Raw genomic sequence first — 72,089 nt, forward strand, 5'->3', positions numbered from 1 at the left:
GCCAAAATCAGTAAATGCAGAATAATCTCAAATATGTAGAAATAGTCCATAGGAATTCACTGGCTCTTGAAGGAAGGTGATGTAATAAAGACTTGAATATTAATCACATCCAATATGGGTATTCCAGAGTACTTCCCTGTTCAAAGAAAAGAACACTGAATAAAACCTGTCACTAATTACAATTTTCAAGATGCAGCTGAGATACCAACAAGGATGACCACAGTTGGCTGGGCTTATTGAAATGACACATGGGGAAGTCAAAAAGACAAAAGCCAAGATACGATTAAAAAACAGTCACACACCCGTTATCCTGCTTGTAGATATAAAGCAGTGGTCCTCAACCTGGAATAATTTTTCCCCCAAGGAGACATTTGGCAATGTCCAGAGACATTTTTCACTGTCACCACTGGGGAAAGCGTGCCACTGGCCTCCAGCAGGTGGAAGCCCAGGGATGCTGTTCAACACTGCACAGAACGCAGAACAGCCCTATACAGCAAAGAATGATCCTGCCCCAAACTTCCGTAGTGCTGAGGTGGAGAGATCCTGCTATTGGCTACCAAGAAATGCGATCTTCCCAGTCAACCAGCTTAAATCAACATGTGCTCAAAGGTGTGCAGGGCTTCCTCCTGTAAAGCTTAGGTTAATGATTCAGACACTCTATCTGCTTCTAATATTCCTATCAATGCCTTTCCACACTTCATCTCTCTACCCTATGTCTTAGGTTTATGGAAGGTGTCCAGGGGTTCATTAGTGTTTGCCTATTGGATATTCATTCCTCCTCTTGTGGGAACAGCTCCCTTCTGATCTCCCCTGTCCCCAGGCCATGGGGAAGGATGAGTTTCAGCTGATATCTACATCCAAACCTGTTTATGCAGAGTGCAGCTTTCCCAGAAATCACAGTCGGTCCAAGGATGGGTGTGTCTGAGGCAGAGCAGCATTCTTCAGGGACTTTTGCTGAAACTCTTAGAAAAGAGAAGCTATCTTTTTCCTGCAGACTTAGAATTTAGAGAATAAAGGTTGAGGAAACTGTACCTGGGAACTACGCCGACACACAAGGCAGAACAGAGAGTGATAAAGATGACATTATTGGTACCTCTGGATGCAGTGTGCCTAAAACTAGAATTCACCTGAACTTCTCAGTTGTGAAAGAATAAATTCCCTTTTCAACTTCAAGCATTTCAAGATAGGTTTCTCTGCCTTTTCATCAACTGTCCTGGTGGCTGCCTGTCTTCTATGACTCCGTGGTTTCTGCTTTCTCTGTTTCTGCCTACTCTTTCCGGGTGTATCAGACTTAAATTTCTCAAAAATATCTCATCAGTAAGCCTGTTAACACCCAGTTGAGAGGGCTGCTTATGGGCAGAGATGTAAATCAAGCATAGAATGTTTCTCTTGTGTTAATTCCCCTTCCTTGGTTCTAAAGATATTGACTGGTGTCATGGGCCCATATTATAACAAGTATAACCACTTCTGACCATCTCCAAGAGGGCTGTGGACACAGCAGATAATCCAAGCCTCCTTAAAGTAGATGGAAAGCAACAAGTCAACCAGACCAAGTTCTTCAGTTTCAATCAATACACATAAACTGAACTAAGACATCAAACATTTGTTCAGGAAGAATTCGTGGGGGACATATTTTCTGGGTGTCTATATATCTAATGATGCCCTTCCTATAACACTTTTCCTCTTGAAAATCTTGAAAATGCTTCTCCGTTATCTTCTGATACTCACGTTTTCAGAGGAGAGGCTGAGATTATGTGAGTTTATTTCAGTTACAAGCAATAAAACCCAATTCACTTAGCGTAACCAAAAAAGAAGAACTATTAACTCAATGTCATTGGTCTGGTTTGAGTCATGTGCTCAACTCTGTTCAGAGAATGGGCTTCCTAACTGGTGAGCCTGAATGTCAAGGTCAATCTTGACAAGTGACAGTTTCACTTGATTGATAACACCAGGCAGAAGAGCTCCTAATATAAATGAAGGGCCACATTACCTAAAGGAAAGGAAGAACTGAGCTGCAAGTAGAGATGGAAATTCCACTGAATTTAAAATGTCAATCCATTTTCTTAGTACTTTTCATAAACTAAAGACATTTTTCAGTTTTGTCTTTTTTCCTTTTTTTCCCCTCAAAACAATCTTAACTACCTCTGATGCCCATTTTAATATTGCTATTGTATTTTTAGTTTTCTTGTATTCCTTCTTATCTCACACATCTTGTTTCCTCGTGTTATCCTTTGGTTTTGTTATTTTTTAAAATCTTACTCTATTTTCCTCTTATGACTTTATTCTCTGGCTTATTGCCTTACATCATTTTTTGGGTCTGAATAGTTTTCTAGAATTCTTTTACATTTCTTGATTTGATTCCTATTAGAGGTTCACTCTCCCTCTGAGGTTTCAGAATGATATTGTTTTCTAATTCTGCAGGTTTCCCCACAGCATCTATATTTGTTTTGTTTTGTTTTTGTTTTCTGGTAAAAAAGGACTTACCCATCTGTGGCTTTCTGCCCACAAACAGGTGCATAGATCGCACTCATCTTTATATCCATTGGGAATGGTTTTCAGTTTCCATCCTTCTATTAAGACCAACTGACTGATATACATAGCTCCTGGTTTGAACCCCAATGTATAGCAAGTTCTCATTTATCATTTGCCATTTGCCTGATACACTGAAATGAGATCTTCATAGTTTTCCAATGCCAGAGTATCCATACTCCATTCCAAAGGAGTCCACGAAGAGCTGCAATTCTCTAGATGCATTTCTATTTGGTTTATGCAGACTATCCATCCCAGGATATTGCATGCAGCCACCAACTCCACCCAGTCCTCTTCCTGCCAAATATTTCCAAGATGCTGTTTTCAGACAAAAATGTGGGGACTTACAACAGCTACCTTAAGAAGGTATGGTTCCATCTTTGCTTTGGAGACCCTGCCTTTCTTTATTATTTTCGTTATTGAGGGAAAATTAATAAATAAAAATTGTATATATTTGGAGACCTTGTTTCTGACCTAAGAGAAAGGAAGTGACGGAAGAGAGATCTTTGCACCTACATTCATGTTGACCAAGAGACCTATAATGTTCTAGCTAGTTCTATCAGATGAAATTAGTGGAATTTCTTCACAGTTTATGGCAATCAGTTATCTGCTGGTTTTCAGAGGTAATAGGGTGAAAAACAGAGAAGAGTCATTCCAGGAATTTCAGCTGTAATTCATTTTCTTATGGAGGTCTTTCTCATTGATTTAAGCTGAAATACATTTCTAAAGAAATGTGGCATAATGCACAGGTCACCATTCAACTGATATTCTAATTCTGGAAGTGTCCTTAGAAGGCCAACTATCGTGTTTTTTTTTTTCTTTGTTTTCAGAGAGTAATGCAACTCCACCACTTAGCACAGACGGTATTTTTTCTTAAGTATTAATGTTTCAAAGAAATGCAATTTCAAGAGCTCCCATAACAAAGCTCTTGCAAAGTTCATGATTTAGGTCCATTGAAAAATTCTTCTTTGCATCACACTCAGAATTCCCCTTATTCTATTTTAAACCTGTCCCTTCTTTTTGAGCTCCATTTACAGAGCAGCTTACTTTGTACACTGAAATAGCATGACCTTGGTCTGTTGCTGTGGCTCCACTGAGGACCAGAATGGTCCATGCCAGGTGATGGTATCATTTAGAAAAAGAATATTGCTCTCAGCCATTGTATACCATGACGTTTAATCTTATCTATGTCATATAAGATCAATGTAATTATTTAGTATATTAGGTGAAATTAGGCTTTCTTTACACAATGCTTTTACCATTAGCCAGTGTGAAGAAAAATGACTAAATTTGACAGTTCTTACATGGGACTTTCTTAGTTCAGTTTGTCTGGATGATAGACTCTGAGATGGCAATTTGCATGCAGGATGTCTAATCAGTTATGCTCTCAGGATGAAGACCTGTGGGAAAGCGAGGAAAATGAAAAAATTGGACTATGATATAGGTGGAGTCAAGGCCTCAGCTGACCCAATGGGAAATTCTGGAATTGGGACAGCCCTTTTGACTTGTTCTAAATTAAGGTAAAGGAATTGCATATTTCTACCCCCTAAATGCCACTAATTGGGTATAGGCTTTTCTTAGGAAGGGGAGAAGATTTAAATAAGGCACCTCCCTTCCCCACATACATTTTCTAGAGAAGGAGGCAGCTATGGTCCACTAGCTATCAATATTCCAAACAGTTGTGGAAATGAGTATCTCAGCCCTGAAGAGTGATCTGAGCAGTACCCTACAGCATACTCTACAAGAACAGAGAGGTTCCATAGAATTCTACATTAGTCTGATTGGCTAGTTATGCTGTATAACAAATAATCCTAAAATTCCAATAGCCTAATAGGGCAGTTTATTATTTACTCATGTTCCCTGACCCATACACAGTAAGTGCTACTGGGTCCCTTGGGAATCCAGTATCTGAACCCAGACTCCAAAACAGTAGGTATTTTTATGATCACTTGAGTGAGGGGAAAGAAATGTAATGAATTGTTCACTGCCTTGAAGTTACCCAGTTGTAAGTCATGTTTCTTCCAATCAATTTCATTGGCCAAATCATGTCATGTGGTCATACCTAATATCTTGCCATGTACCCAGAAAAAGAGAAAAACTAGAATATCTGTGATCTAACAACCCAATGACCACCACAAAAGATAACATAACCTGGAATCTTGAGATACAAATTCCCCACTTAAAATACTGGGATAGATATTGTTAATTTTTGCACATTTATTTTTTTAATTACAACTAAAAGGGAATTAGAAGGAAAAGTACCTGTGAGGAACTGTAACCTCTGGGTAATAAAATGGAAAAATTGACTACTTCCATAAAGCACCTTAAGGAAGAAACCGCAAGTGAAACCCAAGGAAACTAAGAACTGATGACTTTAAGAAAAACTGGAAAGTTCGGTGATGTTTTATCAATTTTTAAAAATTCCTGTAGTTACTAGAATACAAACCTGAAACAACAACAAAAAAAATGTCTATGTATGTGTCTGGGCAATTTGGCACTGCAAGGAAATAGGCATTATTAACTTCTTTGTATTATTGTATAGTAAAGCTGGAGGAAGAAGAATCCCCAGATTTAAGAAATGATAAAATCTACAAAAACAAGAGGAAGAAAACTTGATCATCTGCAAGGAGAAAGAAGGTCTATGGCTTTGGAAATGGCAACTTGAGGTTGTCCCAGCAGCTATGGGCGTATATTATAGGTTGCCTCCAGAGTTTGCATGTGTGTTGTGTGCTTGTATATGAACCAATGCATGTGTGTGCACTTGTAATTGAAGCTTCCTCACATGCTGCTCGAATGGTAACAGCATAATATAGCCAGCAAAATCATTAGCCAAAGAGTCTTGGTGTTATAATTACTCCTTTATTTCTGCTTTGAAAAACTTAACAGATCTCTTCATCAAATGGTGTTGGGAAAACTAAATATCCACATGCAAAAGAATTAAATTGGACTCTCATCTTACAGCATACCCAAAAATCAACTCAAAACATATTAGAAATCTAAACGTAAGACCTAAAACTTTAAAACTCCTAGAAGAATGTATGGGGGGAAGCTTCATGACGGTAATCTAGGCAATGATTTCTTGGCTATGACACCAAAAGCATAGCAACAACAAAAAAAATAGGCCAGACTCTGCCAAACTAAAAATCCACTTCACATCAAAGGAAACAATCAGTGGAGTAAAAAGGCAACCTAAGAAATGAAAAAAAAATCTGCAAATCACATATCTGATAAGAAGTTAATATCTAAAATATATAAGAAACATCTACAACTCAGTAGCAAAAAAGAAATAATAATAACCTGATTTTAAAATGGGCAAAGAGCTAAATAGACATTTCTCTAAAAAAGATATACAAATGGATAACAGGTATATGAAAAGGAGTTCAACATCACTAGTCATCAGGGAAATGCAAATCAAAACCACAATGAGATATCACCTCACACCTGTTAGGATGGCTATTTTCAAAAAACAAACAATAGGCCAGGTGTGGTGGCTCACGCCTGTAATCCTGGAACTTTGGGAGGCTGAGGTGGGCAGATCACTTGAGTCCAGGAGTTTGAGACCAGGAGTTTGAGAAACATTGTGAAACCCTGCTTCTACTAAAAATACAAAAATTAGCTGGGTGTGGTGGCGCACACCTGTAGTCCCAGCTACTTGGGAAGCTGAGGCAGGAGAATCGCTTGAACATGGGAGGTGGCGGTTGCAATGAGCCAAGATCATGCCACTGCAGTCCCTCCTGGGCAACAAAGTGAGACTCCATTTCAAAACAAAATGAAAACAACAATAATAAGTGTAATCAAAATATGGAGAAATTGGAACTCTCGTGCATGTAAATGGGAATGTAAAATGATGCAGCCACTATGGAAAACAGTATGGAGTTTCCTCAAAAAATTGAAAATGTGCTCCAGCAATCCCACCTCTGGGTACAGATCCAAAAGAATTGAAGTCAAGATCCCAAAGAGATATCTGCACTCCCATATTTATTGCATTATTCACAATAGCGAAGATATGGAAGCAACTTGAATATCCATCAGTGGACGAATGATAACAAAAATGTGGCATATGCATACAATGAAATATTATACAGCCTTAGAAACGAAGAAAATTCTGCCATCTGTGATAGCCTGGATGAACCTGGAGGACACTACACTAAATGAAATGGCCAGTCACAGAAGAACAAAGACTGCATGATGCACTTATACAAGGTCTCTAAAGTAGCCAAACTCATAGAAACAGAAAGTTGAGTGATGGTTCCTCATAACTGGGCAGAAAAGAAATGGAGAATTGCTATCCAATAAACATAAAGTTTTAGTTATACAAGAGAAACAAATTCTATACATCTCCTGTACAACATTATGCCACATTTAACTTGACAAAGTTTTCTATTGTCAACAACAAAAAAACACCCCACAATGATGCATTTGAAAGACCAAAACAGAAATCCACAAAGCAAAAAATGTTTCAGATTTATAAACTAATGAACTGTATACACTTGAACAAGATTCGTTATCCAGGTCTTCTTGAGGGATGGATTGCTGAGAGTTCAGAGTTATGACCTGCCATCTTTTCACTGGCTTCCTATCCTTTTGGTTGACTGGGATCCCCAGTGACCACAGCAGGGAATGTCAGCTTCTGTCTTAGTTCAGTTTCTTTACGACCAAAAGTTTTTGACTGCACTTTACAATGTTGCTACTGAGAGTCTGAACTTTCCACTGACGGTTTTTCTATCTGGGTACTTTTATCCATCTGTGATCTACTCCTATTTTTCAACAGAGTTTACTGTCCTTGCATTGATTATTAAAGTGAACTTTTTCTAGATGCTCTCTGTAGGTCACTTTTAGCAGTGTATAATTTCCTGCAAGCCCCATTCCAAAATAATATATATATATATATATATATATATATATATATATATATGCAAATAAGTCCACCAATACACATTTCAACAATTGCTTTTTCCCAAAGCTTACGTGATTCCTCAATTTCTATTCTCTTGAGAGAGTCAGTAAATATGGGAGGGTGAAGAATAGATTTTTCTTTGCTGCTAAACTTCATCACCAATTACGTTTTTGCTTGCTCGTTTATAGAGAAGGCAACTAGAATCACGAATCAGCAAGTTAACATTTGCATCCAAGGAATGGTTTAAAGTAATGAGCAATAAAAACACACATGAATATTTCATTCCTAAGTCAGTTTTTCCCTTAAGTTTTCTAAATTGTTTATTTCCAGAGTCAAATGCCAGGCTGTCTTTCCCACTCTTTAGAAATGACAATTGGCAGATAAGAAAAGAATCGTCATGCATGGCAAATGATTAACATGCATTATAAGACAATGCTGAAGGGATTCAAATCAATATTAGAGGTTTGAGGGTGGTTTTTACTATGTAAACCCTAGTTCTATAATTTCGGAGCTAGTAACTCTCATTTTGAACATATTTTTATAGATTCCATCTCAAATGTGGTTCTATCAAAAAATACTTTTTTAAAAATTGCCTTAGCATTGTGAATTGTGCTCACTTGAGTAGAGCACACGAGGAGTTGGATGATATTCTAAAAATACCAGTGATTTGCACATTCTTTTCCATCTCAGAGCAACTGGATTTATTACACATTTTTATGTATTTGTCAAGCTTTGAGAAAGTGGTTAGCATGGACTCTCCAAGTGCTATTGTGCTTTTAAAATGAAATGATCATACCACAATCTAAATTTGTAAATTGAACCATACTGAGTGTGTTCTCAATGAGACAATGAAGTCCATTCTTCCTTTAAGTCAAAAGATCATTTTACATTCTCTATCTTTACTCATTCAGCCTTTCAGCAAATGGAGATGTAGCAAATATCTTTGCCCAATATCTTTGTCCAGACTCACTCATTCTGTGAGTCTGAATTATATTGATTATCCATCTGTCACTATTATAACCATCCCTCACCTGGACATCTGATCAATAGCTCACAGTCTTTCTTCCTTATCACAAATCTTCCTAAATTGCTTCTAAACATAACCACACAACAATCAACAAAGAGAAAATGGGTAGATAGATAGATAGATAGATAGATAGATAGATAGATAGTAATTTCCAGTAGAAAGTCTTAGAGTTGTATTCATGTGAAAATACAAAAAGCATCCTCATCCTTAAATGTTGAGGAAAGAGGTAAAAGTTACATAAGTTTTTTAAGGCAATATGGTTCTCAAAAGGTATAACCAAAGCATCCCTGCTAACTGAATCCAAAAAGTGAATCTACACAGTTTAGTCATTATAAGAAGGTAACTTTGTAGAAGAGTCTTCTTCTGTAAGTTTAGGGTTTTCTTTGAAAGAGTGATAATAATTCTATGAAAGAGTGATAATAATACCTCTTTTCAGGTATGATATTCAAAATACTAACCATCATATGACACAGGTACCAACAAAGGAGAAGGGTACTAAAAAATCACGTGAACCATATAGACCACTGTGCAGACAACCACATACTAAGGGACATTAGTTGACAACCAACTCTCCCTAGTTCACAGGGCTGGTGGGGTCAAAGCTTCAAGAGGCCCCTTAGGGGAGCCTGAAACACAGGATGTACCAGATGTCAGCATGATCCAAATCAGGTCCCTGGAAATGGTAGGGTTATAATGCAATTGTATGCATAATTCTGGAGAGCCTCCTCCTATTAAATAACGTCTAACTGACACTAAATTATTTGAAAAATGGATGTGAAAACCTCATTATGTTGACTTCTCACTTATAATCCAAAAGAGGAATGAACAGAAAGTTCCATACCAGACACAAACTATAGTCAGAGATTCAGGGAGAGGCAAAAACATTGATAGACATGAAGGCTTTGATAGCCATATACCATTTGCAACAATCAGAACAAAATCAGTGGAAAAATTATTTTTCTTCCACAATTACAGGGTCTATATTTAACCACTAGGACTTAGCAGAATGGAAATGGATAAGATCTCTACAGGTGCACTGTGCTCGTATTTAGTGTAGTGTATATTAAGAGAAATTGTTGGGAGAATGGAGGTGTCTGATTTATTAAGGGATTCTTCACTGAGTGCCTCTCAGAACCAAGTACTCCTGATATGCAGATATTTTACTTGGTTTTTCAGGAATTTAGAGGAACTGGTTTAAGCACCATGTATCTATTAAACAACATATCTGTCCTCAATCCCACTTGCCAAAAGGAAATGCCAGGACCTGTAACTGCTCTGTTGTCTTGATGGTAACCTGTTCAAGGTTGCCTCAGTTGCTATGGAGACAATGAAGATCTTGGGTTGAGTTCACAGTGCAGAGCTTCAGGGACAGCACAGCCAGCAAGTGCAGGAGTCAGAACCTTGCTGCCATATGGGTTATGCAGCTGTCACAGTAGAGAACTTAAAAAAAAAAAAAAAAAAAAAAAAAAAAAAAAAACATGGTGGTGGTGGGAGTTGAACAGAGGACTCTTTGTTTTTTATTGAAAAATAAGGTAAAAGACAAACAAGCAGTGGAGGAATGACTGATTTAAATGCAATTCGAGTGCAAAATGAGTCCCCCATAGCCAAAGGTATTTCAAACAATCTCCAATGATTAGAAAATAATTTCCTAGCACAACTTTAGTCAAAGAACACGATGTGATGAATTCTCACTATCTGAATAATTGCAGCTATCAGCCAAACTAACAGCAGGAAGATGGGGAAACAGGTGAATATTCTAGGAGATAAATGTGTGTCCCCTGATGTTTCTTGCATAACTTTTGTAAAAAGCAGGTGATAGCATTTTTCTAATTGTTTTTAAACTTTTCTGCAGAGGTTCTATGTCTGTGATTCAAGTGTTGGCTGATGATAATCTCCCATGACCGATTACTTTCCACTGCAAAGGGAGTTAATACATTGCAGAGATTTTTTTTTCTTAATTATTATTTAACAGGTGCATAGATATAACTTGACTTTTAATACAGCTTTATGATAATGGCAGACTTTGGCTTTTCCCATGCTAATGGAAAATTTTGAAAATGAACTGTGAAATGACTTATCAAACCACCCTTCTATTGTTTAGTATTAGCACTGAGAACCCAAATGTTGAAATTGTGTGGTGTCTATCAGAATACTTTGCTTTGGTTTTTTGCCTGGAAATGTTATGAACTGTTAGGGAGACATGTAGTCATATGCTAGGTTTTTACATTGTTTTCAGTTGAAGTAATAAAGGCTAAACCATTGCCCTTCCAAGCATGAGGTCATAGAGGAGTAAGTATTGGTTGGATAATGGCCACATCATTAAATCATGCCTGGAAACCATGCAGCTTCAAGTTATTGTTTGTGGGTAGAATAGACAATGTAGCATGGCCCCTAAAATTCATTCTGCCTCAAGATATATAAAGGCTATCTCCATGCAAGGCAATAAAATCTCAATGTGAGGGTCCTATGTCAGTATCTTTTATTCTAGCTAATACTGAGTTACAGTTGAACCTTGAACAACATGGGTTTGAACTGCATGGGTCCACTTATAAGTGGATTTCCTTCCATCTCTGCTACCCCAAGACAGCAAGACCAACCCGTCTTCTTCCTCTCCTCCTCAGCCTACACAACATGAAGACAATGAGGATGAAGACCTTTATAATGTTCCACTTCCACTTAATGAATACTTAATATATTTTCTCTTCATTATGACTTTCTTAATACCATTTTCTTATCTCTAACTTTCTTTATTGCAAGAAACATATAATACATAAAACACAAAATATATGTCTTCACTGACTGTTTATGTAATTGGTAAGGTTTCCAGTCAACAGCAAGCTATTAGTAGTTAAGTTTTTGAGGAGTCAAAACTCCTCAAATTTTTTACCAAATGGAGGTGGTGGTTCATGCCTCTAACCCCTGCAACATTTAAGGATCAACTGTATATTATTTCTTTCCTTTGACACCTTCTCCTTATTACTAAACATCTGTAAATTTCTAGCACTAAAATAGATACTAGGAAAGAGACAATAAAGAAAAAACCAGTTCTCTTGCCTCAGAGAGCAAAGAATAAAATTTGGTTTGAGTGATGAAAATGGGTGTTTGGAAAGAAAATCTAACCTTCCTGAATTCAGCAAGGAAATGGCTGGAAACCGTAGAATATTGGAATAAGAAAAGGCCTCAGAGGCTAAAAGCCCCAAGCCTTCTTGTTGTACCAATGACAAAATTAAAGCTTAGAGAACTGAAGTCATGTTGTCCAAAATTGCTGTCGTCTGGTCACTTAAAGCAATGCATACTGTCCTTGTATGGCAGAAGGAGGATTGGCTTTTCATGTGCTCAAAGGGTAATTGTCTATTCATGACTGTTAAGTAGTCCATTGGGAAACTCCTTCTCCCTCCTTTTGAGCCAGGGCTGTGCTCCTCAGGATATAGCAAAAGTTGAGCACAGAGTAAGAATCTAAGTAGCAATGTTCTGCTGCTGTTTTCATTAAGCAAAAACCTATTTAGAAGGCTACTGATTACTGGTTAACGTGAACTTAAAGCAGTGGACAATTAAAAAGTTACTTTTACAATCTGAGCAAAAAGAACAAAGCTGGAGCCATCCAACTACCAGACCTCAAAATATTAATATACTACAAAGCTGTAGTAATGAAAACAACATGGTACTGGCATAAAAACAGACACATAGACCAATGTAACAGAGTAGAGAGCCCCAAAATTAATCCACATCTCTACGTTCAACTGATTTTTGACAAAAGTACCAAGAACACTCCTTGGGGAAAAGACAATCTTCAATAAGCAGTGCTGGGGAAACTGGATATCCCATACACAGAAGAATGAAACTAGACCCTTATACCTCACCCTATACAAAATCAACTCAAAATGGATCAAAGATCTAAGTGTATGACCTGAAATAATAAAAATACTAGAAAACAAAAAACATAGGGAAAATGCTTCAGGGCATTGGTCTGGTAAAAAACTTTATTAATAAGACTTCAAAAGCACAGGCAATATAAGCAAAAATAAACAAATGGGATTATATAAAACTAAAAAGCTTCTGCACAGCAAAGGTAATAATCAACAGAGTGAAAAGACAACCTATAGAATGGGAGAACATATTTGCATACTACTTATCCAACATGGGATCAATATCCAGGATATCCAAGGAACTGAAACATCTCAGCAGCAAGAAAACAAACAACCCAATTTTTAATATGGCCAAAGATCACAACAGACATTTCTCAAAAGAAGACATAGAAATGACCAACAAATACACGAAAAAGTGCTCAACCTCACTAATCATAAGGGAAATGCAAATCAAAACCATAATGAGGTGTGTTTTACTCCAGTTAGAATGGTTATTATCAAAAAGACAAAAGATAAGAAATGCTGGCTAGATTGCAGAGAAAGAGAAACCCTTACACAATGTTGGTAGAAATACAAACTAGTACAGCCACTATGGAGAACAGTATGAAAGTCCCTCAGAAAAGCAAAAACAAAAAAAAAAATAGAACTACCATATCCCACTACTGGGAAATTATTCAAAGAAAAAAAATATTTATATCAAAGAGACAGCTGCACCCTCATGTTGATTGCAGCACTATTCAGAATAGCCAAGATATGGAATCAACCTAGGTGTCCAACAATATAGATGAATGGAATAGTATTCATCCATTAAAAAATGAAATTTTGTTATTTATGGTAACATGAATGGAACTGGAGGACATTAAGTGAAATAAGCCAGGAACAGAAAGTTGAACACTGAATGTTCTCACTCATCTGCAGAAGCTAAAATAAATTGATCCCATAGAAGTAAAAAGTAAATCAGAGAATACTAAAGACTGAGAAGGGAAGGAGAAAGGGATAGGGAAAAATTCATTAAAGGATACAAAATTATAGCTCGATAGGAGGAGTAAGTCCTAGTACTTTATAGCACTGTAAGATGAGTATAGTTAACAATAATATATTATGTAGTTTTAAATTGCTAGAAGGAAGATATTGAATGTTCCCAGCACAAAGAAATTATACATGTTTGAGATTATTAGTATGCTAATTACCCTGATCTGATCACTACACATTTGTGTATTGAAATATCACTATGTATTTCATGAATATGTACAATTATTATTTGTCAATTTAAAATATGAAATTTAAAAAATTTGCTTTTGATGTACTTTCTTAATTTAATGAGTTTACTCTACCACTTTGGTTTAACTAAATCAAGAATTTCCATCACACACCAAATAGTACAATGCATATTGCATTGTACTCACATTCACATTTTCTTATTATAATACTACTTGCCATTTATTGAATGAGTATTCTGTGCAATGCGTTATGTGAGTAGCTTTATTTAACATATTTCTTACTTTTATAGCTATTTTAAAAGGTAGGAATTATTATTCCTATTTTTTAGATGCAGCATTTATCTTCAAAAAGATGTAGCAATTTGGCCAAGATCACAGTGTGAGGACAGACCTACAAATTCAAACCCAGAACCTCCTAGCTTCAAAGCTAGATTCTCTGCCATACATCACAGCCTCCATACTTCATTAGTCCTTCTACAATCACAGAAAATTAATCATCCATTTATCTGAAAAAGGTTACCCAGATTTTCAAAAGAATTCATGTCCAACATGTCATCACTGCCATAAAGATACTACCCAAGACTGGATAATTTATAAACAAAGGAGGTTTAATCGACTCACAGTTCTGCATGGCTGGGGGAGCTCAGGAAACTTACAATCATGGCAGAAGGGAAAGCAGAAGCAGGCACCTTCTTCACAAGGTGGTAGGAGGAAGAAGTGCAAGCAGGGGAAATGACAAACACTTATAAAATCATCACATCTTGTGAGAACTCACTCACTATTAGGAGAACATCATGAGGGAAACTGCCCCCATTTTCAAATCAGCTCCCCTCAGGTTCTTCTGTCAACACCTAGAGATTACAATTCAAGATGAGATTTGGGTGGGGACACAAAGCCAAACTATGTTAGCCATCTATGATAGGCAATGCTATCAAAGTGTGAAAACTGAGAGAGTAATAAGCACATTTAGAATCATACAGCTAAAAAGCCACAGGGCACAATTTAATCAGTGATGGGTCAACATTTTACATTTTCTCAGTCATCTCCTTTGCAAGTTATCACAGTTAAAAAGAAATAGCTATCATATTTTCTTATCCAAGTCCTTCCCCCTGGGTTGGGTTGGACAGGGGACTAGCCAGAGCAGAGAGGATGCCACAAATTTAGGCAGGGGTCTGCAAACAGTGGCCCAAGGGACAAAGCTAGCCAGCTACCTGCTTTTGTAAAGTTTGACTGAAATGCAGCCACACCCATTCATTTACCTATTACCTATGCCCATCTTCACACTAAAGAGGCCCACAAAGTTGAAGATATGTGCCATCTGGCTTTATACAGGAAAACTGCCAACCCTGGTTTAGGACATGGAGAAAAAGACCTTTGTCCAAAGGAAATGCTGAAAACAAATGTAAATAGTCAGTGGAAAGTAAGCAATGTAAGCTGATAGAGACAGAAAAGGAAAAAACATTCAGATCACTGAAATGAGAGGGGTTAGACAGACGAACTGAAATCCGAAACCCAGAACTAGAGATCTGAAGGCACAAGAAGGGGCAGCAGCAGGAAACACGAGCTGAGAAGGGGCAGTAGTTGAAACAGTAGCCGCTGCAAATTACTGCCTGTGGTTACATCTAATGTCACCACGCATAGAGGACCAAATTTGATCCAAAAGGCTAGGAATAGAAGCTTTCAAGTTGCTCCATCTTTTATGATCACTACTAGAAATGAGAAATGTCAGCATTACTGTTTGGGTAAATTATCCTTGATTGGTATTTTAGAACGTATTTGTGTGTCTGTGAATAATTCCACTAAATGCAATGTCTGACAGCTAGAGCAAACAGTCAGTAAGACACAAGACTCTAGGTATATTTGTTTAATAAATATTTGTTCTCCAAGCAATTCATTACTAATTTAAATTTTGAACAGGTTAATTTGATGAAAAGGAGAAACAAAAGGCAACCTTGGTAGTAAAATCTATATAATACGCCTGACATGAAGTAATGAACTTTCTTTAAAAAGGCTGATAGATTTTTTTTTTTATTTTAATGAGAGAAACATAGAAAGAAAAGAAAGAAGAAAACCAAAGATGAACAGGACTTGGCAACTTCCAAGAGGTGACGTGCTCCTCTCTTGCCAACTCTGCATTTTGTGATGTGTTATAGATAGCTTGAAAACAGCCGTGATAGCAGAGATAACATCTGTCATAGATACGTCTAAACTAAACATATCAAGAAAGAGAAGAATAAAAATGGTTTTTTTAAAGTCATAGAGGTATAAGAGAATTAAAAAACAAAGCAATTAAAAAGAAGCTGTGTATGAGGAATGGGCCTAAGGGTTAGGAGGGAGACAGAGGACAGAAAACTGTTACCCTTCATTATGATGAGCTCTTTTGCACACTTAAGTTTAGTTTCTAATCATGTGCATGTGTTTCTTTGATTTAAAAAACAAAGGAAAGTGGATGTTGGAGTCATGTTAATTCTGGTATATGCCACTTACTAAATATTTCACTGGGAGCCAGTCACCTAACTCTCAATATCTCAGTTACCACCTTTATGGAATAGGGTAAAAAATGGCACTAACCCCCAAGGGCTGTTGAGAGGATGAAATGAAATACAGCATGTAAAACAGAAAGGCTGGCACAGAGCCAATGCTGGATGGCTGTTCTTTCTACCATCCAGTCCCCAGTTTATTCTCTTTCAGCTCTGCAAATGTATGCCTCGTTGGCATTGAAGGTTTTTGCATTTTCCAGAGTCCTGGATGCAAAAGCTCACATTGTCCATGAGAGTGATTTTTTGAGCATTCACCAGCTATGACTGAGCATTCGCTGGCCAATACAAAGCAAAAGGGTAGTGCTAAAAAGACGGGAGGAGGAGTTTGAGGAAAGAGTGAGAACAGAGGAGGCCAGCCAGAAAACGGTGGAAATCCAACTTCTCTGTGGGGCCCAAGAGGCCTTGCACTCTAGGGAAACACGAGCCTTTGCTGCTATGACCTATGAGGACAGGAAACAGTAGTGTCAGAGTAGTGAAGTCACTGTCTGCACTTGCAGGGTTGCGGATGGTGACGCCACTACCCCTTACGATATTCTGTGACTAGAAGGAAAAAGCCATATTCAAATGAGCGACGCAATTTAGATGCCTACTCCCTTCAAGCGTCATTTCCATCTCTGTAAACTATTTTGGAAAGAGATTGTGGGCATGGAAAGTCATTTGCCAATGCAAACTTTCCTTTCTCATTTGTCGCAATCCACGTCTGACACTCCTGATGGCCAGACAGCCCTGGACAGCCAATTTATACAAGCTACGATGGGGATGCACCCCTGCCCCACCTGATGAGAAACAAGGAAAACATGGCACATGGGATGATAATTTTATTTGTATCTGCATTACAATGAGGACTTCTACCTCCACAGAGAAGCCTTCATTAAAACAACCCAACTCCTCTCTCATCCTTTGCCCACATGGCCCTGCCATCCCCAGACCACAGAGGTCCTTTCACTGTGCTACCAAAGCCTTGGCCCCATGAAACCCCCATGGTGGCAAACTCAGTTTCATAACTATCAGACTTTTAAATGCCAAGGACAGCCTGGATTTTGAAGATGTTGCCTTTCAAAGTAAAGCAGCTTTCCACATCCACTAATTGGTTTTGCACTGGCACAGCTACACTCTGGAAATTGAGACAAAAATCACGTGAAGAAGGATCCAAGATGGCCAAATAAGAACAGCTCCAGAGTGCAGTTTCCAGCAAGAACAATGCAAAGGGTGGGTGCCGACTGCATGTACAAACAAATTTTCACTGCCCATAGACCAAGAGATTCCCAGGCCAAAAAGTGCCAGGAGTTTTCAGCATGGAAGTTTCAGCCTGTGCAGGGTTGGCGCACAGAAACTCACACAAATCTGGGTGGTCATTTCAACTGGTGCCTGGAATAGCTGGGAGGCAGAGTTGCCCATTCAACTGAAAGGGAGGGGGCAGAGACAGGGAGCCAGGTGATCTGGCTCGGTGGATACCACTCTCACAAAACAAGCAATCTGAAATGTTCTGGATTGAGAATTTTGCAGCAAGCACAGCTGGACCCAGGATGGTCCAGCTCAGTTGAGGGAAGGGCAACCACCACTACTGAGGCAGTTCACACAGCAGCTGAGTAGAGTCTGCAGTAGCTCAGCAATGCCTCTGCTAGCAGACTGTGACTAGACTACTCCATGCAGGGCAGGGCATCTATGAAAAAAGGCAGCAGCATGACAGGAACTTATAACTAAAGGCAACCTTCCTAAGACAGAGAACCTAGGAAAAGAGGTGGTTATGAGTTCCACTGCAGCAGACTTAAAAGTACCTGCCCAGCAGCTCTGCATGGAACAATGGAGCTCCCAACACAGCACTTGAGCTCCTATGAGGGACAGACTATCTCCTCAAGCAGATCCCTGACCCCCATATACCCAAAGAGACACCTCATAAAGGAGAGCTCAGGCCACATCTGGTAGGTACCCTTCTGGGACAAAGATAACAGAAGAAAAAATCGGCCGCAACCCTTACTGTTCTGCAGCCCCAATGGGTGATCTCCAGGCAAGCAGGGTCTGGAGTGGACCTCCAGCAGTACTGCAGCAGAGGGGCCTGACTGTTGGAAGGAAAACTAAGAAACAGAAAGAAATAACTTCATCATCAAAAAAAAGGACATCCACTCAGAGACCCCATCAGCAAGTCACCAACTACAAAGACCACAGGTAAATAAAGCCACTAAGATAGGAAGAAACCAGTGCCAAAAGGATGAAAACACCAAAAATCAGAACGTCTCTCTTCCTCCAATGGATCACAACTCCTCACCAGCTAGGGATCAAAGATGGATAGAGAATGAATGTGATGAATTGACAGAAACAGGCTTCAGAAGGTAGGTGATAATAAACTTCTCAGAGCTAAAAGAACATGTGCTAACCCAATGCAAAGAAACTAAGAACCCAGAAAAAAGGTTAGATGAGATGCTAACTAGAATAAACAGCTTAGAGAAGAATATAAATGACCTGATGGAACTGAAAAACACAACATGAGAACTTTGTGAAGCATACACAAGTTTCAATTGCCAAATCAACCAAGCAGAAAAAAGGATAGCAGTGATTGAAGATCAACTCAATGAAGTAAAACAAGAAGGCAAGAATGGAGAAAAAAGAGTGAAAAGGAATGAACAAAGCCTCCAAGAAATATGGGATTATGTGAAAAGACCTAATCTACATTTGATAGGTGTACCTGAATGTGACGCAGAGAATGAATCCAAGCTGGACAACACTCTTCAAGATATCATCCAGGAGAACTTCCCCAACCTAGCAAGGCAGGTCAACATTCAAGTCCAGGAAATACAGAGAACACCACAGAGCTATTCCTCAAGAAGAGCAACCCCAAGGCACATAATCATCAGATTCACCAAGGTTGAAATGAAGGAAAAAATGCTAAGGGCAGCCAGAGAGAAAGGTCAGGTTACCCACAAAGGGAAGCCTATCAGACTCACAGTGGATCTCTCGGCAGAAACCCTACAAGCTGGAAGAAAGTGGGGGCAAATATTCAACATCCTTTAAGAAAAGAACTTTCAGCATCCAATAGAGAAAAGAACTTTTAAAATTCAGCAAGAATTTCATATCCAGCCAAACTAAGCTTCATAAGCGAAGGAGAAAGAAAATCCTTTATGGACAAGCAATTGCTGGGAGATTTCATCACCACCAGGCCTGCCTTACAAGAGCTCCTGAAAGATGTGCTAAACAAGGAAAGGAACAACCAGTACCAGCCACTCCAAAAAATACCAAATGGTAAAGACCATTGACACAATGAAAAAAAAATGCATCAACTAATGGGCAAAACATCCAGCTAGCATCAAAATGACAGGATCAAATTCACACATAACAATATTAACCTTAAATGTAAATGGGCTACATGCCCCAATCAAAAGACACAGATTGGCAAATTGGATAAAAAGTCAAGACCCATCAGTGTGCTGTATTCAGGAAACCCATCTCAAGTGCAAGGACACACATAGGCTCAAAATAAAGGGATGGAGGAAGATTTATCAAGAAAATGGAGAGCAAAAAAAAAAAAAAAAAAAAAAAAGAAGAAGTTGCAATCCTAGTCTCTGATAAAATGGACTTTAAACCAACAAAGATCAAAAGAGACAGAGAAGGGCATTACATAATGGTAAAAGGATCAATGCAACAAGAAGAGCTAATGATCCTAAATATATATGCACCCAATACAGGAGCACCCAAGTACCTAAAGCAAGTTCTTAATGACGTACAAAGAGACTTAGACTCCCACACAATAATAATGAGATATTTTAACACTCCACTGTCAATATTAGACAGATCAATGAGACAGAAAATTAACAAGGATATCCAGGACTTTAATTCAGATCTGGACCAAGCGGACCTAATAGACATCTACAGAAATCTCCACCCCATATTCACAGAATATACATTCTTCTCAGTACTGCATTGCACCTACTCTAAAATTGACCACATAATTGTAAGTAAATCACTCCTCAGTAAATGCAAAAGAATGGAAATCATAAGAAACCGTCTCTCAGACCATAGGGCAATCAAATTAGAACTCAAAATTAAGGAACTAACTCAGAACTGCACAGCTTCATGGAAACTGAACAATTGGCTCCTGAATGTTGACTGGATAAACAATGAAATGAAGGTAGAAATAAAGATGTTCTTTGAAACCAATGAGAATGAAGACATAACATACCAGAATCTTTGGGACACATTTAAAGCAGTGTCTAGAGGGAAATTTATAGCAAAAAATGCCCACATGAAAAGGAAGGAAAATTCTAAAATTGACACCTTATTGTCAAAATTGAAAGAGCTAGAGGAGCAAGATCAAAAAAAAAAAACTCAAAACCTAGCAGAAGACAAGAAATAACTAAGATCAGAGTAGAACTGAAGGAGACAGAGACACACACACACACACACACACAGAAAAAACCCTTCAAACAAATCAATAAATCCAAGAGCTGGTTTTTTGAAAAGATCAACAAAATAGACCACTAGCCATATTAATGAAAAAGAAAAGGGAGAAGAGTCAAATAGAGGCAATAAAAAACAATAAAGGGGATATCACCACTGAATCCACAGAAATACAGACTACAATCAGAGATTACTACAAACAACTCTATGCAGATAAACCAGTAAACCTGGAAGAAATGGATAAATTCCTGGATACTTGCACCCTCTCAAGCCTAAACCAGGAAGAAATTGAAACCTTGAATAGACCAATAGCAAGGGCTGAAGTTGAGGCAGCAATTAATAGCCGACCAACTAAAAAAATCCAGGTCCAGATGGGTTCACAGCTGAATTCCACTGATGTAAAAAGAGGAGCTGGTACCATTCCTTCTGAAAGTATTCCAAACAATACAAAAAGAGGGAATCCTTCCCAAATCATTTTATGAGACCAACATCATCCTGATACCAAAACCCGGCAGAGACTCAAGAAAAAAGAAAACTTCAGGCCAATGTCCATGATGAACATAGATGCAAAAATCGTCAGTAAAATACTGGCAAACTGATTGCAACAGCACAACAAAAAGCTTACCCATCATGATTGAGCAGGCTTCATTCCATGGATGCAAGGCTAGTACAACATATGCAAGTCTATCGACGTAATCCACCACATAAACAGAACCAAATACAAAAACCGCATGATTATGTCAATAGATACAGAGAAGGCCTTCAACAAAATTCGACAGCCCTTTATGCTAAAAACTCTCAATAAACTAGGTCTTGAAGGAACATATCTCAAAACAATAAAAGCTATTTATGACAAACCTACAGCCAATATACTGAATGGGCAAAAATCAGAAGTATTCCCTTTGAAATCTGGCACTAGACAAGGATGCCCTCTCTCACCGCTCCTATTCAGTACAGTATTGGAAGTTCTAGCCAGAGCAATTAGGCAAGAAAAAAATAATAAAGGGTATTCAATTAGAAAAAGAGGAAGTCAAATTGTCTCTATTTTCAGACAACATGATTGTATATTTAGAAGACCCTATCGTCTCAGCCCAAAATCTCCTTAAACTGATAAGGAACTTCAGCAAAGTCTCAGGATACAAAATCAATATGCAGAAATCACAAGCACTTCTATATACCAATAACAGACAAACAGAGAGCCAAATCATGAGGAAACTTCCATTCACAATTGCTCCAGAGAGAATAAAATACCTAGGAATACAACTAACAAAGGATGTAAGGGGCCTCTTCAAGCAGAACTACAAACCACTGCTCAAGGAAATAAGAGAGGACACAAACAGATGGAGAAACATTCCATGCTCATGGTTAGGAAGAATCAATAGCATGAAAATGGCCATACTGGCCAAAGTAATTTATAGATTCAATGCTATCCCCATCAAGCTACCAATGACCTTCCTTACAGAACTGGAAAAAAACACCTTAAACTTCATATGGAACCAAAAGAAAGCCTACATAGCCAAGACAATCTTAAGCAAAAAGAACAAAGCTGGAGGCATCACAGTACCTGATTTCAAACTATACTACAAGGTTACAGTAATAAAAACAGCATGGTACTGGTACCAAAACAGAGATATAGACCAATGGAACAGAATAGAGGCCCTGGAGGCAACATCACACATCTACAATTATCTGATCTTTGACAAACCTGACAAAAGAAGCAATGGTGAAAGGATTCCCTGTTTAATATATGGTGTTGGGAAAACTGGCTAGCAATGTGCAGAAAGCAGAAACTGGACCCCTTCCTGACACTTACACTAAAATTAACTCCAGATGGATTAAAGACTTAAACATAAGACCTAACACCATAAATACCCTAGAAGAAAACCTAGGCAAAACCATTCAGGACATAAGCATAGGCAAGGACTTCGTGACTAAAACACCAAAAGCATTAAAAACAAAAGCCAAAATCGACAAATGGGACCTAATTAAACTCCAGAGCTTCTGTACAGTAAAAGAAACAATCATTACAATGAACCAGCAACCAACAGAATGGGAAAAAATTTTTTGCAATCTACCCATCTGACAAAGAACTAAAACAGATTTACAAGAAAAAAACAAACCCATCCAAAAGTAGGCAAAGGATATGAACAGACACTTTTCAAAAGAAGACATATATGAGGCCAACAAACATATGAAAAAAATGCTTATCATCACTGATTATTAGAGAAATGCAAATCAAATCCACATTGAGATACCACCTCATGCCAGTTAGAATGGTGATCATTAAAAAAGCTGGAGACAACAGATGCTGGAGAGGTTGTGGAGACATAGGAACACTTTTACACTGTTGATGGCAGTGTAAACTAGTTCAACCTTTGTGGAAGAGAGTGTGGCACTTCCTCAAGGACCTAGAAATAGAAATTCTATTTGACCCAGCAATCCCATTACTGGGTATATACCCAAAGGATTATAAATCATTCTATTATAAAGATACATGCACACTTATGTTCATAACAGCACTGTTTACCACAGCAAAGACCTGGAACCAACCCAAATGCCCATCGACGATAGAATGGATAAGGAAAATGTGGCACATATACACCATGGAATACTATGCAGCCATAAAAAATGATGAGTTTGTGTCCTTTGTAAGGACATGGATGAATCTGGAAACCATAATCTCAGCAAAATGACACAAGAACAGAGAATCAAACACTGCATGTTCTCACTCATAGGTGGGTGTTGAACAATGAGAACACATGGACACAGGGAGGGGAGCATCACACACTGGAATCTGTTGGGGGGAGCCAAGAAAGGGATAGTGGGGAGGTCGGGGAGGGATAACATGGGGAGAAATGCCAGATACAGGTGATGGAGGATGGAGGCAGCAAACCACATTGCCACCTATTCAACAATCCTGAATTATCCGCACATGTATCCCAGAGACTAAAGTACAATAAAATAAAATTAAATTTTAAAAAATCACGTGACAAAGAATTAGGGAGCAGAAATGCCAACTGAATTCCTGAATAACACCTTTGTTGCAATTATTTCCTCAGGTGCAAAGGGAAATTGTTTGAACTTATACATATGTATTTGTAATATATCTGTATGTAAATGTTGATATACTTATTTATGTTTTTGAATGAACATCGTATGTAATATACATTCAAAGAAAGATGAGATTCATTTCTATATAAAAGTTTTTAGCTTATCTGGAAAGAATTTGGTTTAATTCTACCATTCTTACAAATTTGTTGATTCATTCAACAAGTACATTAAACAAATACTCTGGGTCAAGCATGATTATAGGAGCTGTGAATTCATTGGTTAAAAAAACAGACAAAAAAATCCATTTCTTTTTACTAGTTCACATTGTAGTATAGATGCGGGAAAAACTGACAATAAATAAAATTAAGAAGTCAAATGAATAGAATATTACATAGTGATAAATACTATGGAGGAAAATAAAGCAGGAAAGAGAAATGATTTTAATAAGAACGTATGATAAGGATGGTAAGTAATTATAATAAGGAAGATCTGAATGACTTCACTGATCATGTGACCTTTTGGAAAATCCCTGAGGGAAGTGATGGAATAAGTAAGGACCTTACCGTGGCTGCAATGGAAAGAACCAAGAAGAAAGAAACTGGAGTTGTCAGACAGGTATGGAATTATATTAGTTATCTATAGCTGCGAAGCAACTTACCAGAAGCTTAGTGGCTTAAAACAACACTAGTTTATAATCTCACGTTTTCTATGGATCAAGAATCTGGGCAAGACTTAATTGCATCCTCTGATTCAGGGTCTCTCATGGGGCTGTGATAGCATCTGAGCGTCTAATCCGAAGTCTTGACCATGGAATAATCTGCTCATGTGGTTGTTGGTAGGATTCAGTTCCCTGAGGGATGCTGGACTCAGGGCCTCACTGGCTCTTGTTTGAAGGCCACCCTCAGTCCCTTGTCATTCGAGTCTCTCTAGCATAGCAGCTTGCTTTATCAAAGCCAGCAAGGAAGGAACTTCTAACAAGACAGTGAGGCTTTTGTAAGTCATTCATGGAAGTGACACCCCATCACTTTTGCTGTATTCTGTATTTTAGAAGCGAGTCACAGACCACATTCAAAGGCAGGAGATCACATGAGGAGGAGGCAGGAATCATTAGAGGCTATCTTTTTTTTTTTTTTTTTTTTTTTTTTTTGAGACGGAGTTTTGCTCTTGTTACCCAGGCTGGAGTGCAATGGCGCGATCTCGGCTCACCGCAACCTCCGTAGAGGCCATCTTAAAGGTCTGCTTGACACTGTGTGGCAGAACACGTAGGGTTTTGTGGGTCATTGGAAGGAATTTGGTTTTTACAAGGATGTAGAAATTGATGTGATGACAATTTACATGATGCAGCTGAGGAGCTAAGTTGCAGTGTCCATTGGCCAAGTATTGACTTCACAGCCGCCCTCACTGTCACCCACGAGACTCTTCAATTTCCTTGTCTCATGGAGGACGGTGTCATTGACTTTTCAGCATTCTGTGCTGGTCTCACCCCCACTGCAACTTGTCCCAATGCTTCAAGCCTTTCCCCAATCACTCATCATCTCTCTTTGTTTCTCCCATTCATTAAAATATTCTCCCATTTTCCTCTCAACCTATCCCCTTCCTGCTAAAAGTCACCACTTCCATTAATCTCAGTCTTCTCTTCCATTTTTGACCAGCAGCACCACTACCAAACTACCAATATCATTAAATTATTTAGCATCTTGGTAAGGGAATCTTCTCGTGAAATGCAAAATAGGAGAGACAGCATTGCCAAAACTAAGTTAAACTGCAAGGTTTCAATTCGTGTGCTAACAACAGCTGGAGCAGAAAGTTAATAACCGTGAATGTCAGAAAAATCTGGCCAAATTGCTGTTTTCTTGTGAGCCTACCCAGTTCTTTACAGAGCTCAGACAACATCTTTCTACCTTGCTTTTCCTGTCCCACCCTTTTTATATCTATATGTATACCTTGGTTTCTCTATTATTGATCTACCTGCTCTCTCCAGAAAGCTGCATCCACTGGGTTCATAATGCTGTCCTAATCAGTTTTCTCCATGAACCAATAGTTTTCCCATCCAATCTTGTTTTCAAATGACTTTCAGTGATGCTTTGCTCCCCCACATCCATTTCTGGAGGCTTCTTCTTTCTTGGCATATAGATAAACTAGTAACAGCAAGGTTTTGGCAGAGTCCACTTTTTTACTTAGACCCTATGATAATAATCAAGAATAGCATCATAATAATACACATTTTAAAATATGGCTAGTCGTAAAGCGCCATCTTTAAATACTTAAGTGAAAGACTGGTGACGAAAAAAAAAAAAAGTATTTGCAAGCCATTAGACCACAGGGGCCTTATGGCAACATTTTTAAGGCAGAAAAAGGAAGTTTCTTTGGTCATGATATTCTTTAATAGGAGTTTTGTTATTGATGTTCTGGGGGGAATTACATTCTCAGAAATGATCAAAATGAGTGTGGCAATGTCTGCTTTTGCCAGAAAATGTATTTTCCCTCAGGTTTTGAAACTCCTTGAAAACATCTGTAACCCACTGTCTTGCTTTTAAAGTAATTGAAGCTAAATCAGGGCTTAGAGAAAAATGAAGCATGAAACACAATGGAAGGAATTCCATTGTCGGCTGAAGTTTTTCCAAATACTCAAATTTTCCCCCTCACGTAAACATGGCCTTTATCATGAAACTGAACAAACATTTTTTCTAAATTTGTCTCTCAGAAGAAAACCCACGCTGCACGTCATGGAACATTTTGTCCTCCAAAGAGGCTGAAAGCCCGAAATTACTCATTATATGGCTTACCAAGAGAAGCTCGTTGTTAGTTAATTGGAGATAATGTGACCTTGTTCCTTGATGCAGAAATGTCAGAATTGCCAGTTATTTCTGTAGTGAATCTCTTCCGGAAAAATAAATTATCAGTCATAAAATTTATCTTCTTATGATAAAAAAAATGAGACAGCATGGAATAAATACTCAGTTTGTAGAATAAAGGATGTGGAATACTAAAGAGCAGAAATCCATATTTCTGAAAAACTTGCAACAGGACAGCTCTCCCATGTGCTATGTAAGCCAATCAGCTCTAAGAAAAATATTTCCATTAGTTGGACTTCACAGGGCCACATCTAAGTTGAGGCAAGTGCTTAGGGCAGGCGTCCCCAAACTTTTTACACAGGGGGCCAGTTCACTGTCCCTCAGACCGTTGGATGGCCGCCACATACTGTGCTGCTCTCACTGACCACCAATGAAAGACATGCCCCTTCCTGAAGTGCAGTGGGAGGGCCGGATAAATGGCCTCAGGGGGCCGCATGCGGCCCGCAGGCCGTAGTTTGGGGATGCCTGGCTTAGGGGGTGGCCGAGGTGAGTGTCTCACTCACCTCAGCCTCACCCAGGCCCCAGTTGGATATATGGGCTATGCTCCCCAAAATGACCTGTATCTAATTTTGTAAGAGTCACCTAATTATTCCCCTGTTTTGAGACTTCTGTAATCATAGTTACTTGCTCCTTAGATCTCTTATTCAGTTCATTACAACTTTTTTAACTTTTTTTTTTTTTTGAGACAGTGTCATGCTCTGCTGCCCAGGCTGGAATGCAGTGGCATGATCTCTGTTCTACAATCTCTGCCTGCTGGGTTCAAGTGATTCTCCTGACTTAGCCTCCTGAGTAGCTGGGCACCATCATGCCCAGCTAATTTTTTTTGTATTTTTAGTAGAAATGGGATTTCGACATGTTGGCCAGGCTGGTCTCAAACTCCTGGCCTCAAGTGATGCACCCATCTCGGCCTCCCAAAGTGCTGGAATTACAGGCATGAGCAACCACGCCTGGCCTCAATTCATTACAACTTAAAACATGGGTAATGTATTCCTATAGTTAATGGACTCTCTACAGAGCATGCTGAAGAAATAATCACCATTCAGATATAGCCACAGTTATAAGGGGCTTATAATTCAATACACAGAGAGGACACGAGATTTTCTTCCTAAGCAAAACCTTGCTTGGGCCCTGCATTGCCCTTAAAACCAGGATTCTAATGCCTCCTGCCTTAAGTTGCCAAATGCTATCACTCTACCTGCTGCTCACTTTCGTGAGAAACACTTTTTTATATATGACTTGCATGAAAGCCTGTTAAACCATCTGAGATCTCCTAATTCACTGCAAACCCAGACCTTTAAGCACCATCCAACATCATTGACCAGAGGCTTGCTATATCTTGCACAGCCCTTCTTTCTTGAGCATTTTTTCCCACTGTCACTGTGCTTTGCCTCCAATATTTCTCGTCTACTCTTATCTCTGCTCCATTTACTTTGATAGAATCCTCTTTTTTTTTCTGTACCATCCTCTGCCTCAGTGTTGACATTGTCTGTGACTTGGACCTTCTTCTTTGTTGCTCTGCATGACCTGCCTGGCCAATCCCAGCCACTTGCAAAGGTCTACTTTTTATGCATATTGACTCCCAAATCTGTATCCAAGAGCCAAGCCCTTTCCACTGGAAACCACATTTTTTAATCTCTTTAGACACATGTATTAAATAACCACTAAGTTCCTGAGAATTTGGGTGCAAAGATGAACCAGATAGCCTCTGACCTAAGATTACAACCTAGCAGAGGTAACTTCTGAAGAAGTTACCACCACGTAATGTGTGTTTCAATTAACACATGAATGTGATGCTCGGGGATGGTGCTGCTCACACTGTCACGTGCAGCTGAAACACCAGTGTATCTGGGTAAAACGAAGGTTCTGATGCAGAAGTTCAGGACTGCAACTGAAGATGCTGTACTGCCAACAACCTCTCAGGTGATGATGCTGTCAGTGGTCCATGAAACACGCTCTGAGTATCAAACTTTTAGGAGATTTTCCTGACCCTAACTCAGTCTGCAAGGTCATAGAAGGGATACCTGAGAAAAGTCTGGGGATAAATCTGAATATACTAGGGAGACAAGTGGGAAAAGACACTCTGCAAAAATGAAAAGCATGGTCAAAATGCCAAACATGGGAGAGTGTAGAAATCTGAAAGAATGACGTCTGCACACCCCGTGGCAGGAGAAGCAGGCAGGTGGAGTGGCACGTAGAGGGTGGAGGGACCTAGGGAGAGAATTATGAGTCACATGATGATGTAGCCTCTAGCATGTCCAAGAGAGAAGACACACACAACGAAAAGCAGAGGCACGGCCAGAGAGAGGAGCCCTAAACCACATGTGAGGTTCAGTCTGTGCTGTGCGCCCCTGAGGATCATGGAAGGGAGGGGGCTGCCTCCAGCAACTGGGCCCACCTTACAGCCCTTGGCCACTCTGGTTTTCTTCTTGGTTACCCCCTGAGGGCATGGCTACTGTATCTAATACTGCTTTTTGTTTATGAAGTGAACAGTTTTCTTAAACCACTTCAAAACAGTTATTTCAAGAAATAAAGATTATGTTGATATGTTTCCAAATAGTGGAGGTTGAAAACAAATCACCAAAACACCGTACAGATTCATCAAAAAACAAGTAACCTCTGCTATTAAATGAATGAATGAGTGAATGAATGAATGAATGACATAGGAAGATACTTTGGATAGGAATCCATTAGAGAACAATCAGTACTCTTTAAAGCAATGTTGTCTAATAGAAATATGCATGCAATATACACAATTTAAATTTTCTAGTAACCACATTTAAAAGTCAAAACAAACAGGTGAAATTAATTTTAATAAATTTTACTTAAACCAACATACCCAAAATACTATCATTTCAATGTGTAATCAATATAAAAGATATTGATAAGATATTTCACATTTCTTTTGTACTAAGTCTCTGAAACTCATGTGTGCATTTTATACTTATGTCATACCTCAATTCTGACTCGCCTCTTTTCAAGCACTCAATAGCAGTGTAGGGCTGGTGGCTGCCATACTGAACAACACGGTTCAAAAGATGCGGCGTCAACTTCACTGTCTACATCTATTACCATGTGATCTTGGCCAAGTCATCTTGCCTTTCTGATACCAACATGCATCATCTGAATCAAGAAGGCTGGACCACATCTGTTTCTTTCTCCATGGTAAGGCAATGATTCTGAAGACATCAGTATTGTAGACAAAGAAACGAGTATTCTGCATACATGTGTGTGTGTAAACAAACACTGAAAGTACGGAAACTATCATCCTGGAAATCCCAATCTTAAAGTGGCCTCCCACAATTTACAAGGATGAGAAACATGACTCTAGATGATTATTAAGATTGTTCAAGCCCTTAATGTTTTGCTACTCTTTGTTGTTGTTTTAAGATTCTACAAATCGCAGCAGAAATAAAACAAGAGCATGTGTATTATTCACTTGATTGGAACAGGCATGTTTACTGCACTCAGATGGCACGGAAACAGGTCTATAACCCAACACCTGCCTCTGCACTATTTAAAGTTAATTGAACAACAATCATGTCTTTAAACACAGAGACTTCCATGTGGTGTTGCACCATTAGCTAGCAGCTTTAAACTAAGGTCACCTCTGATGCTTTAGAGAATAACAGAAAAAGAACCTACATTTCCTTTCTTCTCTTCATCTAAAGGTCTGTAAGATATACCTGCTGCTCAGTTTCTTAAGGAAACTCTTTTTTGCTTGTCTTCTAAAGGTTGTGTTCTAATTCCTAACAAATCCATGAGCAAGTTGGAGGCAAGGGTTCTACAGGTATTGATCGACTTATGCAACTTACGACCATTCGACTCTACTACCACAATCGCTAGCCACGACTGCTCCACGTCTGGCAGCGCAAACGTTGCCCAGCTGGGCGTACGACAGTGCGGACCAGCTTCTGGCGGCACTACCATCTCCTCGTGTACCATTTCAACTGTACATGTAGCCTACTCAACTTACGACCAAATCGTGTTACGACCAAATCGTGTTACGACCGCCCCGCGGTCCCTACCGTGGTCGTAAGTTGAGCACTAGCTGTATATTATTCTGTTGTGTGAGCCTAGCGTTTGGTACAGCATCTAGCACACAGTTGGCCTTCAATGAATGCTTATCAAGTGCAGGAAGTAGTATCTTTTTTTTTTTTTTTTTTGGAAGTAGTATCTTAAACCTCACTATGGGTTTGCAAATATAATAACTACATGTGGCTAACAATACTTCTTCTGTCGTGGTCCCAGGACTGTGCCCTAGGGGAGAGGTTGTGCATGTGAGGTTTTCTCTATTACCAGATAGGGATCAAGAGTTGGAAGGGAGGAGGAAGCTGGAAAAACTACAGGGGAGGCCCACAGACAGCTCATATTCACCTTCACCACCTGGAAGACTGCGAGAGGAGAAACAGCTTCCTTCTTCTCCCACAGCCCCAGGTCAGTAACCGAGACAACTCTTGACTACCTTAAAGAATGTCTTTCTGCCCAGTTTATCTTATTTTAAAATCTGTGTATACATGTGTACATATAATTTTATGTAATGTCCCAATGTGGTTACCTCATATGTACTAGCTCATGTTTTGGCAGTCTTGTACATGCTTGTGCATGTCAATGTTAAATTACAATGTTAAATATATACTTCATATATATATTTAACATTGTAATAGTTACCAACAGATTTGTGTCCAAAAGGGCTATAAACATTCAGATTATCATCAGCAATATATGAAAATTTGCATTTTCCACATACTTTCTAGTAATGTGTCATTATTTTCACATTGTTTTATAATATTTCTGTACCTAAAGCAAATGTCAGGTAAGCAATATGCACCCCTAAGACATAACACTTTTAGCTGAAATCAGAAAGCTCTACTTAACTGAGTGTAGTAGGAAAGGCACTATTAATAAGAAGAGATTCCAGCCGGGTGTGGTGGCTCATACTTCTAATCCCAGCACTTTCGAAGGCCAAGGCAGGTAGATTGCTTGAGCCCAGGAGTTCCAGACCAGCCTGGGCAACATGGTGAACCCTACCTCTACAAAAAAATATAAAAAATATCTGGGCATGTTCGTATGTGCCTGCAGTCCCAGCTACTTTGGAGGCTGAGATGGGAGGATTATTTGAGCCTGGGAGGTTGAAGCTTCAGTGAGCCATGATTGTGCCATTGCACTCTAGTCAGGGCAACAGAGAGGGATCCTCTCTCAAAAAAAAAAAAAAAAAAAAAAAAGACTCTGCAAACCTGATTTGGGATTTACACTCTGCCCCCTAAACTGCCAACCTGTGAGAGTCCTTTAACCTAATATCAAAGGACTGACAAGATAATATAAATTTTACAGGCCAAAATCAATGAAGCTAATAATCAAGAAATGATAGTAAAATACCAAAGACATTTTCTCCCAAGGGCTTTTGGTGAACTGGGGAAATTTAAGTTTTAGATTCTAATTCCTCATAGGACACAAAAAGTAGAAAACAAAATCCCAGGGCTCCACCACTGGATATCTACCCAGAGAGGCATTAATCATTCTATCAAAAAGGCGGCTGCACTGGTATGTTGATCACAGCACTATTCACAATAGCAAAGTCATGGAGTCAACCTAATGTCCATCAATGCAGAATTGAATAAAGAAAACGTGGTGTGTGTATACCATGGAAAAAGTACTCAGCCATAAAAAAATAACAAAATCATGTATTTGCCAGCAACATGGATATGCTTGGAGGCCATTATCCTAAGTAAAATAGCTCAAAAACAGAAAGTCAAATATCACATATTCTCACTTATAAGTGGAAGTTAAACTACAGGTACACATGCACATATAGTGTGGAATAATTGACACCGGAGACTCCAAAAGGTGGGAAGGTGGGAGGGTTAGGAGGGTTGAAAAATTACCTACTGGGTACAACGTACCCTATTCAGGTGATGGGTATACCTAATGCCAAGACTTCACCACTACACAATAGATCCATGTAAGAAACCTGCATTTTTACTCCCCAAATATATAAAAAATAAATATATAAATAAAAATTTAAAACCCAGGGCTCATCCAATGCAAAAATATCTAACAAACCCTTCTACCTAAAACCTGGGACTCCAAAGCCCTATACCCTTAGTGTAAGTTTGAGGCAAAATAAACTCACATAAAACCTCCACAATGAATGGATGAATAGGACACTCTCCCAGGTCCTACGAAAAGCAATGAAGGAATATAAATTAAAAAGCTGTAACACAAACTGGTACTCATGTGGGTTTGCAACCCAAATTCACATCATTTTGGATGTTCAAAAATGTTAAGCTACCTACTTAGTTCAAAATAATATCTATAAAATGATATATGGTGAAGAGGTGAGCTCTTTGTTTAATTTCCAGTCCATGGAAACTCATACTTTTATAAAATGGAATAAAAATAAATTGTTTAAAAATGATATGGAAGCTGGGTGTGGTGATTCACACCTATAATCCCAGCACTTTGAGGGGCCAAGGTGGGTGAATCATTTGAGCTCAGGAGTTCAAGACCAACCTAGGCAACATGGCAAATCCTCATCTTTACTAAAAATACCAAAAAAAAATTAGTCAGGCGTAGTGGTGCACACCGGTGGTCCCAGCTACTCAGGAGGCTGAGGTGAGCCCAGGAGGTGGAGGCTGCAGTGAGCTGAGATCATGCCACTGCACTCCAACTTGGGCAACAGAGTGAGACCTTATCTTGAATACATATATATTTTAAAAAGATATGAAAAAGGAGTGAAGACAAACATAGCACATTAATGCTATAGCAAGATACTATACAAATTTTTGAGTGTCACTCTTGATTTCCATATTTATTCCAAAAGGCTTACAAGTATCTTGGGCAGCAACACCTGGCCCCCAGCATCCAGCAGAACAAGTTCAAGTGCTCTCTGTGGAACACACCTCCCACTTAAGTGTTAGAGAATTCTCAAAATAATTTTCCATGGAAGAAAACACATTTCACAAGGAAAAAAAAAATCAGTAACCACACAAGAAAAATAGGCACCATAAGGGAGAATTAAAGTAAAAAGACAGAACAGACTTACAAAATCTTTATGTATTGAAATTATCAGACACAATCTAAAACAAGCTTGCTTGTATGTTTAAAGTGATAATATGTAACTATCATAAAAAGTGACTCAGGAGACTTGAAACAAACCAAGCAGAACTGGAAAATAAAATACAGAAATTTAAAATTCAGTAGATGAGTTTAACAACAGACAAACATGGCAGAAGAGAGAATTAGGTAAGAGAAAGATAGGGCAGATATTATTCAGAATGCAGTACAGCAAAACAAAGTGACTAAAAAGATGAAAGAGAAGTTTAGAACTATAGAAGATAAAGAAGATTGAATAAATTGACTAAAGCATTTTCTCAGGGTCCCAGAAGAAGGGAAAAAAGAGAATAGGGCAGGGGAAATATTTGAAAAGAGATTTTTTTTTTCTGGAATGTATAGAAGACATCAATATACAAATCCAAGAGTTTAAGTGAATCCCAAGGAAAGTTCATAAATAAAAATGCACACCTAGGCAAGTTATAATACAATCTGAGAACATCAAAGAAAATCTTAAAAAAGAGACAAAAAGAGAAATATTGCCCACAAAGGAGTGACATACTAACAGCTGATTTTCAACCACACAAACAGGAGGCAGGAAAAAGGAACTGGATCCAGCCATCAGTCACACAAACAAGTTTAGATGCAATTCCTCAACTCAGGTCTTGAGACTTTGCAGTCCAACTCTATGGGCACAGCCTGTAAGAGACCCATGGTCAGAGGATACACCTAAGCTGAATCCAGATTCTTGAACCATGGAAGTGGTGGGATAATAAATGATAATAAAGAGATATTCAATGTATATTTTTTAAACTGCTAGGTTTGTGGGTAACTTGTTATGCAGCAATGCATAGCTAATATGATTAGTGTTCATCTGTCTACCTGCCATGAAATAGAACCACTACTCACTATTTTAAAAATTAAAAATATACTTCACAAACCAGGGTAGGAAAAGGCATAGATAATCCACAATCCAGACAACTGTCAGTGTAGAAGGGAGAACTTACCATAATGTATTAGTTTGCTATGGCTGTGGTAATCAAGTATCACAGACTGGATAACTTAACAGAAATTTATTGTTGCACAGTTTTGAAGTCTAAGAGTGGTTCTCCTGAGGGCTATGAGAGGTCTACCTCTTTCCTCACCTCATAGATGGCTGCTGTCTCTTTCCATTTCTTCACTTCATCTGTTTTCTGTATGTCTATTTCTTTGAAATTCCCCTTTTTATAAGGACACCAGTCATATTGGATTCAGGCCCACCCAAATGACCCCACTTTAAATTGATTACCTCTATAAAAACCCAATCTCCTTATCACCGAATAAGGTCACATTTTGATTTACTGGCGAGGGGGAAGGACTTTGACTCATAAATTTTGAGGGGACACAATTTAACCCATAACACACAGGGAAAAAATGAAGTCACTAGATATCCAGACATAGACTCCATACTTAGAATCACAAGTTCGTTCCAGCCCCAAATAATTCTTGCATGTTGTTTTACTTGATTCAAAGTAAGGCTATAACTGTAACATTCATTTATCTCGTGAGGTTTGATATGATCTAGAAGGGTTCTTTATTATGGTTTTGCTCTCTTGATATCAGTTTTTAAAAAATAAAGAAAACCAAAATGCTGCAAATATGTCAACTTGGCATTAGATACCACCAGTTTAATGTGGCTCCAGTAAGTTCAATCACATCATTGTTTACGGATGAACTTTTTAGTGCATCCTCATAAATCACATCTAAGCTAATTAAAATCCCAAATGTTAAGTGGTATCTCTGTTGTCCTGGAGCCTGGTTCTCCACTGAATCTCTCCATAATGAAATATGAAGATAATAAAATTATTCTAGGGGTCACAGTGTAGGATACCTTTCCAAAACTCATAAACAATGCTCACTGGCTCACAATAGCTGACAATGCGATAGAAATGAAACAAGAGCAATGAAAGATGTTCCTACTGAGTGCAGCCCTCTGGGCAAATTACGACTTCATTTCCCTGAGCCAGGTGTAGTAACTGACTGCAGAAATCTAGAAATACAGCCCATGTTCCAGAATCAGATTCATTTTCTTCATGCATAGGGAGCTGCTGTTGCTCTAACACCTTTCAGGTGTGTGCCTATGCGTATTCCTCACTCCATTTGGTTCTGATACCCTTAATAAGATCAAAACCCTTGAAATCAAAAAGACTTTGGGTTAAGCCTTCCCCCAAGGCCATCTGGTAAACCATGCAGAAACTGAATAGTGTCGTGGATGTCTTTGCTGCTGAAGGCAGGGGTTGTGTCAAGGCTTTCCCGTTCCTGCTGGCTGGACTTGGTGGAATGAAGCAAAACGATGCAATAACCCCAGCAGAAAACACCATGGAAAGGATGAAGGAAAATAGATGAAAACAGTTTGTGAAACAACAGAGCCTTCTAAGTTCAGTGAATAATAATTTTAAAAATTTGCAGCAATGTCTGAAGACTATTAAAGAAAAAATAAATAAAAGCAGAATAGCATGATTTCAGTCAAGGCAACATATTCAAGCAATGAGTGTTTGAAGTGAGATGTATGTCATAATAATGAAAGCTATATTTAAATCTAAGTTTCTTAGCTAACACCTGCCAAACTCCAGGGAAAAGCCAGTAAAATACACTACGAGAGAGAGAGAGTGAAAGAAAGAGAGAAAGTGTGCGCGCACCAATGCAGAAACAAAGGCAGGGGCACGTTGGTTGGCAAAGAAAATTGCTCTTCAAAGGAATTGCCTGATGTTTTATTCTATTCAACTATGGCGTGTGCTTTCTTTGCTTTCATTTGAAGATACAGAGCCTTCTCATTTGATGGGAAGAGAGAGCTGGTTTCACTAAGCATCCAGAATCAGTTCCTAAAAAAGAAATTACCATCACATTTATAAACTCTATTCCACCAATGGAAATGTTCACCAGGGCTTCAAGAAAAAGAGGGGGGTTGACCGGGCATGGTGGCTCATGCCTGTAATCCCAGCACTTTGGGAGGTCGAGGTGGGCAGATCACAAGGTCAGGTGTTTAAGACCAGCCTGGCCAACATGGTGAAACCCCATCTCTACTAAAAATACAAAAATTGGCCAGGCATGGTGGCAGGCACCTGTAATCCCAGCTTCTCGGGAGGCTGAGGCAGGGCAATCACTTGAACCTGGGAGGCAGAGGTTACAGTGAAGCGAGACTGAGCCATTGCACTCCAGCCTGGGTGACAGAGTGAGACTCCATCTCAAAAAAAAAAAAAAAAAAAAAAAGAAAGAAAGAAAGAAAAAGAGGAGTGTCCCCTCTACAGAGTCATCAACAAGACTCAAGATGGCAGTACACCAATGGAAAAAAGATCTATACAGTTGAACTTCTTTAAACAAGATGGACATAGTTATAACAGGTTAAAAATAAACCATTTTAAAATAAGATTATTCTAAGTTTCCCTGCTGTCCTTAAAACCTGTCTGTATTGCTGCCTTAGTATTGCCCACAAATTTCAAAAGCCTCTCCATGTGGGGAATAGATAAGATTCATTTAAATTCTCATACATGTCTGAAATGTAAACAAGGAAAACAGAAATAACTTAACCTACATATTTAGCAGATGTTAATTATAACAAAATTAGGTCAGAGGTGGTGGCTCATACCTGTAATTCTAGTAGTTTGGGAGGCCAAGGTGGAGCAGATCACTTGAGCCTAGGAGTTAGAGACCAGCCCGGGCAACATAGAGAAATCTCATCTCTACAAAAAAATACAGAAATTATCTGGGCATGGTGACACGCACCTATAGTCGCAGCTATTGAGGAGGCTGAGGTGGGAGAATTACTGGAGTTCAGGAGGTCAAGGCTGCAGTAAGCCAAGGTCATGCCACTGCACTCCAGCCTGGGCAACAGAATGAGACTCTGTCTCAAAACAAAAAAAGGAAGAAAGAAAATTAACTACATCCAGCTCAAACTGAGAAGCAGCAGTTCTTAAACTTCAGTGTGATCCAAAAGCAATTGAAAAGAACTAATAAATGGCCTGAGAGATATGTTGGTAGATTGCTCAATCCTTCTGTGTGGACGACTGAGCAAGCTCCCCACCAGGACATCCATTGAATAAATATGTGTGGGCAGCCTCCTTTATGCCAAGCCATGTCCCAACCATTGGGGCCACAGTCAGAAAAAAAAAAAAAAAAAATAGCCAAAATTGTCTGCCATCCCAGTATCCACATTCCAACAGCTGAAGACAGATAATAGACAAAATAAGTAGATTGCTTTAAAAATTTAGATGTTGGTATATTTATTTCCTATGGCTGCTGTAACAAATTACCACAGACTTCACAGTTTGAAACAACACAAGAGTAATATTGTATAATTTTCAATGTCAGAAGCCCAAAATCAATCTCATTTCCCTAAAGTCAGGGTGTTGACAGGGCTGTGTTCCTTCTAGAATCCATTTCTTGAATTTTCCGTTTTCTAGGTGCTTCCTATATTCTTGGCTTGCAGTCTTTTTCCTTTCTCTAAGCCAGCAATCACATCACTTGGATCCTGCTTCCATCCTCACATCTTCTTTTCTGACTCCAACCCTCCCATATCCCTTTTTAAAGTACTCTTGTTATTACACTGGGCCCACCTAAATAATCCAAGCTAATCTCTGCATCTCAAGATCCTTAACTTAATCACATCTGCAAAGCTTCTTTTGCCATGCAAGGCAACGTATTTGCAGGCTCCAGGGATTAGGATATGCACATCTCTGGGGACCCTTAAATCTGTCTACCAAAGGTGCTAAATGCTCTAGATCAAAGCAAATCAAGCAGTCTGACATACTAAAAAATGTCAATTGCCTCTTTCCCTTGCCTTTCTTGAAGCTGGGACATAGAGGTAATCCAATTCCATCTACTGAAGTCATGGATTATGTTTGTGCAAGCAAGATGAGTTAAAAAAAAAAAAAAACATGATTCTTCCCTGATAAAGCAGAGACAATCAAGAGGAAATCTTCCCTGCTTCCATCTGGTCTTTGATGCTAACATTTGAAAATGTTTTACAATCATGCAGAGCATAACATTTCAGTCAACAGTGGATCAAATATATGATCGTGGTCCCTATAACGGAGCTGAAAAATTTCTATCATCTAGTGACTCACAGCCATTTTAACTGCATAGTGCGATGCATTACCTTTTCTGTGTTTGCGTATGTTTAGATACACAAATACTAGCACTGTGTTACAATTGCCTACAGTGTTCAGTACAATAACATGCTGTACATGTTTGTAATCTAGGAGCAATAGGCTATACCATAAAGCCTCAGTTTGCTATAGGCTATACCATCTAGAATCCTAAGTACATGCTATGATGTTTGCACAACAAATAAATCACCTAAGAATTTATCAGAATGTATTCCCATCTTCAGGTGATACCTGACTACATATGGGATGTCAGCAGTCATCTTGTCACCATGAGGGAAAAGTCTAGCATATTGGAGACATCAACCGTAATATTCTTTTGCCACTAAATTAACAATCCACAGAGCCCCCAAGTCTGGAACTATCATGTAAGATTAAGCACAAACCATTATTAAGCAATTTAGCCAAGTACAATCGAGTGGATTCCACATCTTTGGATTCAACCAATGAGGACCAAAAATACAACATTTGGTGGATGCAGAAACCGCAGATAAGGAGGGTTAGATTTTCATATCCATATGTTTCTCAGGAGAACTTCAAGACTTCAACATCTTATAATTTTAGTATCCTGGGGGGTCTCGGAACTAATTCCCCATGGACACCGAGGGATGACTGTATTCTAGCACTGGAAGGTAGTGCGATTCTGCTTTTGCTTGTAATGGCACCTCAGTTAGAGTCAACCTTTATATATTAACCATTAGGTTTTCTTTTTAAAAATGTTTTCTTAAAAGCATGGACAGCTGTAGTGGTTGCTGTACGGAGAAAAGCATGAAAGGACAATGACTACAAAACACTCATCATAATTCCAAGTCTACTTACTCTCTTCTGCCACCCAAGATGGGCCAAGGCAAGTCCAGTCATAAGATGACTGTGGTCTTTCTGTGGTAGCTGCAATACATGAAACTTATGCCATGTTGTGATCTTCCCTTCCCTTTGCTTTCTGGACTGCCTAATACTTTTGCTGCCTGACCTTCTTTGTGTTTGATCACAGCCTTGCCATATATGTTCACAGCTGCTGATTCCTGTATCATGGACACAAAGAGGTGAACAACAGACACTAGGGTCTTCTAGAGGGTAGAAGGTGGAAGAAGGGAGAGGATCAGAAAAAAATACCTATTGGGTACTATGCTTATTACCTGGGTGAAGAAACAATCTGTATACGAAACTGCCATGACAAGCAGTTTACTTATATAACAAACCTATACATGTGCCCCTGAATCTGAAATTAAAGTTATAATAAAAAGTGGCAACTTCACTACCTGTCATGGTCTTACTACTACATTTCTGAACTGTGATTTTTAGAGAAAGAGTTGGTCCGCTGAGCAGGCTTTGTAATCCAACTTTCCATATTCAAATCATTACTTTCTCTGCGTTGCTTTCCAGATTCAAATCATTGCAACACATTTGGTTAAGAATCTATCTGTAACATCTCCAGACACCCATAATCTAGGGAGGCATGTCATTTAGTCTGCCTGCTCTGAAGACGACCCTAATTGCCTGAAATCACACAGCATCATAATCTGACTTTGGTTTCTTTAAGGATTACTGGTATTCTTGACTGCATTTTTGTGTTTCTTTGCTGCCTTTACACTAGAATTATGAGACTACCTAAAGCTCTGACAGCTAATGAAAAGCTATTGGCCATGTGTACAGTTGGGATGAGATCTTCATGTTCTCAATATAATGGTGAAATCATAATGTTACAAAGCCACTGCCTGTCTTCAATGCCACTGTATGTCTTCTTTAATGAACTATTCATCAGCACATTCAAGGGAAAACTCTCCATTTGCTGGATAACAATCACAAGGATATTTGTTGAAATATGTAGCCTGCTGAGCTTCAAGGACAGGGATGCTATTCAGGATCATCTAGACAGAGTCTGTGAGTATCTTGCAAATACACCTAAATCAATCTATACCCCATGAACAGGACATTCTATAAAGGCTGCTGCTGGCTTTCCGAACTCCAAGTACGAGATTTATGAATGACATAGTCAGATGGTAGTTGCTCAGTTCAGACATTTGCCTATAAGAAAATGTGGAGGAATTCTTTTAACTCCAAGTTTTATAAAAATATCAAAATGATTAGTTGTGAATATGTACTGGAAATATAGAAGGCAAAATATGTAGATAATTTTCCAGAGGATACACCTGACTGCTATAGACAACTAACCATGATAAACAATGCAATTTTGTCATTAGTTCCCAGTGACTCCTAAGAAACTGATTAACAAAGGAAGTAATAATTCAGCTTGGAATGCAAGAAAAGCATAGTTTCTCAATGAAGTATTCTCATTCCTTGTATGCTCCAAGTTTCCCAGTTCCTCCCCTTCACTTCTTCATATGCCTTCACTGTTCTGCTGTCCTAATACTCTGCCCTGAATGCTGCCTTCCTTGATGAAATTCTTCCTGACTTTTTGCAGGAATGGGGATTAATGTTCATGTACTTTGGACTCAGAGCACTGTATCCTGTGGTTTTTTTTTTTTTCTTCTTCTTCTTTTTCTTTTTTTTTAAGACAGGGTTTCACCATGTTAGTAAGACTGGTCTTGAACTCCCGACCTTAGGTGATCTGCCCGCCTTGGCCTCCAAAGTGCTTGGATTACAGGCGTGAGCCACCACACCCGGCCAGTATCCTGTGTTTTAAGTGTGTACTGTTGTCTTACAGGAATGCAAGGCATTTTCAAGCTCCTTTTCCTAGGTAGGCCCTTGCTCACTGAGAACTGAAGACGGATATTCCCTGCAGACACACACACTCAGCAGGCATAAGCACATCTTATGTGCATATGAAGCTATGCGACATCTGGGGTGATGCCGTTAAATAATCCCAACTGATATAGCAGCTCATCTCCACTATCAGGTGGTAATCGTGGTTTCTAAACGCTGGAGAGGAGAGGTTATTAGACCAAGGTGTATCTCAGGGAATACAGCTGAGGGGTTAGTAGAATAGAATATATAGCCTAGGTCTCATGAGATGCAACATAGAATTAAATCCTATAAAAGATCAACTAGAAAACCTTTCTACTAGAGGGAAAGGTCCGATTACCATCTTTGTGGACACCTCTGAGTTGGGAGAAAATTACTACTGCAAGAAATTATGATCAAAATTTGGACAAAATGCACAGTATAAAAATCAAAAGACAGGAAATTCATGAGCACAACAGAAGCAAATACAAAAATCATTCTATAACATCCCTCCAGAGCCCTACAGGGAACACTAAGGGGGAAAAAATACCCCCACTGAAAGTGAGCTCATACTAAAACATTTAAAGGTACATAAGGAAAGGGAACATTATAAGAAGTACAACTGGTGTCCAAAAATCCACAGATGATTATGTAAGAGGACCTTTAGTCTTTTTATTATATTTAACACAGATTAAAAAGAAAAAGGAATACAACTGTAACAAAAGAATAAGACACTATATGACAAGAACAAGATTATTTGAAAATAAGTCAAATAACTTTCTAGAAATGAGAAAATATAGAAATACAGTCATTGACAATGTAGTAATGGAGAGAAGACAGTGCTGGCTTGCCAGACAACCTTTCTGAAATGGGTAAAAACAATACTGTCTTTGGAACTGAAGACTTTTTTTTTTTTTTTTTTTTAAGACAGGTTCTCACTCTGTCATCCAGGCTGGAGTGCAGTGGCACAATCTCAGCTCACTGCAACTTCCACCTCCCAGATTCAAGCGATTCTCCTGCCTAAACCTCCTGAGTAGCTGGAATTACAGGCACATGCCAACACGCCAGGCTAATTTGTACATTTTTAATAGAGATGGGGTTTCAACCTGTTGGCCAGGCTGCTCTTGAACTCCTGATCTCAGGCGATCTACTCGTCTCGGCCTCCCAAAGTGCTGGAATTACAGGTGTGAGCCACTGCACCCAGCCAGAACTGGAGACTTTCTTTATTACAATGTATTACATAGCTAAAGTAACAGCTGACTTTCTCCTCTGCTATGCACTAGCTTCAGCATAGGACAACCTGAATAGTCAAGAAACCAGAAAGTAAAGTTTACTTTTCTTCCAACGGTTACTAAAGCACAATTTCTTTCCTTACAGGGCCACTCTCCTTCCACGGCCTCATTTATATTTTATGATATGGGGAACTGCACTCAAGGTTATGGAAGCATTTGGTTCCTCGCCCTGGCACCTTTTTCAAAATCAGAGAATGAGGAAATCTAACTCTCAGAACCCCTGCAGCTTTTAGGAACCCAGATATATTCATCTGTGCAGAGAACAGCCCTGACTCTCTTCATCTGTTCAGTGAAGTGTATTGGACACAGTTCCTATTTACTGTAATTAAAATTTATATTTATTTTACAATTCAACATTGATTTTGTGGTACAATTTTCATTTGTATATGCCTTATGTACAATAAAGGATATTTGTAAATTAAGGGATGAGATAGCTTAAATGACTCATCAAAACAAGATTAAAGCTAAATAGCTGCAGGTATAGTGACAGAATTGAAAAATGCTCCTTGGACACTGGGGTATATTCTCTGAGAATTAGAACTTCATTAGCAATAAATATTTTCATAAGCCACTAACAATTGAGTAGCTTTTTTTTTTTTTTTTTTTTTTTGAGTCTCACTTTGTTGCCCAGGTTGGAATGCAGTGGTGCAATTTCAACTGCAACCTCTGCCTCCCGGGTTCAAGCAATTCTCCTGCCTCAGCCTCCCAAGTAGCTGGAATTACAGGCATGTGCCACCACACCCGGGTAATTGTTTTGTATTTTTAGCAGAGACAGGGTTTCGTCATGTTGGCCAGGCTGTTCTCAAACTCCTGACCTCAAGTGATCCACCTGCCTCAGCCTCCAAAAGTGCTGAGATTACAGGCGTGAGCCACCACGCCCAGTATTAAATAGTGTTTTATCCCAACAAGCATAAGTATTAACCAGATATTCTAAACCTTCTGTGCTTCAAAAACAGTACATCCAAATGTTTAGTTCCAGTTGTCTCCTATTCTGCTAAAACATAACTTTCTGAAAATACACCCTAGACACTGGGTGTGCAGAAATGGTCTCTTTCACTTATTATACCTTCACCCTGTTTAATCTCAAGTTAGCACAGGGAGTTAGAGACAGTACAGCTTATAGTACAGGAGATAATATTCTTGCTGCTATATTTACAAGCATGAATGCAAATTTTGCTAGAAGGAAACTCCTGGTGGGATTAATCATCCAAATTCCCATTAGAAAGGCTTTCTGGTGAAAGTAGGACAAGAATAGTAGTGACCATCCCCTGAGGACTCAGGTGCCATTTCTAGTGATGCGTTCTTCCATGCAAGAAGATACTTCTGACAAAACTGGCAGAGTTGGCTGTGTTTATTTCCCTGTTTAAAAATAATGGGAAAATAAGTGGTTGTGCTGTAACTGCAGAAATTCACCAATCTGTAAAATCAAGTAAAACACAGAAATCTAATATGGGGTGGGGTTAATAAACACAAGATCAGAATAAGATTACACCATTTTTCTTCAGAGAATTTGCCATTTTGAGACTACCAAGCCAGGAGAAAATTCAAACCCACTCACCTGCCACTTCATATCTAGTGTATAAATATTTTAGGAAAAGGACTTGTGATCCAAGTATTGAGACAAGGGAAAGTTTCCTCCCAACACCCTACCCACCTATCTTCAAGAAAGAACACAACTGCCTAGATTTCCCACCACTCCCACCCTTGGCCAGAGACAGAACACAGAACATCTGAGGTCAATGAGAAGTTTAACTAACAGAGCTTCTCAAATCTTTCCTTCAAGTGCTCCTGACAGCAGCAAAGCCAAATGAACTTCCCTGGGGAATGGGAAAGAGCGACCATGGCAATCCTACCAGCAAGACATTTCTTTTAAAGGAATTGAATGTTTTATAAAAATCATGCTTTATTCAAGAAATTAATGCAAATTTTGCTTTCTAAGTCATTTTACAGCCATGCGAGTTTTAGTATGGCGAGGATGTTTTAAATTGAAAACTGTAGCTCTAGGATTGTTTATCCTATAGCTTTTCCTGGCACACTTCTTCACCCCCCTGAGGATAACCTACATGTCAGGCTGAGATGGGAGGTTAATAGATTTTAAAATCTACTGCCTTAACGTGACAACTCATAGTGTTGAAACTAAGTTTTGACAGCTTATGCAAGTAGAGGGAAAAAAGCAAGCATTTTGCTAAAAATAGTAATTGGAGAGGAAGTGCCTGAGCAAGATAAATCAAAGATTTTCCTTCTGTGATCATTACATCTTTCACAAATCCTGAGCAGACATCACACCTTGTCTGTATCCCACATTGCACCATGTATCTAAGTTTCATCTCTCAACTGTGATTGATAAACTCATTAAAGGAAGGTACTGTGTCTCATAATTTTTTGAAGACCTTACTGTTAGCAAAACGGTTTTCCATGAATATATGGTTAATACAATTAAGGAATTATTTATGACAAGGATGTTTTCTGTTTACTCCACTACTCGGGAGTTATGCAAGCAATACACAAGGGCCTTTGAATCAAAACCACTACTCTACTCCCAGGGAGCATATGAATCTTCAAGCTTGCAAAAATCACTCTGATCTTTTGCAAAAGTGTCTGGGAAGAAGGTGAATTTAGGAAGCAAGAGGGGAAAGATGTAAAGTCAACCCTCTGCAAACAAATGACTTTGTTTCAGATAAGAAAAAAGTGACCAGAACATGCTACACTCCACTTTTTAAGTTCAACATTTGCCTGCAAAAAAACAAAAATAGATTTTAATCATTCTCTGTTGTGGTTTAATGCCCAGGTCCCTTTTTATGTAAGAAAAAGTTAACTTTCAGTTCAAGAATACCCTCCTGCTTCCTGGATGGGGTTGTGAGAGTTTAATTTTTCTAACCCTCCTGGGGAACAAGCCACATGCCTCTGAACAATGTTTCCTGGCATTTTTAGTGGTCAAAGAAGATTGATGACACCTGAAGTAGATTCAGTACTCAAAAATTCCAGTCTATTTGTCTAAATTCAAACCAAATAAATTTCAATCTACTCTCAGCACAAATATTTCTTGGGAATACAAGAGGGCTCAGTGTCGGTCTCTGCTACTGGCAAATTGGGTACTCAGCAGTCGCTGTAGCCAGGTCAGCCTTGATGAGTGGAAGTCCATATTGCTGAGCCCATGCATAACCTTCATCCCTGCCACCATGGGCCCAGTAGGCCATGACAGGTGTGGCTGGGGAAAGTGGCTGAGTGGTGTCCACAGAATCCACAAAAATCCTATCTGCTTGATTTTTAAAAATCCTCCTCTGCTGAGGTCACCCATTGGTGAGCACTCACATGAGATACAAATATCTTCACAATTTTTGACAACTCAGAGAGGTCCATCCACATACCTCTTCTCCAAATTTCTTTGTCACCAATTTTCCAATCATGCTTCTTTCAAGTTCCTGACTATGCAGCCAAACCATTGGCTACAGCCCATGACAGTATATAATTGCACATCTAGCCATTTCTCCTTCCAAGCAAAGTACACAACCAGATGCACTGCTCGAAGTTCTGCCCACTGGGAAGATTTCCCTTCATCATTGTCCTTCAGGGATGTCTTAGAAAGGGGCTGGAGTGCTGCAGCTGTCCACTTTCTGGTGGTGCCTGCATACCGTGCAGAAACATCTGTAAACCAGGCCCTAGTCTTCTCTTCCTCTGTCAACTGATCATAGGGAACTCCCCATGAGGCCATCGGTTCAGGCTGGGGGAGAGAAGGTAGGGTGGCATGAATGGAGACCATGAGCATTTGAACCACTTCTTATAACTTATTGTGCCTTCAGGACCTGCTTGAGCCCAATCACGTATATATATCACTTCCATTTGATGATGAAATGCTGCTGTGCACACCCAACTTTATGGATAGGTGGGCCAGAAAGTACCCAGTTCATGATGGGCAGTTCAGGTTGCATGGTGACTTGATGAGCCATAGCAAAACGTTCAGTTTCTACCAAAGCACAGTAACAGGCCAAGAGCTGTCTCTCAACAGAGAGTAGTTATCTGCAGAAGATGGCAGGGCCTTGCTCCAAAATCCTAGAGGCCTCCACTGTAATTCACCTATGGGGGCTGCCCAATGCTCCAAACAGCATCCCTGTCTGCCACTGACACCTCAAGCACCATTGGATTTGCTGGGTCATATGGCCCAAGTGGCAGAGCAGCTTGTGCAGCAGCCTGGACCTGTTGCAGAGCTTTCTCTTATTCTGGACCCCAATCAAAACTGGCAGCCTTTCAGGTCGCTTGATAAATGGGCCAGAATAACATACCCAAATGAGGAATGTGTTGCCTCCAAAATCCAAATAGGCCCACAAGGCGTTGTGCCTCTTTCTTAGGTATGGGAGGAACCAAATGCCGCCACTTATGCTTTTCCTTAGCAGGAATATCTTGACAGGTCCCACACAACTGGACCCCTAGAAATTTCACTGAGGTAGATGATCTCTGAATTTTAGTTGTATTTATTTATTTATTTTTAATTTGCTGTATTAGTTCATTCTCACACTGCTAAGAAGAAATACCTGAGACTGGTTAATTTATAAAGAAAACAGGTTTAATTGACTGGCAATTTCTCATAGCTGGGGAGGCCTCAAGAAACTTAAAATCATGGCGAAAGGCACCTCTTCACAGGGAGGCAGAAGAAAGAGTATGCAAGCAGGGGAAATGCCAGATGCCTATAAAACCATCAGATCTCATGAGATTCACTCATTATCATGAGAACAGCATGGGGGAACCCACCCCCATGATTCAATTACCTCCACCTGCAATTACAATGAAAAATGAGATTTGGGTGGGGACACAGAGGCAAACCATATCAGAATAGAAAAATACTTCTGTGTCCTTACGTCTCTGTTAAAGGTCAGGGAACAAAAGGAACAACAAAAGAGCCAGATGTTTGTCTTCTTACATGTTTTATATGTAAATGTCAATTCAATCATTAATATTACTCACCTGGCCCCTATGGGCCATTGAGTTCTCACTCCTTGCATTGAGAAGAACCATGTGCCTGCTTCAAAAGAGACCTCACTTGCACATTATTAGGAATAATTTGCAAAGTACAAACCCTGATATGTCCACTCAACTCAATCTCTATATATTATGGTGGGATCAGAGATTTGGCAGGGGGTTATGATCAATTGCAGCAATGCAAGACAGCTCTGCTGTCTTCTACAAAGGAGCAAGTGGAAAGAGGAGCACTCCCCATCTCTAAATAGTCGTAAAACCTTTGTGGCAAAGACCAACTGTGGCTGCCTGCACAGTCCCCACTCCCCTGATCATCAAACTGAACAAAAGCAAGATTCCAATGGAAATGCAAAGAAGATGCATGTGTCTTCTCTCCTCCCAAGCATGAAGGCATTTCCAGCTTCCACCTAGAACATATAGAGCTGGAGAGAGCATTATTACCATTCCCATAACATCGTTTTTAAAAAGCCAGATCATCTACAAAATCATTAATCTCCTTGAACTTGTCAGTTAAGATTGCAGGGCAACCAATGAACCTGAGTGTAAAGACAGATAGGTACTGAGGAAAGCAAAGATCACCTGGTGGCTATCAAGCAGACCATCCAAAGCAAAACTCCTTATCTGAGGAATTCAGAAGCAATTATACTTTCCTACTATCTAAAGCTGGTATTATCAATACCAGCCTTCTTTCCCAGAAATGTAGAAGTAACTAGAATTTCTATACATCTCTGGAATGCATACATTTCAAAACTTATTGTGCAACCCTTGCTAACATCAAGGAACCAAAATGCCCACAAATGTAATCATTTATCTTGATCTATGCGGTTAATATGGTCCAAATTACCCTTCAACTCCTGCTTTAAGGTCCATAAATACCACTAAGGAAAAGTCCACCAGGTGCGCTCAGTCGTCTCTTACTGAAGTGCCCTGCTGCACTCCGCTGCAGCGTTCTTTCTATCTAATAAAACTTTCATTTTCAACTCTACACTGTTGTTAGTAAATTCTTCTTACTACCCATGAGCCAATCACTTTCTGTTGCCAGGTCTCTGACACCTTGCCCAGCAGGTGCCTCCAAAGAGAGATGGCATATAAGCATTGGTGCAAGTATTACAGGACATGGAGCCAGGTGTTGTGGCTCACACCTGTAATCACAGCAATTTGGGAGGCCGAGGTAGGTGGATCACTTGACACCAGGAGTTTCAGACCAGCTTGGCCAACATGGTGAAACTCTGTCTCTACTAAAAACATAAAAATTAGTTAGGCATGGTGGCACATGCCTTTAATTCCAGCTACTCAAGAGGCCAAGGCAGGAGAATCGCTTGAACCCAGGAGGCCAAGGTTGCAGTCAGCCAAGATCATGCCACTACACTCCAGCCTGGGGAATAGAGCAACTCTGTCTTAAAAAAAAAAAAAAAAAAAGTATTAGCATGGGAGGGGGATAGTGCCTCTGTAAGAGTAGGTAGAAAGAATCAAGCTAATTTTCTAACGAATTCCTAAAAGCCAAGAGGTGGCTAAGCTAGCATAGAAGTTGGGGATCTCTGGGATCATGGACAGAGGGATTTATACCACTCACAGACTCTTTCCATGGGCACCCACTGTGTGCTCATGAGAAAGAGGGGAGCAGAGAGAGGGATGAGAGAATTCCTCCTTCGGACATGCAGGCTTGGCAGAGGGGAACAGTCACCACTGGAGGAAAATCATGAGCCCCTCTCACATCCTCCTCCACTAAGGAACAAAAGTTTTAATTTATTATGAGAACACTGGCAAACCAGTCACTCGAGGGCAGTGGGGAGGAGGGAAAAGACAATGATCCTCTATCATTGAGGAAGGCACAGAAAGCCATCTGGACTGAGACCATCTGAGGTTTCCTGTGGCTCAGAGAAGGGCAGGGTCACTGAGAGTACACAGCTCTCCATCCAGAGAAGCTGGGATACATGGCCCATTGGACCAGGAAAACAAAACAAAACCCGCACTCGTCCAAATCACCAGAATAGCAAGCACCATGTAAGAGGCAATCACCATCTGCCACTGGGGAGAGGGGCACAAAAACAATGAGAGGCCCTCTCGGAGATGCAGACACATAAGAAAAGGCAGAGGCTAAGAGTGAAGCAGTAACATTCAGAAACAACCTCCAGCAAACTTGCCTCAACGTTGAGCAAAGGATAATGCTAGAGAAATTTGAAGCCTTTGATCCACTGAATTTATACCATAGCAAAAACTACAAACAAGCAACTCCAAAAGATTTAGTGAGTCTCCTGACTACAATTCAACCCACACTAATGGCCCAGTATTAGAAGAAGTGTGGCTTTTCAAGGCACAAATATTATTTATCTCAGCTCCTATTTCTCTGCACATGATGTCCAGTGTTTAATAAAAAAATTATGGGGTACACCAAAATTAAGAAAATACCAACCCATGATCAAGAAAAAAAGCAGTCAACACAACCAGACTGAGAGATGACCATGTGTGGGAGTGATGGAGCCATTAGACAAAAAATAACTGAATAGTGTTAAAGGAACCAGTGGAATATAAGAAAAACATGCATGAAGAGATGGAGAATTTTGGCAGGGATATGCCAAAATCCCGTATGGAAATGCTAAAAAAAAAAAAAATTCTTTTTAAAGCATGGTGACAAAAAGAACACCTTCAACTATATCAATCAGCATGCTCAGCACAGCCAACGCAAGAATTTATGAAATGAAAAATAGGTCAATAGAAAGTACCCAAACTGTACATATTAAGACAAAAAGGAGTGGAGAAGAAAATCAGAACAGAACAGAACCAAGGATCAAAGAGTTGTAAGAAAATAACAAATAATCAATCAAGGATTATTGGAATCTTAGAACAAGAAGAGAGGCAAGACATAGAAAAACAACTTTTTGAAGAGATAGAGCCTGACAATTTTCAAAAAACAGAGAAAATGTTAAAAACCACAGTTCCAATATTTTCAGAGAACCTTAAGCATGTTAACATGCATGTGCACACACTGCACATGCACCAAAACACAGACAAGTTGTAAAAACCAAAAACAAATGGAAAATTTTAAAGGCAACCAGAGTGAAATTCAAAAGATGTGTTATGTCATTATGCAAAGGAATAAAGATGAGAGTTATAACAGACTTCTCATCAGAAACTAAGTAAACCAGAATATGCTGGAGTGACATCCTTAAAATGCTAAAATGAAAAAAAGAAAAACTGCCAACCCACATTATATACCCAGAGAAAACAGGTTTCAAAATGAAATAAGTAAAAATCATCAGATGTCAACAAATCAAGAAAGTTCATTAGCAGCTACCCTACACTACGAAAAACACAAAAGGAAGTTCTTCAGATAAAAAGAGTATGATAACAGATAGAAATGTTGTTCTAAACAAAATAATAAAGATTTCTGGGATTGACATATTAAGATAAATATAAACGATTTTTTCTTATTGTTCCTTTTTCCTTTTCTTTCTTTCTTTCTTTTTTTTTTTTTTTTTTTTTTTTTTTTTTTGAGACAAAGTCTTACTCTGTTGCCCAAAGTCTTACTCTGTAGCTGAACTACAGTGGCATGATCTTGGCTCGCTGCAACCTCCACCTCCAAGGTTCAAGCAATTCTCCTGCCTCAGCCTCCCAAGTAGCTGGGACTACAGGCACATGTCACCATGCCCAGCTAACTTTTGTATTTTTAGTGGAGACCGGGTTTCACTGTGTTGGCCAGGCTGGTCTCAAACTCCTGACCTCATGATCCGCCCTCCTCGGCCTCCCAACATGCTGGGATTATAGGTATGAGACACCACGCCTGGCCCAATTTTTTCCTATTTTTAATTGCTCTAAAGGACAACTGATTTTTTTTTGGTCTATTTTCTTTTAAGTACCTAATTTGTTTTCTTTCTTTCTTTCTTTCTTTTTTTTATTGTACTTTAGGTTCTGGGGCACATATGCAGATCATGCAGGATTGTTGCACAGGTACATACCTGGCAAGGTGGTTTACCACCTTCATCCCCCTGTCACCTATATCTGGTATTTCTCCCCACATTATCCCTCCCCACCCTCCCCACTCCCCGCTATCCCTCCCCTAGTCCCACCAGCTGACCACAATGTGTGATGCTCCCCTCCCTGTGTCCATGTGTTCTCATTGTTCAACATCCATCTATGAGTGAGAACATGCAGTATTTGGTTTTCTGTTATTGTGACAGTTTGCTGAGAATGATGGTTTCCAGATTAATCCATGTCCCTATGGAGGACACAAACTCATCGTTTTTTATGGCTGCATAGTATTCCATGGTGTATATGTGCCACATTTTCTTTATCTAGTCTATCATAGATGGACATTTGGGTTGGTTCCGAGTCTTTGATATTGTAAACAGTGCCACTATGAACATATGTGTGCATGTGTCTTTATGATAAACAACTTATAATTCTTTGGGTATATACCCAGTAATGGGATTGCTGGGTCAAATGGTATTTCTATTTCCAGGTCCTTTAGGAAGTGCCACACTGTCTTCTACAATGGTTGCACTCATTTACAGTCCCACCAACAGTGTAAAAGTGTTCCTATTTCTCCACATCCTCTCCAGCATCTGTTGTCTCCAGATTTTTTAATGATTGCCATTCTAACTGGCTGGAGATGGCATCTCAATGTAGTTTTGATATGCATTTCTCTAATGACCAGTGATGATGAGCATTTTTCATATGCTTGTTGGCCTCATATATGTCTTCTTGTGAAAAGTGTCTGTTCATGTCCTTTGCCCACGTTTGAATGGGTTCCTTTGTTTTTTTCTTGTAAATCTGTTTTAGTTCTTTGTAGATCTGGATATTAGCCCTTTGTCAGATGGGTAGATTGCAAAAATTTTTTCCCATTCTGTTGGTTGCTGGTTCGCTCTAGTGATTGTTTCTTTTGCTGTACAGAAGCTCTGGAGTTTAATTAGATCCCATTTGTCTATTTTGGCTTTTGTTGCTAATGCTTTTGGTGCTTTAGCCATGAAGTCCTTGCCTATGCCTATGTCCTGAATGGTTTTGCATAGGTTTTCTTCTAGGGTTTTTATGGTGTTGGGTCTTATGTTTAGATCTTTAATCCATCTGGAGTTAATTTTAGTGTAAGGTGTCAGAAAGTGTTCCAGTTTCTGCTTTCTGCCCATGCCTAGCCAGTTTCCCAACACCGTATATTAAACAGGGAATCCTTTCCCCATTGCCTGTTTTAAGACAACTGATTTCTAAAACAAAAATAGATACAATGTATTATATGTTTGTGGTACATGTAAAGGTAAAATACATTCCAATAACAGCATAAATGATGAGAGGGAGGAAGGTAGTATACTGTTGCTGGGTCTTTATGCCACTTGAGTTGGTATAACATTATTTGTACTTGGACTGTAATGAATTAAAGAGATGTGTTGTAAACCATCAGACAGCCAGTAACATATTAAGAGGAATCAATAATAAGGCAATAGCGGAGACAAAATTCAATCATAAAAATAATGAATCAAAGCCAATAAGAAGATAATAGATATATCATGAAGTAAGGAGAAACTGGGGTTTCCTAAATGCCTAATACTATTTCTTTCTCTCTCTCTCTCTCTCTCTCTTTTTTTTTTTTTTTTTGAGGCGGAGTCTCACTCTGTCACCAGGCTGGTGAGCAGTAGCACGATCTTGGCTTACTGCAACCTCCAACTCCTGGATTCAAGTGATTCTCCTGCCTCAGCCTCCGAGTAGCTGGGACTACAGGCACGCACCACCACACCCAGCTAATTTTTGTGTTTTTAGTAGAGACAGGATTTCACCATATTGGTCAGGCTGGTCTTGAACTCCTGACCTCATGAGCCGCCCGCCTCAGCCTCCCAAAGTACTATGATTACAGGTGTGAGCCACTGTGCCCAGTCGCCTAATACTATTTCTTAAAATTTTAAACACATTAGAAACTCAGGGTCCAGCCTAGGCTCTATCTTACTAGCAAGTCACCAATAAAATGCAAAACTAACCACCTGTCTTTTAAAAATTAAGTTGAAACTATTGGAACAAACGCTAATTACAGAGACATGCTTGAAGATTTGAAAGAATAATCTGTGATACAAAGTAACTTCTATTTAAAGAACAAACCCTCTAATCAATGGGCTCACATTATCTCTCTAGCAGCTTAAGCTATTGATTGCAATTCAGTTTCACACTGACTCACTCATGACCCACATTTTAAATACTTCTTTGACCTTTAATTGCTGACAGAAAACAAGGAAAACTTCTCTAGAAAAGCTTAGTGAAAGCAATTTCATTTCATTTCATTTTAGTCTCTGAACAGAAGTCAAATGGATCAGCACAAAAACACATAATCAGTCTGTTTCATTAGCATGACTTGAATGTTCCGAAAGAGATCAGATCAGTCCTCCCAGTGTTCCAAAATTAAGCCTTAAGGAAACCTGCAGTAACAGTCCCCATGATAAAAACAAAATTTTAAATTATTACAATTCGTCTGTAGGTTTAAAGACCAAGATTTAGCCATAATTCCACTTCTTATAAAAAGAATGTGCCATTACTATCTCTCCCCACCTCCTGGTTCCCGAGATGGTCTGTGTCACTAGTTACTACATGTAACACACTCATTTTTGGGATCAGATTTCTTGGCCTCTGGAGATATTTATCGCTCTTTCTGTGTGATTCTGCTTTTAGAATTAGTTCTATAAATCTAAATTATATCTCATAAAATTATTTCTGTTATAGTTGTGATAAATTGAAGCGACCAAGGAACAGATCACAATAAAGTTAGTGGAAGAACAAAAAAAACATATTTAATTTCCAAAGCATATTTCTTAGGACACAGCCATAAAGATGCCAGCTTCAAATATTCATCTGGTACTTAGATTTTCATTTTCCAGCAGGCCCATTCTGAAACTCAGCATGCCACAGAATTAATATTCCATTTGGAGGCTTCTGAATTTTCAGTTAACCTATCAGCAAATATTTATGTCATGGCTGTGTTGCTGCAAACATTCTAGGTGGAGAAGATTTTGTGAAGATGATAAGGTGTGGATACACCCCATACCACACTTCCTTCCTGCTTCAAATACCAAACATTTAGGCTGAGCTATATATGAAACTACCAATATTGGATTTGCTTTGACCTATGACAATGGCAATTTCATAAGATTCCATCTAATAGTTTTATGACCTGGACAAGTAGCATAACATCCTTCCTCTTGTTTCCTCACCTCTAAAGCTAAATTCTTGATTTTCAGGATCACTTATGAGATTTCTTCAGGTCATGAAAATATCAGTAACATGATCCTGGAAAACCCCACAGAAGGTAAAGACATCAACCTGAGAAGTTTATGGTTTACTCTGGAGAAGCAAAGGAGGTACAAATGAAAATCCAAAATACCACAGGTTTTGTCAGAGAGTAAAGTCTCCTAAAGTGATTTTTAAAAGATTTCTTACTGAATTCATGATCAGAATTTTTGGTCAGAAAATGATGAGGACATCTTGGAATGTATCTCATTCTAATAAGGCAATTTCTGTTAAGATAAATGAAGCCACTTCACAATCATCTCTATTTTGATTTTCTACTTTGAGTGAGAAGTATTCAGGATCACTTTTCAAAGCCATACTGTCTGGCTACCATGTGCCATTGTAAATAGTTAAGATTGTCAGTGACACTTACATAATCAAAAGTTATATGCTTTAGCTATAAATCTCCTGTTTTCTCAATAACCCCAAACCACAAAACATACTTTTCCCAGACCTGCCTAAACAATCTACTTTTTTGATAATTCCAAAACTGCAGAACATATGTGCCCAGGATTTGTTTATCCTTATACCACTTTTTCAAAACCAGGTAATAGTTCGTCTTAGCAGAACAGCTGTGTCACCTCACCCCATTCCCATTTCTCATTTTCCTTTTCTTGTGAGCCATCCGTGTCTATAGCATCCCTAGCATCTTGTAGATTCTTGCAGCAAGTTTCTGAGATCACTGGGAGGAGGCCAGCCATTTCTAGCTACCAACCATGTAGCTGCTAGAAACAGATTCACCAGATTGAGTTTCCTCGCTAAAATGAAAAAAGGATAAGCAATCTGCATATGGGCTCACTTTCAAGGGGGAGAAGCTGAGGAATGTAATTTCATTGATGCTTCACAAAAGAATGGGCACAAGGAGTACTGAGATTCACAGGTGAGCTCGAATTAAATATTCATCCCTTTTTCTTTCTGTTTTTGTTGTTGTTGTTTTGCTTTGTTTTACAGTTTCTTTTCTTTCTTTTTAAACAGGGTGTCTCGCTCTTGCCCAGGCTGGAGTGCAGTGGTGTGATCTCACTGCAGCCTCGACCTCTCAGGCTCAAGTGACCCTCCCACCTCACCCTTCCAAGTAGCCAGCTACACAAGTACAGCTCCCAAGTAGCACTACAGGTGTGTGCCACCATGCAAGGCTAATTTTTATATTTTTAGTAGCGGCAGGGTTTCGCCATGTTGCCCAGGCTGGTCTCAAACTCCTGGACTCTGGTGATCTGCCCTCAGCCTCCCAAAGTGCTGGGATTACAGGGGTGAGCCACTTCACCCGGCCTGGAATTTTCAATGTCTAGAAAAGTATATTAGTGATTAACTGCTAAAACACACTTGCTAAAGGACCTGATTCCAGTTATAAGTAATTTCACCCAATTCAAGAAATATGATCATTTTTCATATAACCTAGGACATGAAAAATCTGGGAGCATACTGAAGTACTCTGAGGGTGGCAAGTTAAATTACCTGGGAGGTAACTTACTTTAAAAATACTTCAGTATAAAACAGCATAACATATGTGTGCAAGGTGTCCCTTAATGTCCCTTAATCCACACACTAAAGCATATTCAGGAACTGACACTTCAAAGGTCTTTTGCGGGCATTTCAAATATTGTTATTGAAATGGACACCAGAAGGCATATTAATTAAAGGCATGAGTGTTGTTTGATATGTGCAGTTGGGTACACAAAGTATGAGAATCAGCCAGCTGGGCAGATGAATTGCCCCAGAGTGGCCCAGGATGGGCACCTCGTGATGATTCCATCAACCCACGTTAACGAGAACCCTGTAGTGGTCTGTCTTTAGAGCATCATTGCGTAAAAACCATATGTGATTACAGTGCAAAGAGCAGACACACAAACATTTAGAAAAGTACAAAGGGAAGCATTAAAAAGATTGCTTTATTAGCTAACACCATGCAGTAGAGCAGAAAAGGGAAAGAAAAAGGAATGCTGTTTTTTCATTACTTAGAGTAGAAAAACAGTAGATTGTATATTTAAAAACAAGAGATTAAGTATATTCTATCAAGAGAACCATTAAAAAATATATATCACTTCTAAGATCAGAACTATACCCTGGAAGCAAAGCGCACAGACCCCATAGTGAGAAAACAACTATTAAAACGGAAAATATAAAAGAATTCAAGAGAACAGAAAATGATACTGATTAATAAGTATAAAAGTACTAAACACACACTTAAAACCAAGCCCTCTACAATGAACAGTTTCAGTAACCTGCAATTGCTGTAGAACTACAGCCCCACACTTGGTGGCTTAACACAATAATTCATTATTATTTCTTACAGACCTGTCGGAAGACCAGGTTCTTCTGGGAACTTCCTGGGGTCTCTCATGAGGTTGTAGTCAAATGGTGGCTAGAGCTGTGGGCATCTGAAGGCCCAACTGGGCTGAACTTGCAGAGTAACTTCTTCCCCCTCATGTCTGCTATCTCAAGGAAGAAGGCTGGAATACCTAGGGGTTGGTCAGGCATCCCCCCCTCTCTGAGAAGCTTACTGACCTTGGGATTCTGCACAACATGACCATCTCAGAATAGTCCATCTTTTTATGTGGCAGTTGGCTTCCTGCAACTTTTCAACCGCTTGTGGGACAGTCACAAAAAGTGACCATAAATTGGGATATAAATGAAACCTCAATTTATTTCTAAAAACAGAAATAATACAGAAAACATTCTATGATCAGAATGTGAATAAAGTCAGAATAACAAAATCAAAAACTGAAAAGGCCTTTGGGAGCTAAAAATTTGCAAACAACTTGTAACTCTTTGGTCACATGGGATAGGAGATTCAGAATGAAAATGTGGAATGTCTAGAAAACGATAATAAAATCATTATTTATCAGGCCCACAACCTAAAGTAATGTCACAAGAAAATTTATATTCTTAAATATGTATTATTTTTAAACATTTATTCTTCAGAAAAAAATGAAAACAGATCATTTAAATATCATTTTCAAACACTCAGAAATAGTATAATGAAAGAAGCAAAACAAAAATCAGAAGGAATTACTAAAGACAGAAGCAAATGAGTTGCAAACACATAAGAAGATAACTAATAAATTCAAAAGCTATTTATGGAAAAAAACATTTAAAAAGATAAACTACTTATTTCATTTTAAAAGGATACTATATAAACCAAAAGAAAAAAAGAATAATGAGGACAATCATACATTTAAGAGAAGTAAAAAGAAGCATAAAAGTTTCATATTTCTTACCCCAATGTAAATGAATTTTAAAACTTGGAACAAATAATTTCTAGAAAAATATATATGTAAAAATGGACAAAAGGAAAGATAGAAAAATCAGATCATTTAAATGGAAGTAATATAGAAAATAGAGCTATTTACCAAACAAACAAACAAAAAACGGGCAGAAGATTTCACAGACAAATTCTCCCAAACCTTTAAAGAATAGATAAGTTCACCATAAATACAACTTTTATTTGTCACTTAGAGAAAAGAAAAATCCAAAATTATTTAAATTGTTGCTGGGCATAGAAAAAGAAGGAAGACTTCAAAATTCTTTTTATTAAATTAATACAATATTGATACCAAATGTGGCAAAGACAGTAAATTATGTAACATGTAAATAGTGATGCAAAAATTCCACATGAAGTATTTCTATCACAATCCAGCAGTAGGTTAATGAAACAATACGACATAATGAATCATATTTTCTCCCAAGAAAAAACGGATAGTTAAACATTAACTCAATAATAGGCATATATTTTGTCATATTATGGGCCTGAGTGGAAAAAGCAAATAGCCATTTTTATAGACACTAAAAAGGGCGTATTTTCAAGTTAAAATATCATTCTTTATAAGAACCCAATAAAATAGAAATAAAAGGAGATTCCTTAACTTGATAGAATAAAATAAATTTAGCCAAAATATTAATGATTAGTAAGAATAAACATCCACCACTGTCACCACCATTGTATAATATTGTACTGGAGGAATCAGCCAATTCAATGACAGAAGAGAAAAAATGCCAGGCATAAAATTAAATAATAAAGGTAAAAATCACCCTTGTTTGCAGATGATGTGATTGTTTACCAAGAAAAGTCTGAAAACCAACTGAGAAATTACGAGGCAGGAAAAGAGAAGCTAGTAACACAATAGAGCACAAATTAATATTCAGAAATCAATAGCTTTCAGATATGTACAAAGACAACAACTTAGGAAAACCACTGGCTGCAGTGATGATAGGACAGCAGTAAAAGGTAAAATATGTAGGAACACACAAGGAATGTGAGCACCTATTAATAGGAGACTTTAAAACTCCCTTGGGAGACATGGCACAGGCTTGAACAAATAGAAATGCACACTATGTTCTTGGCTAGAAAGACATAATGTTATAAAGATGTCGGTTTATCCTATCTTGTTTAATAATTTAACATTTCAATAGAAATACAAGCTTTGTGGGCTGTGGGGAGGGATGGAGCAGTAGAGAGCTGATTCTGATATTTATGTGGAAAAACAAACAGAACAGCTGGGAAACCTTAAACCAGGAAAACAAAGAGAGAGTCCAGGCCCCATCAGATATTCAAATATATTATGCAGCCTCAAAAATGAACAAATTTGCACTGACTCATCAACAGACTGATTAATGGGATTAAACAGAAAGTCCAAACACAGACTCAATACATAAAAAGATTGAGTATATGATAAAAGTGGCATCTCTAATTAATAGGGAAAAATGAGTTATCCCATAAATGATGGTGAGGCATTGGTTAGGCATGAGGTCTTGGACCTATACTTCACACTAGCATGCTATAGGATGGCTTCTAATTAGATCAGAGATTTAAGTCTAAAAAAACTAAGCCATAAGAATGCTGGAAGAAAACTCAACAAAATGTCTTCAGAACCTTGGAGTAAAGGATGCCTCTTCATTCTGATGCAAAATAAAGTTGACCTAACAGAAAACAAAAATTGTCAACTTTATCTGTACAAAGCTAAAACCCCCTTGATGACAAAAACAGAGCAAAGCAAAACAAATACCACAGCAAGCAAATTCAAAAGACAAAGGCCTAACTGAAAACAGTCTTGCAACTCTCTATCATAGGTAAAGGCTAGTCTAATATATGAAGAGTACTACCCATCAATATGGAAAGCAATAAACACAAGAACCTAAGCCTAGCTCAACAATTTAAAGCAGATTCAGCCTCCTGAATGAAAAGAAAATGCAAATTAAAACTGCTCCTTAGAAAGCTGGCCTTAGACTTAACTCATAAACCTCAGAACCAACTGACATCCTGAACACTCTCCTGTCACACTGCAAAAACTCACTCCCAGCCCCTGGAATTGCCGCACTCCCTCCTTTATTATTTAATTTAATTAATTTATTTATTTTTTGAGATGGAATCTCGTTCTGTCACCCAGGCTGGAGTGCAGTGGTGGAATCTCGGCTTGCTGCAACCTCCACCTCCCAGGTTCAAGCGATTCTCCAGCCTCAGCCTCCCAAGTAGCTGGGACTACAGGTGCCCAACCACTATGTCTGGCTAATTTTTGTAATTTTAGTAGAGATGGGGTTTCACCACGTTGCCCAAGCTGGTCTCAAACCCCTGCCTCAGCTTCCCAAAGTGTTGGGATTACAGGTGTGAGCCACCATACCTGGCCTATTTAGGTATTTACTTATTTTTTGCATTCTGCTTACTTACAAGGCTAAAATCTAAATACACAGGTTTCTGACAAGCTCAACCTTCTAACCATTCTGTGAAAGGTTCAGATGGGAAAGGTACCACCTCTGTTGCCCTTTGCTCTTCCTCTTTTTTGGGACTTGTCATGGCTTTAATGAGTTTATCTACTCAATTGTGTTTTCAGCCCTCCATTTTACCCTTCCGAAAGGCTTTGGGAAATACCCAAATTAATTTTGCTCTATTAATCTCTGCTTTCCCAATTTCCTTCCTCCAGACAACTTTCTATTTTGTTTCTACCTCCACTGGTTGAAAATCTTTGGAAATAAGAACTGCTGAGTAATTTAAATTCTCTGCCTCTTGTTCTGACATTGGGGCCTTTTATTTCAACAGACTATGCCCATCATGAAGTGGAGAAGGGCCTCTTCCATTATAACCCATTATTTGTTGTAAATGTACATTTGCCCTTTCTCTTCCATAGCTAATTTTCCCCATCTGTCCCCATGGGAAAATATCCTTTCCCTATGGGGACATAGACATTGCATGGAATTACGGGCCAGTGCTGGGGTTGACTGCCACACCCCATCAGAAAGTGCAAGCACATCTCTGGGACCTCACAGTGTCCTCTACTAGAAGCCTCACTGACATTGCAGTGGGGCAGAAATTGATCCACTTCCCTCCCCTAGACTGTCCTGGATTTTATCAGCTGCTTACCTAACTAGGAGTTCCATTCATACAGTTGCAACAACCAGCTCCCTGGGTCTTAGCTTCAGATAGTCATTGTTTTCAAGGTTGCATAGTTTGCCTAGAGCCCCTGGAATTGAGCCAAAACCTCACAAGCTGTGATCCTTTCTAACTTTAAAGACACCATCCACCTACTTCAAGATACAAAGTATCTTGTTGACTGACACTTCAAAAGTGAATTCAGGTGAGAGCAGGATGCCACAGATACGCTGGGCACAGCTATTTGTAACTCAACTGGACTGCAAATAAAATTGTTGTTTCCTCAAGACATTTTTAATTAATTCGAGGAGAATCCCCACACTAAGATCAGGCATCTCCTGATCAAATAATCCTGCTAAGAGCTGCTCCTATTTGTGTCTTAGGGGGAAGTGCAGAAAAGACCATTAATGTAACCATTTTCCCCTACCCCCTTTTACAATGTGAATTGCCACAGAGCTCCAAATTATACCTAATGTCTTGTAATCAGTTATGAGTTCCATGAAATATTTCATCTGTTTTTTAGTGCCTGAATAGTATAAGCCAAAATTGTTTTAACTCCCCATAAATTTTCTTTTAATGAGGGTACCGTCCATACAAGGGACTACATAAATGTCTAAGGGAGTGTATTAGTCTGTTCTCACACTGCTGTGAAGAAATAGCCAAGACTGGGTAATTTCTAAAGGAAAGAGGTTTAATTGACTCACAGTTCCTCATTGTTGGTGGGGGTGGAGGGTGCTCAGGAAACTTACAATCATGACAGAAGGCAAAGGAGAAGTAGGCACCTTCTTTACAGGAAGGCAGGACAGAGTGAGTGCAAGCAGGGGAGATGCCAGAGAGATACCGTATCAGGGAGACCTTAATAGTGCCTACATCTTGTCCATCTGAGACATATGTGATATGGTTTGGCTCAGTGTCCCCACTCACATCTCACCTTGAATTGTAATCACCATAATCCTCACATGCAAAGGGCAGGACAAGGTGGAGGTAATTGAATCATGGGGGCAGTTTCTCCCATGTTGTTCTCATGATAGTGAATGAGTTTCATGGGATCTGACGGTTTTATAGGTCCCTGGCATTTCCCCTGCTGGCACTCATTCTCTCTCCTGCCACCCTGTAAAGAGATGCCTTCCGCCATGATTATAAGTTTCCTGAGACCTCTCCAGACATGCAGAACTGTGAGTCAATTAAACCTCTTCCCTTTATAATTTACCCAGCCTTGGGTATCTCTTCACAGCAGTGTGATAACAGACTAATACAATGTGTAATCACTATCTCTTGATGTAACCCTGTACCAGGTGTACAAAGATATATTTTGCCTCTTGTGTAATGAAAGCAACCTGTATCTGAGATGCCTTATGGATTAGAATGTGTAGCTGCCATATACACTTCAGTGAAATTAGTTATTTATTTAGTGATATGGACAATGTCAAAGAGCTCTGCATTTTTCTATTGTTTTATTTAATAACAAATAATCTATTATAAATCTCTGTGGCCATCCAGCTTTTCAAAGCATGAATTGTATGATTCCAGAGTCTTATAAATTTTTCAACACCACACTCTGAGTAGTTGATAAAGTTTGGATATTTGTCCCATCCAAACTCATGTTTAAATGTGATCCCCAGCGTTGGAGGTGGGGCCTGTTAGGAGGTGTTTGAGTCATGAGGTGAATCCTTCATGAATGACTTGGTGCCCTTCCTGCAGTAATGAGTGAGTTCTTGCTCTATTAGTCACCTGGAGATCTGATTGTTAAAAAGAGCCTGTCACTTGCCCACCTTCCTCCTTCCATCACCATGTGACATGGCTGCTTCCCCCTCACCCTCCATCATGAGTGGAAACTTGCTGAGGTCTCACCAGAAGCAAATTATGGCACCATGCTTCTTGTACAGTCTGCAGAACCATGAGCCAAATATACCTCTTTCCTTTGTAAATGATCCAGTCTCAAATATTTCTTTATAGTCATGCAAAATGGACTAATACAGTAGCCAACATAAGACAACCCGTGTACCTGGTTAGCTGCTGAACCTCTAGAGGAGATGCAGATGCTATTCCGGTTGTAGATCTTGTCCGACATCATGTCATGAAACCAAGCTGTTGACCACAAATGCACTCAACCACTTGGATGGCTCTCAAGGGAGAGTCATCTGAGCAAATCATGCTGAGTGAGAGTGGGGAGACAATCTCAAAAGTTTATATATGGCATGATTTCATTTACATTACATTCTAGAAATGACAGTTACAGAGATGGAGAACAGATTAGCAGGTGTCAGGGGTTAGGGATAGTGGGGAAAGTCCCATGATGGCTATTAGTGGAGAAAATAAAGGCAGTAGAGAAAGTAAGGCAATTTCATGTTATTTCTCAGCAAATCAAGACTCCTCAGTCCAGCCTGGGGCACTTCCTTACCTGCTGCATAGTGAATTATCAATGCACAGATACACTCATTGTTCCTGCTCAGAGACAAAACCCAGGGTAAGATTGCCAGGAAACTATCTCTACTAAACGAAAAGAAAAATCTTTGTAATGCTCAGAGCTGCCCAATAGAGTGCCCTAATGACCCTTGAAAGGCAGGAATATTGGGAGGTGGGACACTGAGCCAAGGCTGGACAGTTAAAAGTGACTGTCTATTAACCATCATGCTTCCATCAGGGAGGAGACCAGACGGAAACCCTCTGAAGTCGTTTCCAATGCAAAATTTCTGAATTCCTCATTCCTCCTTTCTAAACAAAATACTTCAAAGCCTTCTGCCTGCTCTTAGTTAACCTTGCCAACAAAAGCATACAACGACGTGAGCAGATCCAAAAATTCTCCACTGTTAGATTTGTAATGCCATGTCATTTTCTTGGTGTGGAATACTTGGATTCATGCCTGCTTTTCCTTTCCAATACCATCTCCCTTACTGAATGCAATTCAGTCTTCCTTACTGAAGGCAGAGGAGAGGTCTGAGTGTCTTGAGGAGGAACCATCCTGAGCCTGCGACAATGCACGGAGGTCCATCCACAAGTTGTAACTCCCTCTCCAAGCATCATTGGGATCCGGGCAGCAGTTTGTTTGGGCCAGTGGGAAGAAACAAGTTCATACATTTGCTTTTCTTCTGTGACCTTCCTAGCTTCCTTTAAAAGTTAATGGCAGATCATGAAAGATTCTCTCTTCCCTCTTATCCTCCCCCCACCCTTTTTTTAATGTAGCACAAATAAGACTTCAATAGTTTTGCCTTTGCTTTTACACAGTTAATTTAGAATGAAAAATGAGCCTGCTCCTGCCTTCCAGTAACATAAGCCAGGAAAAAAACATGATGAGTCTCTCCCTACAAATCACCGGGAGGCCTCCCACTTCCAGGCTCTTACTACACTTTTTGGGGGATTTTGTTTGTTAATTTTTATTTTATGACAGATACTGGTTTCCTGAACAAATGTTATCTTTGTGTTTTGGGTATTTTAAATTTTTCTGACAGCGTTGTTGAGGTATAATTGATATACAAAGAAACTGTACATAGTTCATGTGTACAATTTGGTGAGTTTGGACATATGCATACACCTGTGAAACCATCACCACAATCAAGGTAACAGACATGTCTATCACCTCCAGAATTTTCCTGTGTCCCTTTATTCTGAGGTATCAACACTTAACATGAGATCTACCCTTTTAGCAAATGTTTAAGTGCACAATATAGTACTGTTAACTATAATCAGAATGTTGTAAAGCAGATAGATCACTAGAACTTACTCATCTTGTATAGTTGAAACTTTACATCCACTGAATGCGAAGTTCTGTAAGCATCTCCTTGAGGTTCTTAGATCTTAATGCTACTTACATAATTGAAATTGCATATGTTGACCCTCGTCTACATTTAGCCAATCTAGCCTGTCTTCTGTGCATATTTGAAACCACTTCTCACTCTGCTGATTTAGCTCGTAGTTTATTGACATGATAATTCACCTCTATCCCTCTCTGCATCTACCTCTTCTATGCCTTCCTTTTCCCCAGAAGCTCACATCACAAGCTATGTGTCTATCAGGGAACCCCAGACTTGGCACTAGTGACATTTGGAGCCAGATGGCTCCTTGTTCTGGGGGCTGTGCTGTGCACTGTAGAAGGTGTAGCAGCAACCCTGGCCTCAACTCATTAGATGTCAATACCACCACCCGCAGCTGTGACAACTAAATAAGTACCCTGATATTGTCAAATCAAACTCCCCACCACCCTCATTGAAACTGCTCACTACCTAGTCAATAGGAAAAGGGCCTCTCAGATCCCTCCAGTGTGATTTTTACAGAAAGCACTCACCTGGGCTGACGAAGAGACCACGGTGTAGACCCCTGAGGGGACCCCTTGTGTAGACACCAGTATGCATGTGACTGGAAACAGGAGCAATCCTTGGAGAATGCAGACTGTCCTCCAGAGCAGTCACAGTTCCCCAGGCATCCCTCTGAGCAGATGGGACCTGGCATTTGGAGGGGATGCTACAGGGGAAGCAGCTGTGGTTGAAATGGGTGGATGGAGTCTGCACACCAGGCAGGCTGGGGAGGAGATTTGAGAGGACTCAGCTCAGACAGAATGGACCCATCAAGTGCAGAACACCAGGGCATAAAATAGACATGCATTTCTGGGAGCCAATTGTTAAATGAGAAAGGCATGGCCAGGTGACCCAGGTTCGAGCAGACTGGATTCACAGTTGCAAAGTCAAAGAATCACAGTGCATGTCATGAACCCACTGAAAGCACTGTGTCACACCCGGGTTGTGAGGCCAGGCTTGGTTTCCTCAAAGCCTTTTTGATGTGGCCCAGGCCCAGAGATGAGTGAACTTTAAGTGAAAGATGGGTACGGGGCCAATGAAAATGGCCTCACCACTTTGCTTATCCTCTGTATGGTTGCGTGAAAACATTCCACTCACTCCTTGCCTCTAAGAAGTCTCATGTTTGTCCACATGACTGGCATTCTCCCAACCCCTCACAGCACTCACATGCACCTATCAGAGTAAACCCCCTGCAACCAAAAGACCCTGGGAAATGGAAAAGCAGAGGAAGTAGAACACTATGGAGCCAGGGAGCCAAGGGCATTCTCCCACTTGGAAACTTATTTCTACATCCAAAAACCTAGGATTCACCTGTTTAGTAACTTTACTTTCAGGCCAGTAGAGCCAATTTGCTCTCCTGCTGCTTCCCTCTCTAACACAAAAATGCAAGGTGCTTTCCCATCAGAAAGAATGAGCTACCAGTCCCTGCGTCAACCTGCATGAGCATCACAGCTACTACCTTGAGGAAAAGCAGCCAGACATGCAAGAGTCCACGCAACCTGCTCCTACCTCCATGGACTTTTGAGAACATGGAAAATATGAATGATGACGGAAGTCAGAAGAGTGGCCGCCTCGGGTGTAGAGACAGAGACTGGTCAAGAGCAGGAGGGGTACTGCTGGCTACAAAGGTGTAGACACACGTAAAATGCATCATGCTGTATGCTTAAGATTAAGGGCACGTACACCACATGCCTTTTACTGCATGGAGTAAGTAGTTACTCCATTTAAAAAATTCAAGTGGCTTTCAAATAATGTAAGATCTTAACAATGAAAACAATCCAGGAAGCACAGTGCTTTAAGAAATCTCTTATTTTCTGACCTGAGAAGAAGGCACAATACGTTTGTTCTACATGTAACAGAAAACATGAATAATTGTTCTCAAAACATAAAGTGGTGTATTTCCCAATCTATGAGAGTGACATTTTGAATTGGATGAAAAGCTTCTTGGAGCCTCTTTTGTAGATGAGAGGGTCATAAAATGTAAAAGGATTTATGCAAAATGGAGTGCTATTCAGCTATTAAAAAAGAAATCACATTTGCAGCAACTTGCACGAATCTGGAGCATATAATGTTAAATGAAATGAGACAGGCACAGAAAGACAAGTACTGTGTGGTTCCACTTACATGTAGAATTGACAAAAGTCAAACTTGTAGAAGCAGAGATGAGAATGGTGGTTACCAGTTTGTTGGAAAGTGAAGGAAATGTTGGTCTAAGGATAAAATATTTCAGTTAGAACAGGAGGAGTAATTTCATTGTGCAACATAGCCAAGATAATTGGTAATAATGTATCCTATTCTTAAAAAATCACTGACAGTAGATTCTAAGTGTTCTTTCCACACACAGAGACACACACAGATAAGTGAGATAAGGCACATTAATTAGCTCAATTTAGACCTTCCACACAATGTATACATATTTCAAAACATCACACTCTACACAATAAATGTATACTATTTTATTTGTTCATTTAATAAATGTATATATAAAAATTATATATATATATATATATATATATATATATATATATATATATATGTATTTGGTTGTTTGTTTGAGATGGAATCTCACTCTGTTTCCCAGGCTGAAGTGCAGTGGCACAATCTTGACTCACTGCAACCTCTACCTCCCGAGTTCTCCTGTCTCAGACTCCTGGGTAGCTGGGATGACAGGCACATGCCACCACACTTGGCCAATTTTTGTATTTTTTTTTTTTTGGTAGAGATCAGGTTTTGCCATGTTGTCCAGGCTGGTCTTGAACTCTTCTGATCTCAAATAATCTGCCCCCTCAGCCCTCCAAAGTGCTGGGATTACAGACATGAGCCACCGCGCCCAGCCACATATTTTTAAGGTGAAAGGAAACAGAGAAAATTATAACAAGCAGCAGAAGCTACTGTGGATGGCAACCACGTGGAAACAGCATCCTGTGCCATCAGCATCCTGGGGGTTTCACAGATCCTTGTTCCTGGGGTTCACGTATGGATGACCTCAAAGGTGACATGCAGAATTTCTGAGCTGGCTTCAACACCTTGAATTCAGATTCACTGTGATGTGATTCACAAGGACAGTGGCATTTCAGTCTCCATGAGGGCTGGTCCATCAAACCTGGTGTGTCTGTCTGATAACTACCATAGAGCAGCTGAGACGCCGGCCACCTTCCTTCAGAGGACCTGCGCCCAGAGGAAGTTGATGGTCACCTCCAGCAAATGGGTGTATCTGCCATGTTCTGGTGTCTGCATAACTTCTAGCCCTTGTCATGCTGCCTCAGGAAGACATGAGTAGCTTGCATCTGGAAAATTAGACTGGAAAAGCAGACCTGAGTCTGAAATCTTCTCAAAACCAGATGGCTTGGAGAACTATTTTCATCTTTTTGCCCGCCCTTTTGGTACTTGGGTTCTAGGACATTTAAATTCTTTTTCTTTATTTTTTTTTCAACTTTTATTTTAGTTTCAGGGGGTACATGTGCATGTTTGTTACCTGGGTATATTGCACGATGCTGAGGTTTGGGCTACAAATGATCCCATCACCCAGGCACAGAGGATAGTACCCAACAGCTAGTTTTTCAACCCTTTTCATTTCTCACCACCCCACTCCAGTAGACTCCCATGTCTATTGTTGCCATCTTTATGTTTGTGAGCACCCAATGTTTAGCTTATAAGTGAGAACTCACTTATAAATGAAAATATGCACTATTTGGTTTTCTGTTCCTGCGTTAATTGGCTTAGGGCTTTTCTCTTTTGCTTTTGCTTTTTAGCTGAGGATCTAGATCTAACCCAATGGGGTCATGTTCTGTTCCAGATAGTTTCAGGAGTGATGATGAAAACCTCTCTGCAGCCTCCAACTTGGAAATAAGACATGGAATCTGTGTAATACAGTATTGTCAGCAGTAGGATGATTTCCATGGTAAGGACCTGTTTCGGTGAGGTCACCCAGACCGTGCAGTCTTGTCCCTGAGCTGCTGGAGACACAGATGAGCCAGCCAGAAAAGCAATAAAAGTATGAAACAGAGATATTAAGGATGCAAGAGTGTTGTTTACCACAAATACTGTCTCCAGGCTGTCTGCACAATAAGCCTGGTGCTACATTTTAAATGCAGCCGGTAGCGACAGGAGAAAATTTTAAATGTCAAGCAAATTCAAAACAAGACAAGAAGATGGTTTTAAACAAGGTCTTAAGGCGTTTGCTTGAAGAGCATCAGGATGAAAATGAGAATTTCCTGGAAATTCATCTGGCAAAATATCCCTACCCAATACTGTGAGCTCTCCCAAAACATCTTTTTTTTTTTTTTTTTTAACCTCCAGACTTTTCTAGGCTCTTTCTCCATTCACTTCCAGCTGGGCATGAACACAGGCTGTGGAGTCGTAAAGTCCTAGGTTTGATTCCCATCTGTGCCACTTATTTAGCTGCATGATCTTGAGCAAATTGCCATCTCTGCTGAGCCTCTGCTTCCCTATCTTTTTGTTTGTTTGAGACAGAGTCTTGATCTATCACCCAGGCTGGAATGCAGTGGCACCATGTGGGCTCACTGTAACCTCTGTCTCCCGGGTTCGAGCAATTCTAGTACCTCAGCCTCCCAAGTAACTGGGATTACAGGTGCCTGCCACCATGTCTGGCTAATTTTTGTAATTTTAGTAGAGACGGGGGTTTTACCATGTTGGCCAGGCTGGTCTCAAACTCCTAACCTCAGGTGATCTGCCAGCCTTGGCCTCCCAGAGTGCTGGGATTACAGGCATCAGCCACCGCCCGGCCTGTTTCTGTTTTTTAAATGGAGATAATCAAACCTGTGCTCTAGGACTCTGAGAAAATTAAACAAAGAATTCAAACACATAGCATGCAATAGGCACAAATATACTAATTAACGTACCAATTCCCCTTTCTGCCCTTGTGAACTCTCACTGCTAAAAGTAGGCTGCGTAATGTGACCTAAATTCCAAAGTGCAGAATGAAGCAAGCATGATGTCAGCAAACTTCCTGTAAAGAATCAGATACTAAATAAATTTGGCTTTGTGAGCCATAGGGACTGTTGCAAATTCTCAACTCTACCATTATAACATGAAAGTAGCCATTGACAATAGGTAAACAAGGGTGTGGCTCCTACAATAAAATTGTATTTACCAAAGCAGGCTAGAAGCTATAGTTTGCCAACCTTTGGTCTGTAGTTTATTGCTAAAATTAGACTGTTGATTTATGGTTTATTATTGTAAGTCTATTCTTTAATGGCAGAGAATTAGAGAGAAAAGAATATTGAACTTAGGAAAATTGCATTTGACTCCTAGCAGGTCTACTTGCTGCTCATTTACTCTTGGGAAAATCCCATAATGTCCTCAAGCCTTGTTCAAAAGGTTGCTGAGAGGCTTACATGCAGGAGGAGTAGAGTAGTTAATTTCATGTCTCAACTGGACTGGACCACAGGTGTCCAGATACTTGGTCAAACATGGTTCTGGGTGTATATTTGGGTATTTCTGGATGAGATTCCCATTTGAATCCATAGACTGAGCAAACCATACTGCCCTCCCCAATGTGGATGAGCTTCATTCAATTAGTTGAAGGTGAGAATAGAACAAAAGGGCTATCCTTCCTATGAGTAAGAGAGAATTATTTCTGCCCAACAGGCTTTGAACTGAGGCATCGTCTTTTTCCTGCCTTCAGGTTCAAATGGAAACATCAGATATCTCCCTGGGTCTCAAGCCTGCTGGCTTTTAGATGGGAGCTATATCATCATTTCTCTTAAGTCCCCAGTTTGCTGTCTGCAAATCTTGGGACTTCTCAGTTTTTTTGTTTGGAGGACAAAGGACTTCTTTTTTTCTTTTCTTTTTTTTTTTTTTTTTTTTTTTTTTTTTTTTTTTTTTTTTTTTTGAGACAGTGTCTTACTCGGTTGCCCAGGCTAGAGTGCAGTGGAGCCATCTCAGCTCACTGCAACCTCCACCCTGCCAGGTTTAAGCGATTCACTTGCCTCAGACTCCCAAGTAGCTGAGACTATGACATGCACCACAACACCCAGCTAATTTTTCTATTTTTAGTAAAGACTGGTTTCACTATGTTGACCAGGCTAGTCTCCAACTCCTGACCTCAAGTGATCCATCCATCTCAGCCTCCCCTAGTGCTGGGATTACAGGCATGAGCCAGCATACCCGGCCCATAATTGTTTCTTAAGTATCCATGATGATCAGTACATGCACAGGACCTGAGATGGAAACAAAGAGGAAATCACATGCATCTTCCAAACTCAAGGCCATAAGACTTATGAATGTTATTTGGGCTATGAAATTGTAGCCCCGAGATACAGTCCCTAAAGCCTAGAAAGGTTCATTTCTGGTGAAAAAACCCTCAACACAGTAAAAAGGCAGCAGAGATATACTAATCTTATTGATGGATAATTCTCTCTTAAAAGAATTTCATGCCCAAGATTTCCTTCATAGTCAGCCTGGAATTGCTTAAATATGCAGCCTTCTCTAGTTTAGGCAGAAGCCCAGCCTCAGCTTTCTCAGCATCCATATCCCAATGGAGAAGTCCCCATTGACCCCAGCCTCATGTCCCCACATTCCCTCCTTGCCCCACCACTCTATCTATTGACAGACTCTTGTATAGACCTGTACTCTGATTGATGAGACAAAGTTCACAGAGGCAAAAAAAAAAAAGTCTGGCAACAACCACAGCACCAAAACCTAACACTCCAGTGGGGTTTAGATGGCATGCATGTTTCCTGGAGCTGGGTTTTGATAGTTTTGCTTCAACTTCTGGGCTCAGGCCTTTCTCCACCTGCTGCCCAAGTACTGGGACACTGTGATCCTTATGCTTCCTCCAAAGTTGTCTAATCATTCAGCCAGCCCTGCTGATGTCAGATGAGACCACTATCCAACAACACATCTTCTTCCTCAATCTCTCTCTCTTTCCTACATTCCTCCCTCCCATCATTAAGTTGTCTCTCTTTGGCAACAGTTTCCTAAGCTTTTTACACCCTTGGAAACTGTTCCATGAGTAACACGCTGCAACATGGGTGCACAAGAAAATCCACTGGGATATAGAAGAAAGTTGTTATGTTTTCTACTTATGTTAGCTTACTTGGCCCTTTCTAACTTCTATTTTTACATACATTTTATCATGTACAATGTTTCATATAAAATATGTTTAACTGTATGTATGTATTTGCAGATATGTTATTGTTCATATAT

Source organism: Saimiri boliviensis, chromosome X (genome assembly GCF_048565385.1).
Source record: "Saimiri boliviensis isolate mSaiBol1 chromosome X, mSaiBol1.pri, whole genome shotgun sequence".
NCBI lineage: Eukaryota > Metazoa > Chordata > Mammalia > Primates > Cebidae > Saimiri > Saimiri boliviensis.